Source organism: Miniopterus natalensis, chromosome 3, assembly GCF_054644295.1.
Source record: "Miniopterus natalensis isolate mMinNat1 chromosome 3, mMinNat1.hap1, whole genome shotgun sequence".
Taxonomy (NCBI): Eukaryota; Metazoa; Chordata; class Mammalia; order Chiroptera; family Miniopteridae; genus Miniopterus; species Miniopterus natalensis.
The window spans coordinates 72,599,071-72,671,159 of NC_142083.1; the positions used below are offsets into that span (position 1 = coordinate 72,599,071).

Sequence of the window (72,089 nt, forward strand, 5' to 3'; positions counted from 1 at the left end):
TGTACATTTACTAGGCATGAAACACTTCAATAATGGTGTTAGAACACAGAACCAAAACCTCTACAATATATAACATAAATTAACATGTACATGTCTATGGGAACATTATATATAGACCCTGGTATTTCCAATTTAGTGAAAGTACTCTTATTAGAGACTTCTTTTGCACATCCCAAATACTCTCATACAAGGAAGGTGGGCATGCCAGTGAGCTAGTGATACAACTGATATGGAGGGGAAATTGACAATATCCAGAAAAAAAAAATCACAGATATGTTTACTTTTTAACTCAGCAATCTCATTTCTAGGAAGCTATTCTAAAGTTACACTGGCAAAGGTATATACCAAGTGCACAAACTCATTAGTTGTAATACTATTTATAATGGCAAAAGATTGAAGACAAGCCCATCAGTAGACATGAGTTAAGTTATATCACACAATGAAATATATGCAACCTTTAAAAAATGAGGAGGATCTCTGCATAATGATAGATTGTGATCACCAGGATATATTAGATCAGTGTACACAGCAAAATACATTTCATCATTAATAGTAATGATTAGGGACCAATAGTGAAATTAGTTGTCTAATGCACAACAAATAGATATTATGTTCATCTTGATGTAATACAATATAAAGTACGTAGCATCACCTAAGAAGTATTCTTGCCAAAAATGTTTAACCTGGCTCTCATCAAGTCTTCAGGTCTAATTACCTGTTTACATGAAATACAGAGGGAAAACAAACATGCTCATGGTGTTAAAGAACAAAATTCAACCAAGTAAATTTAAAGATCTAATTGGCTTTATTAAGCAACTCATAAATGGGGCAGCATCCCAGCTAGCAACTAGAAGCGTACTCAGGTGGGTTGTACAAAATGGGAAGGATTTATAGACAGAAAGAATGTGGAACTAAAAAGTTAGAGGAGTGGAATATTTCAGGCAAGGACAGCTCCCATTAGGGGAAGGCAGGAAGCCTTGTCAGGCAGATTACTACTGTTGGTCAGAAAATTCCACATCGGTTGGTTTAAAAGTCCACTCCTGGGAGAGGCTGTAACCGCAATTTGGTTAGTTACTAAATTTTGATTTGGTGATAAATCTTAGCAAAAGTGACTCTATTTTGGTCTGCTGTTTCTTTTTTAACAAAGAAGAACATAGGGAAGCAGTCAGACCAATGCAGAAGGTGGGACACTCTACAAGACCACTGTCCTGTTATCTTTAACAAGGAAATGTCTTGGGAAAAGATAAAGAGGTTGTAGTAAGGACTAGTCTATATTAAAAGATAACTTGGACTTTAGAGGTTGAATTGATTCTGGTTTTAGACCAGCGAACTCCACATTTTGGGAAGACTAAGTATTAGGTGGTATTAAAGAATTGTTAATTTTACCGGATGTGATCATGATATGGTGATTAGGTAGGAAAATGTCCTTTTTTCAGAGATGTACCCAAAGGTATTTACAGTAGAAATGTCATGTTGTCTGTAATTAAAATACTTCAGAAAAAATTGTTGAAATAAATTGGGCAGAATGTTAATCATGAAATCTAGGTGATGAGTGGAGGGTGTCATTTTTGTTATTTATAACTTTATGTATGTTTGAAACTTTTCATTTAATAAAAAGCTAAACAACAAAACTGAAACAAAAAAACAATTGACTTGACTTCTCTGGTGCCCGATCCTCCTCTTCATGACTTGTGCTGGGAAAGAGCTGAAGCAGCTGCCTGGATTTCATGAGTGGAAGCCACGGGTTGACCTTGGCAGAGTCACATCAGCCCTTCACCTACCAGCACTGGACTGTCTGCCCAAGGGAGAAATAATTATCAAATTAAAGCCATTGGGGAAATTTTTAAATGTTGTAAATTTGCATGATGTGCCAAGAAATGAGATACACACTCTGAACCTCAGAAGCCCACTCTCCCCTCTCAAACCTTTGAGACTAAATCTTAGACTTCATGGGAATGCACAAATAGGGGCCCATGGAACAATTCACTGCCATATTCAGAATATTGTTAATACCTAATATTAGTTACCATTTTCTTTGATTTATCTCACTGATGATCAGATGACCTGTTTCCATGTAGGTGGCTTATAAAATAGAAATTAAGCTGCACTGAGCACTCAGAGTCAATGATAAAACTTTACATAAATATCTTTTCCAGATAGTATATTTCACCAACACTGAGGAAGGGGAAGTTTCAAAAACAGAAGTATCTGGAGATTTAAAAAAAAAAAAAAAAGCTGTTTTTAAAACCATGAATAAAATATATGTGTAAAATGTCTCCTGATTGGTGTAAATTTCTGGACATAGTTTGTAGTCTGTGGCAAAAATGATAGTTAAATCTTTAATTTGTTTGAGAATTGTTCCCAAGACTATTATTATAGGATCACTTATTTGGTGCTATAAAATTTTTATGTTTCAAGAAGTGTTTGATGTGTCTAAGACATGTAGCAATATTAACACCTCCCAACCCTCTAACAGCAGCCCTCGTCTTTAATGTTGAGTTTGCTTCATGAGTCCTTGCGAGGGATAATATTCTGGGCAATGATTGCTCATTAATGCAAACATCGTAGGAGGAGCAAGCTTCCCATCAAAAACCAAGCTATGATCAGAGACTAAAACAGTGATTAAAACCTGAACATGACTCTGTTCTTGGACAGAACTGTAAAGCAGATGAGTCGTACATTCAGCATCTGACCCTCATTTTTAGAGCTATTCATTCCCTCACATATCCTCTCCCCCCCATCCCCTTCCCCCAATGCCAGCTGCAATCTGGGTACTCAGAGCTTCTTGGCCCATTACACACACCCGTCGTCATGTTTTGGTACCAACATAGCATCATTTGGGTCCTTTCTGAATATCTTCCTTCTCACCCAAACCTCCCATAATCCAAAATGTGACTGCCGTAGAATTTCATCAGAATTCTTCCAGACACAAGTAATGTGTTTGCACAGTCAGAATTCTCAACTTACAGTGGTAAAATCCTCTGGGCATAAGATGAGTCAGTGTCCCTCCTATGATGCTATTTGTTTAGTCTTATTTTGATCTTCTCACTAGCCAGTTGTTCATCAACAGAACCGAGGGTGCAGAGGAGACTGGGCATGCATTCAAGAGAAAACTCAGGTCAGAAATGGGGGAAGGGTAGGTGAGAGCATATTTAGATAAAAAATAAAAGAAAAATTTTCTTTTTGCATTGATATGCATTGTCACAATATTTATTTTCAAGTAACATTAAAGAAAAACATAAAATTTCTATATTTTCTAAAGGGGAACCTAAGAACTACTGCATTGTCCCTGATAAAAAGTAATGTTAACAAATGTCTAGGCTATTTGCAATGTCTTTCTTTCTCTTTATTTTAAATGATAAATTTACTCACTCGCTTACTAACTTATTGTCTTTCCCCCATTTTGCAATAATTGAAAATTAAAATTAATAATTGTATCTATTTACTCAGCTGTCTTTGGCACTATTTGAAAATGAATACAAAATTCCTGGGAAATCTAGGAACAGCCCATGTGGGCTGATACAGAAATGCACACAGTGCACTCGTTCCCAAGATTTTCAGGTTCTTTCTTTCATGGTAAGATCTCAGACACAAAACTGATCTTGGTGAATATAAATTTTGACAACATATGCTTATAGTTCTCCCAGTAAGTCAAATTATCTCACATTTCTGTTGCCAAATATATTCTCAACTCACACCAGAAGTTGCTGAAAATTTAGTTTCCTGCCTTGGGGGTGGGGGGGTGGGGGGGGGGTAGCAGGTCTATGATAAGAAAAGTAAGTGCAACACAATGAGTTTTTCACGAAGTTAATTTTATTTATTTTGAAATATGGTCCTTTATTATAATGGTATTCCCTTCCTTCCTTTTAATGTTGAAGTAAATTCTCCCTTTATGAAACAGTGGTGACAGCAGATGGGATCTGTTTTAATGTATGCTTAATGTTTCTAATTTAACAAAATAACAAGATGGAAATCTCTACTCATTTTCTTCCACTAGAGGACAGATTGACTTGAATTGTGATACTGAAGTCTGAGGCCAGCTGCTCCACATTCTGTGCTCTGCATCAAATGTCTTCTGGAAGGTGACTGAGTCAGAGTGCTGGCAGCAAGAACGCCACGGGGTGTAGTCCTGAGGCCTTTAAGGGTGAGGATTTTAGGGGCGGTCCCAGGGGAGGACGTCTGTAGAAGATTCATCACCTTTCCAGGTGTGCCCTTTCAGGATCCTGGTCTCCACCGATTGGTCGGCGCCAGGACAAGGGCTCACTAGTCAATGCAGCTGGTCCTGAGGCCAGCCCTGGCATCACTTACCTCGTTTTGCTTTTTAACTTAAAAAGTGTTTCTGAATTGAAAAGACCAGAGCTTCTGAGTAAATTTAGAAAGTGTTTTCTGCATCCACACAAAAGGGTGTGAAGAGCCTGCGTGTGGGGTCTTCATTGTGATTACAGGCAGTCATTTTCACACATCTATCTTTGGAGTTATCAGTTTTTTCCTTATTAGAAAATCTAAGGTTAGCTAGACCCCAGTTGCAAAACATAAGTCAGAAGAAGCAGCAGCTTGATAATATGAGGCAATGCTTAATCATTTCAATATGCACATTAATAGTTTTTACACACTTCTTAAAACCAGAGAGCCGAGACAAGAGTCTGCAAGGAAAAACATGTAATTAAACATTTTTTGTCTTCCGTAAAACTTCGTCACTGTGTAACATTTTATTGTTACTCTTTGCAATCACCTGTTCCCTCTCCCCCTCCTCCCCCTATTTAGAATCCTTAGTTTGAAGTCTGACAATTTTTTAATGACCTAATTGTAAAGTGTTTTCTTATATTTAAGGACAGAGAATAGTCAGTATTTTATACTTTTTTAAAAAATATATGGATGTAGATACGGACTTAAGCTCCCACATCAATCAGCATTTTTGGAAATTTGTGAAAAGCACTGTCTAGGCACTCTAAGCATTGAATTCCAACATACATGTCAATGCCAACCTATTAACATAAGTTTTCAAAAATACTTTTTGAACAAGGAACTCAAGAATTCAAATATTCCTTGAATGACCAATTCCTCCCTCCCTCTCTCTCTCCGGTTTTGTTTTCTGGAGAGAGAACTAAGTACTGGAGTGCCCCCCACTCCAGTATCTAGTTTAGTGCCCTAAATTCTTTATTGACTTAATTAGATGAACAAGTTGGACCCAATTCCAGCAGCCCGGTTCTCCTCGGCCCTTTGCCATCCTCTGGCATGCCCGGCTTTCCCTGCACGGGACTGTCCTGTTCCCCGCCAGCCCCGGTGGCAGGAGCGCCGAGGGCGGAGCCGGCGGGAGGGAACCCGAGCTCCTCCAGCGACCGAGCGTCGGGGCCAGGCTTGGCCCGGGGCCAGGAGGCGGAGGTAGGCGGACGGCACCGCGCGGCAGTTCACGGGAGAGATAAGCCAGCCCCAAGGTCACTGGGAGGGGAGCTGCGGCCGCGAGGGGAGGCCCGCGGTTCACCTGGGAGCAGGTCGCGCAGAGCCCGCGTGTCCGCGGGGAGCTCGGGGCGCTGCGGGGCCGGTATCAGCGGGCCTGGGGAGCACGCACCGGTGGGTGGCGTGGCCCCGAAACCCTCCGCCGATTCTGGCGGGTGAAGACCGAAACCTCTGACTTCTCAGCCGTCGCCACCCCAGTTTCTCCAGGTTCCAATTCAGCCTCTAAGTCGCAGCTGCTGGAAAAACTACTCGGAGGAGAGCATCTGCCCCTCGACTGGCTTCCTTGAGGTGATGGGGCTTGCTTAGGGCCGCAGAGGCGCCGGGGACTGCCCCAGCCCGCCCGGGGAGAGTGCTGGCAAGTGCGGGAGACCCCGCCGTCGGCGCTGCCAGGGCGAGGGCGCGGGGCTGGGCTGCTAGTTAAGAGGCCCCTGCGGCTGCCTGCGTTGATTTCGCCAGAATCCCGCGCTCTCTTCCCAGCCACTGGGTTTTTCAAGACTTATTCCCAGCATCCCCTCCTCTTTGCAAGTTTCTCTTTGCAAACTTCTAATTCTGTTTCACAAGGCGCCCCCCCAAGGCTGGTGAGAACTGCAGGTGCAGGTCCTGAGCGCTGCGTTCCGGCCTGGAAGAGCACACTGGCAGGGCTGGGGTCAGAGCGGCCTTGTGGCCCTGTGGCCCCCATGCTCCTGTCGTGGATATCAGGACTAGGGGCTGGAATAGTCTTACTGCACTTCGTGCAGAAACTCCTGTTCCCTTACTTCTGGAACGACTTCTGGTTTCTGCTGAAGGTGGTGCTCTGTGGAGTTCGGTTAGAGCTGTACAGTCGGAAAGGGGAGCTGGTCACCGTCCTGGATAAATTTCTGAGCCATGCCAAGAAGCAGCCCCAGAAACCTTTCATCATCTATGAGGGAGACATCTACACCTATGAGGATGTGGACAAACGGAGCAGCAGAGTGGCCCATGTCTTTCTGAACCATTCCATGCTGAAAAGGGGGGACACCGTGGCTCTGCTGATGAGCAATGAACCCGACTTTGTCCACGTGTGGTTCGGGCTCACCAAGCTGGGCTGCGTGGTGGCCTTCCTCAACTCCAACGTTCGCTCCAGCTCCCTCCTGCACTGCATCCGCAGCTGTGAGCCTCGGGCCCTCGTGGTGGGCGCAGGTAGAGTATGGGGTGCCCTGTGCTGCAGGATGTCAGCCCTGCCTGTGCTCCACACCCCGTCCCCTTTTTTGTTAGAACAGTGCACAGCTAATACTTTGGGTGTGTGATGAAGTTTGCATGTTACAAAATAATTTTACAATTCTACCACTGGCGGTTTAATAACCCCTCTCCCACTTTGATCACTTACTCTGTTTTAGGTTAGTAAATATCAAGACAGTTTCAGAAAACTTATGAAATCTCTGCTTCTAACTGTTTTGCGAAGAGGGCAGTTTTACTGCTGTTTATTATCGCTTCAGTGAGTACAAGAACAGAGACTCAGAAGTCGGTCAGTTCTAGATTTTATCAGATCTTACCAAAGTATTTGATGAGTAGGAAAGTTATCTTGATTTCATTGTGGAACACCTACCTGCCTCTTATAGTGACACTATCGCAGAACAAATATTTTTAATCTGAAGTGCATGAATTCCTATCTTCATGTCTACTCTTATTTTGCACGCCTGCAAGCTAGGATTTGCCTAGCCAGGTTGGGCACCCGCCTCCCAGTCAGTGGGCGGGTTCTTGGCAGACTCCAGGCCTCTTTCTCTTCCCCTTTGCCCTCATTTGTACATTTCCTTTTCTTTTTCTTTTTTTTGAAAACTGGCAAGCACAAGTTTATTTTTATTTGTATTTTTTTAATTGAATTTATTGGGGCAACATTGGTTAATAAAATTACATAGGTTGCAGGTGTACAATTCTATCACACACCATCTCTATGCTGTATTGTGTGCTCACCACCCCAAGTCAAGCCTCCTTCCATCACCATTTATCCCCCTTTACCCTCTTCTGCCTCCCCCAACCTCCTTTTCCCTCTGGTCATCACCATACTGTTGTCTGTGAGTTTTGTTTGTCTAATTCCTTAACCTTTTTCATCCAGCCTCTGACAGCTGTCAGTCTGTTTTCTATGAGTCTGTTTCTATTTTGTTTGTTAATTTATTTTTTTTATTAGATTCCACATATGAGTGAAATCATATGGTATTTGTCTTCTCCTGACTGGCTTATTTCACTTAGCATAATGCTCTCCAGGTCCATCCATGCTGTCACAAAGGATAAGATTTTCTTCTTTTTTAAAACCGAATAGTATTTCATTGTGTAAAAGTACCACAGCTTGCTGTCTTTTAGTAAATTCTAACCTCCTTTCCCCTCCTCTTGGACTCAGGCTTTGCATATATATGTTGACACTGAACTAAGAAGAAAAGTCTTCGGTCGAGTGCCTAATTACCAAGGAACCTAGGAAGATGGGTTGCATGACTAAGTAACATCGAAGTATGAAAAATGATACTAATTCTCTGAACTGTAGCAATAAGTAGGATAAATGAGTCACACAATTTTGATAACAGGGTAAAACAAAATTTACCACTTGTGCAGGTGCAAACGATAATGGGATTGTGCAGCAGGAAAGCAAATATCACAGTTCATCTCTGGATATGCTCTGATGTATTTCACTTCCCATGTTATTGGTCATTCTAATCTAGATTGCAATTTCTGTAGCGAATCTAAACCTCAAATTATGCTAAAACTTGATAAAGCCATAAATTCACTTTAGAAAAGCAGCCACAGTATCCCTGAAACAATTTTTGTAGCCATGATGTTAAGGCCAACCTGAGAAACATCCCTAGCCAGTCTCCCAAAGGCCTCTTAACATGGCATAGGCCTGGTTACCTCTCAAAATAGAATATTCAAACTTTGCTCTTGATAGTTGTTACCTTATTTGGACTAATTAGTTTTACTTGTGCCTGCTTTTCTTTTGCTTGCCAATAACTAATTTCATTATTTCCTTGTTTTTGTTTTGAACACTAACAGTCATTTTTTTCTATATAAAAGCTACTTTGGGATGCTGGAGTTTTAAGCCAGAATCATTAAGTCGGTAGCTGGAGAAATCAAACCTTAAATCTTACTAATGGTTCTTTTTAGAATACCTCCAAAATATATAAATTACATATGCTTTTCAAAGTGGGACGATTCTATTTTAATTACTTGATACTTTTTGTAAGACATAGCTTAGATTACAGTCACTTTTCTGTATTTGAAGCTCTTACCCTGAAATACTGTATTCTTGGCATCTTAAGTCTAATCAGTGAACAATATATATATATAGTTTTTGGAATAAATGTCAGAGGTCTTAGATTCTCATTGGATATTTCTGATGGAGATGTACAGTTTAGTCATTATATCCCCAGGGAGAGTAAGTGTATGGAGGTGGAAAGGCCAATCAAATGGTTTAGACAGAAGTAAGCCAGACAGACTTGGACTTCATTTATGGCCTGCCACTTCGATGCGTGGTTGAAGATAAAATCAGCTGCTCTGGGTTCATTTGCTTAGTTTTAAGATGGTGATAATACCATCTACTTCACAGTGTCATTCTGAAAATTAAGTGACATAGCTTTTGTAAGTGACTAGCTGAGCGCCTGGTATGCACTAACTAGATCCTGGGTGAATCGAAATAATTGCTCTTATTATTACAGAGTCATCTGAGACTTTTGATAAGGGATCTCATTTGGATTTTGCTGCTACAACCTAATTTGGTGTTAGCTATAAGAAAGACTATTAAGGAATTTGTTTGGAATAGGACCTTGAACACTTTATTTTGGCATGTTTTAGCAAACTTTTGTTTTGCAGACAGGCCAGGTAGGGCCCATGGTGATAGGTGAAGTTTCAGACATGGCAAGTATCTAATAATTCTGTCTCCACAAACAAGTCAAAGGAAAAGGCAAGTATTATTTTTGCTATTATTGTCATTAACAGAAAATATTAGCAGTTGCGTTTACTCAAGGCTGACCCTGTAAAAGGCACTCCTAGTGATTCTGAGAGGCAGATGCAGAGGTGTATTTTGGAGATTGAGAGAGAAAGAAATTCACCTAGGTGACTAATATGACACAATTTAGTAAGTTCCAGATCAAAACCTGGTCCCTGATGTAAGACTCCTTTGTACTGTACAGTCCAATTGTTTCTGGGGCTGTCAATCCCCTTATGATATAACTATGAAAAATATGTGCATTTCAGTTATGCAAAAATACTAAAGTAAAAGTTGCAACTATTAAAACATCAGGTTTTTTTAACAGAGATAAGAAAAAAATTGAAATGTTTATAAAATTAGTATCCCTTACTTTCATAGAAGACTCAAAAATACTTGCAAAGAAGTTTTATATCTGTGTGACTTGGTTTAGAAGATGTGTCAAGCAGCATTTCAAATTTCCCTGGAAAATGTCAGTGTTTATTGAAAATTAAATAGTCTTAGATTAAACCTACTTCTTTCCCCCAACATTTCAACTCTGATTATTATTGCTAATAATGCCTGCTGCCAACGTTGTCATCTATCTATATATTCTTTTCTCTCTCCTTAGAACAAACAGGAAATGTCATGATGCTTGTATAGCATTTGAAAAAGTATATGTAATTACAACCTTTGATATATTTAGCAATAATAATACCCTCTTTCATTTTTAAAGTACTTTACAAATTTCATTGTTTTTCCATGAGTTATCTTATGTGATCCTCGCCACAGCCATAGCCTCGTTTTAAAGGTGCGGAAGGCATAGAGTGGGCCCGTGATCCGCTCTAGCTCCTGCATCCAGGAGGGGCAGCGTGCGGACGCAGCCCAGAGGTTCGGGTGCTACCTTACGAAAGCTTGTCGGGTGCATGTCTGTCTTTGTCCCGCTTCCTACTCCTTTTTATTCCCTCATCTCCAGCTTTCTCCCTTTTCTCCCCTTTCCTTACCGCCCCCTCACAATGTTCCTTTCCTTCCCCCTCACCTTCCGTCTGTCCATCTACCTGCGTTCAGCACCTTTTACACCTCAGGCGGGTGCGCTGTGACTCAGCAGCTCAACGGAATGGCAAATGTGTATTAGCCGATTCACAAATAGATACTTGCGTGGCTTGGAGGAGTAAGCCAAGAACTCGGATGTAAGCTCCTTGAGCTGGGGACGTTTGTTTTGTTCACTGATACGCTCTCAGAATTCAGCACAAAGGCGATGCCCAATAACTATTCATTGCCTGGATGAATGAACGACCTAACGAAAAGCTTTCAGGTATATACGGGCATCCAGGAACTTTTTTTACTCACAAACTTTTGCTAATAAATTGTCCCTCTGCTGTCCATTTGGTAACTGATTTTGGGAGTAGCTGTATCGATGGAATTTCTTTGTTGTGTTATTTCAAATCAGTGTTGCTATGTGCTAAAATCATGACACCCCAAAAGTACAGTGTTTTAGACACACTAAGCATCCACAAGACCTCAGATTTACTTGCAGGTATATACTTTGCTCTCCTCTGTCATTATATCACATATTAAATCATTATAATTATAAATATATTGACTAAAATTATGTTCATATTGCCCTGAAGTCTTTTACTTTAGATTCAAGTGTATTTTGTGTCTCAGTATGTTTAGAAGGGTTTTGGATTCCTGTTCACAAGAAGTAAAAATCCTGTGTCAGCTCAATAAACTTAACATAATGCATGCAGCCCTGCCCTGTTAGTTTTCATGAACTGTTGCATTCAGAATGTGCAGGGCAAATGTTCCAGTTAACAATCGAGCCATTGTAATTCTACAAATGACTTGCAACCATAAAGGCATCTGCTTTTTAAAGACCAAGAGGAAGAGTTAGAGGAAAAATAAAGACCCTTTAAGTTTTATAGAAAGCAGTATGTATTCAGATAGATTAAGTGGCTTACGTGAACTTCGATTATTTTATCCATGTACTGTGATATACTGAAATAAATCTATTTTACTTTTCAGGGAATTTTTATATTTATACTTATACTTGGTAAATGAATAGTTGTTTTGCCTTTTTTTACATTTTAGACTCAGCTAGGTCAAGAATTACCTCCATTCCAAAAGAACACAGCTCATTTGATAGAAAGTTTAAGCGACTTCATGGTTCACAAGCTGGCAAAGGCAGTGTTCTAAGCACTGGTGATGTACCGTTTATTCTTTTTTTTTAAAATTTATCTTTATTGTTGAAAGTATTACAGATATCCCCCCTTTTTTCCCCACTGATCCCCTCCACCCTGTATCCACCCCCCCCCCCCAGCCCTTCCCCACACTATATTGTCTGTGTCCATGGGTTATGCATATAAGCATATAAGTTCTTTGATTAATCTCTCCCCACCCATCCCCCACCCCCCACCTTCCCACTGAGATTCATCAGTCTGTTCCGTGCTTCTATGTCTCTGGATCTAATTTGCTCTTCAGTCTGTTTTGTTTATTAGATTCCACATATGAGTGAGATCATGTAAAACTGAATCAGGAAGAATCAGAAAACTTGAATAGGCTGATAACAACTGATGAAATCAAAGCAGTAATAAAAAAACTCCCAGCAAACAAAAGCCCTGGTACGGACAGCTTCATAGGGGAGCTTTCTAATTCTTTAAGTTGTACAGTTAAATACTTTACTAAAAATTTTTCTTGCTTTTTGAGGTAGGCTTGTAGTGCTATGAACTTCCCTCTTAGGACTGCTTTCTCTGTGTCCCATAGATTTTGGGTTGTTGTGTGGTCCTTTTCATTTGTTTCCAGGAAGTTTTTTATTTATTTCTTGATCTTTTTGGTAACCCATTCATTGTTTAATAACATGTTCTTTAGCCTCCATGTGTTTGAATGTTTTTGAGTGTTTTTACTATAGTTGGTTTCTAATTTCATGCCCTTGTGATCTGAGGTGCTTGATATGATTTCAGTCTCCTTGAACTTGTAGGGACTTGTTTTGTGACCTAACATGTGATCTGTCTTTGAGAATGACCCATGTGCACTTAAGACGAATATATATTCTGCAGCTTTGGGGTGAAATGTTCTGTAAATATCAATTAAAGCCATCTGATCTAGTGTGCCCTTTAGTCACTGTTTCTGTGTTGACTTTTGTCTGGAAGATCACTTCCAGTGAAGTCAGTGGGCTGTTAAAGTCCACAGCTATGACTGTATTGCTGTTGATCTCTCCTTTAATGTCCTTAAGGTTATTATTGATAGGCCCTTATTTATTGCCATTTTAATTCTTTATGCCTATGTTTCTCTCTGTTTCTTCTTATTATTACAGCAGTCCCTTTAGCATTTCTTGCAGTGCTTCTATTTCTACTTCTTTTTTTAAAAAAAATATATCTTTATTGATTTCAGAGAGAGGAAGAGAGATGGAGAGAGAGAGATAGAAACATCAATGATGAGAGAGTCATATTGATCGGCTTCCTCCTGGATGCCCCCGAATAGGGATCGAGCCCACAACCTAGGCATATGCTCTGACCGGGAATCGAACCGCAATCTCCTGTATCCTAGGTCGATGCTCAACCACTGAGCCATGCCTGGCAGGGCTATTTCTATTTCTAATTACAGCAGTTCCTTTAACATTTCCTGCAATGCTGGTTTGGTGGTGATAAACTCCTTTAGCCTTTTTGTGTCTGGGAAGCTCTTTATTTGACCATCTCTTTTGAATGATAGCCTTGCTGGATAGAGTAGTCTTGGTTTCAGATCCTTGTTTGGTATTACCTTGAATACTTCATGCCATTCCCTTCTGGCCTGTGGAGTCTCTGATGAGAAATCAGCTGACTGCCTTATGGGAGCTCCTTTGTAGGTAACAGATTGCTTTTCTCTGGCTTCCTTTAAGATTATCTCTTTGTCTTGAATTCTTGGCATTTTAATTATGATGTGTCTGGGCATGGGTCTCTTTGGAATCTCCTTGCTTGAGACCCTCTGTGCCTCTTGAACTTGTGTGACTTTTTCCTTCACTAGGTTAGGGAAATTTTCTGCCTTATTTCATCAAACAGGTTCTCTGACCCTTGCTTACTTTCTACCTCTGCTGGCACTCATATGATGCAAATATTGTTACATTTCATGTTGTCCCACAGCTCCCTTAGACTGTCCTCCTGTTTTTTAATTGTTTTTTCTTCTTGAATCTCTGATTGAGCAATTTTTTTCTACCCCATCTTCTAATTCACTGATCTGATCCTCAGCTTCCTCTAATCTGCTATTTATTCCTTCCAAAGTATTCTTTATTTCTGCTCTGTCATTCTTAATTTCCTTCATAGTTTCCATAACTTCTTTCATGCTGTTGAGCATCTTTATTCTAAACTCTATATCTGATAGATTGCTTATCTCCATTTGGAGATATAGATTGCTTATGGAGATAAGCATTTGGAGATAAGCAATCTATCATTTAGCTCTTTTTCTAGAGACTTCTCTTGTTGTTTCCTTTGGGGCTTTTTTTTTTTTTTTTGTCTCCTCACTTTGACTGCCTATTTGGGTTTGTTTCTATGTATTAGGTAGGCCTGCCAGGACTCTCAGTCTTTTTGGACAGTCTCTGGTGCAGGCCAATGTCAGATGCTATTTGTGACTGGCCTTGAGTACCCTGTTTGGAGCTATCAACAACCCTTGGTTGGAGGTCCCCTCTGTTAGAGCTTCGTGCATTTGGACAGGACCAAGATGCACACCAAAGTCTGCTTTTCCAAGGCCCAGGTCCAGAAGCAGATCAGGCAAAGATTCAAAGCACTCTGAGGTCTGCCTCTGCTTGCAGGCTGATTAATCTGATTCTCTTAATGAGCCTCAGACTATAGAAACTCCTCTGGGTAGGGTTAGAGGTATTCCAACAGGGTGGGGTAATTGCTTCCCCCTCAGGCAAAAGCTGCTTGGAAGGTAAATATCTGCCTCTGAAAGACGTCCTCTGTAGTATGGGGAAATGACTCGGCACAGGAATCCAGATGAGTGCACTCTGAGCTCTATTTCCAGAGCCCACAACCCTAGGTTCTCCTCACACAGCTCCAATCCACTGTGCCCTCCCTCTGCTGGAGCCCAGGGTGAGTGACTGCACACGAGACTTTGTGCATTGGCCCTTTAAGAGGGTGCCTGCATTTCCAGCCGTCTCTCCTTGGTAGACAGAAACCCAGATACTTTTCTTCTTTTTATTTTCTTTTTTTTAAACATATCTTTATTGATTTCAGAGAAAGGAAAGGAGAGGGAGAGAGAGATAGAAACATCAATGGTGAGAGAGTCATTGATCAAGCCCGAAACCCAGGCATGTGCCCTGACCGGGAATCGAACCCTGATCGCCTGGATCCCAGGTGGACACTCAACTACTGAGCCACACCCGGCCGGGCAGAAACCCAGATACTTTTCACAGCCAGATGTTATGTGGGCACCTTTCTCAGTTCTGGTGCCCTTGGCTGGGAAGCCCAGCCTGGGGTTTAGGTCCCAGAGTCATCAGTGGGAACCCCCACAGCTGAGATATCCCCCCAGCCCTTCAGCTGCTGCCTGCGGGAGCCCAGCCAGCCCTCTCGCACCTCCACATTTCCTACCAGTCTGTATGAGGTCTCCACTTTTCCTCCTGTGAGGGTGCTTTCCAGCTCATCTTCAGTTGCAGTTGATTATTCAGGATGATTTTTCTATATTTTAGTTGTAATTCCAGTTTGGTCCCAGGAGAGTGTCAGTGTAGCTTCCACTCAGTCCACCACCATCTTTAATCTCCTTTTTTTTATTAATTTTAGAGAGAGATAGAATAACATCAATTTGTTGTTCAACTTATTTATGCATTCGTTGATTGATTTTTAAAAATGTTTTTATTGATTTTTTTAGAGAGAGAGGAAGAGAGAGGGAAAGAGAGAGAGAAACTGAGAGAGAGAAAATTGATCAGCTGCCTCTGGCATGTCCCCTAGTAGGGATCAAGCCCTCAACCCCAGCATGTGCCCTGACCAGGAATTGAACTGGCAAGCTTCTGGTGCATGAGATGATGCTCAACCAACTGAGCCACACCGGCCAGGGCACACCATTTATTCTTTACTGACCATGGGGGCACTGGCCCTGGGGTTCTTATTTACAATATCTGTTGATGATGTGTGTATTATAAAGGAATGATGCTTGAATACTGGCAAGAGCAAAAACAATTTAAAGGGAGGTTGTGCCTCAGACAAATGGTGAGACTGAATGGGAGAAATGCACATCTTGGACTCAGATAAACATGGGCTTGAATCCTAACCCTACCATTGACTGACTGCTAACACATTGCTGATGACCAATGAATATGATTGGGTCTTGTGTGACTTAAACATTAAGGACACAGCAGAGTGCCTGGGACCATGTATATATTCAATAAATGGTTGCCATAATTATTTTTAATTGCATGGTGGCAGAGACAAATATGCAAAGTCTTTGACCTGAGTCTCCTTGTTTGGGCTTTGCTGTGGACAGAGGGCTGTAGGAGGGAGATCCAGGTACATGTCATATGACCTGAGTGACCTGGTTTTAAGCAGCTGTCCTGTCCTTCCCATAGTGCAGTCATACCTGTTTCCCAACCTTCAGAGGCCAGGGCTAGAATGCTGTCAGACACAGGTTAGGAACTAGATGGTTATTACCTCTTCTCTGGCCAAGAAGAGGAGGATTCTTCCATTTATAACCAAAATGCATGTGGCAAATAGCCCTTTTGGGGTGTGAACCTTACAAAAATACTACCTTGGAATTGACTTTTTAAAAATATATAATTTACTTACTGATTAGCCTAATTATGACTAGAGAGCTTTTTTGTGCATTTACTTTTATAATTTTCACTACTTTGTCATTGAAAAATGGTAAACCAGACACATCATGCCATTGTGGTCCCACTGAGTAATAATTATTCATTAGCAATAGATGTGTTGGCAATAATATCAAATGAAGTGTTCTACTTTTTACTTTCTTGTACACTTTTCCCTGTCCCCCAAAAGAAGTGAGGACAGCTGAGAGGAAAGACACAAAATCCACTCACAAACTTGTATGCATATGTTCAGGGCAGTTAGTAAAACTGTTTCAAGGAAGAATACATAATCACAATTGAAAGAGAAGCTTCTGCGCACTTCCTAGGGTTATGATGATTGTTAATAAACTAATATTTATAAAAATAGCTGACATATTATTTATGATAAAATGAATTTCTGGCCTGATTTGAAGTATTAGTATCTACATAATGATATTAATTTCTTTAGGGCATTGCTTACCTATGCATCAGTTTTCTTAGAAACCATAGCTTGCCCATGCATTCCACAGAAAACCTAACTAGTAGGGTGATAGTTATAAGCATTCGGTGAAATCTGTAATTTCACTTTGGATTCTGTGTGAATATTGCTTTGCAATAATGGAAAACTCAAGTTGACCCTTTTTGTTGAATATCATATTAGTTTTATTAATGCATAAATGTTTAAAGTTGAAATATTTGCCAATGTATTAAGAGCAACAAGCAATATCTTTGAAAATATTAGCTTGTTTTATGCAGAATAAGATAATTTGAAGAGTTTTTAATACAGTATGAATAACTCACTCACTTTATAGTCTCAGAAATTTGAATAAGATATATAATAATGATGTGGAAACAAGAAATTAATTTGTACAAAATGTGCTAAGGGATTGTGAGGAGAGACCTGTGTGCTTGCAACCCCACCTCGCTCAGTGCCTTACAATGTGAGAAGCAATTTATATTTTTTGGAAGACCCTATTGCTTTGAAAAGAGAGATTGAGCCTTCTCCTGTAATGTAGACTTTGTTAAAGGTCTCAGCTATCTCATTTTCTTATGGTAGTTTACTTTAGAGACCTGCATGTACAGTGGGTCCCATGGGCAGAGCTCAGCTCTGTGTCCAGATATCTATCCATTCCCTGTGGTGTGTGTGCCAGGTGCAGTCAGCCAAAGGATGGAGTAGGACACACACCACTCTTTTGAGGTGATTGCAGTTCTGCAAATTCAGTGGTAATACACTTCACTGATGAGTACATCTTCATGAAACATCCAAGTTTCCTCGAAGTGTTCAAACAGATGCTATTTTTTGTCAGGACTTAATGTTCAGAATTTACTTTCCAAATAACACTAAAACTTTTCTTTCTGTTATGAAAGATTGACAGTGATAAGAAATGATTCTTTATCCCCTACGTAATATTTCACTTTTTCATGTCACTTTTCACTATTCTCACCTACATTTCCCACCACTTTGAAGAAATGATTTTGTTAGGTAAAATTCTACTTGAAAATTCTAAGACTCAGCTAAGTCAGTTTACTTATAATGTATGAAGGAAGTTAAATTGTATCTCCTCGGATTCTTAGGAATCTGCTCACTTCCTTTTTTCTGTACAAGTCATTACTCTTTGTAAATGCTTACTGTTTCTTTAATTTCTACAATTCCAACGAAGATTTGGAGCCACAATTAAATGAATCATATTGTAACTCGATTTGCGCTTATTTTGCCAATTTATATATGCATATCATTAAGAACATATAAAAGTGAATGCTCTAATTTACAATTCCAGATGAGGGCTTTGAAATTAAGGTGATGAAATGAGTCAGTTCAGAGACTTGTACTTACCATGCAAAGTGCCAGAGACAGTAACTAAAACAAAATTCAGTACTAAAAGTTAAAATAGAAAGTCTAGATTATTTGCTTGTCTCGCCCTTTCATTTATTTGTGACGTGTTCCTCTCCCAGCATTCCTTGTGATTTTTCATTTCTCTGTCTTAACAAAGCCATCTGTATACAGCAGCTTGCTGTGTATGCTGAGTAGAATTAAGTATTTTCTCTAGACTCTTACAGTTTCCTTTATGTGGATATGTTATAGATATAAAAATTAATTTTAAAAATTTCAAGTCCCCAACCTGCCTACCACCTACGACGTATCAACTCCTCATCACTTTTTGTGTTTCCTTCATTTTCTTGCAGGTTTTGTTTATGAACTGTCTCATCCCATTAGACATATTTCTCTTGCTGCCTCTTTGTGATCAATCTGGATTATAGATTTTGAGGAAGGATCTCATGAGTTTTTCTCAGATGTCTTGTATTACAGTGGAACTAAACAGTGCTGATAGATGGCCTTTTGAGATAACTGAATAGTGATTCATGTTTCCAGGGAAATGTTTAATGCAGCACCCTGGATTCAACTTCAAAGCAGAATATATCTTGCGATTATTTTTAAAGTTTTGTTTAAAAAAATTAGAATACATATAATTGCTTAAATGGAAAGGTCCATATGTACATGTACCTGAGCATTCCGACCAGGGTACGTTTTATATCTAATAACATTACTTTTTACATTGGCTTAATCTTATGAGATAATGTATAAATTTTAGAGTTAGACTTGGGTTAAGGTAACAACAATTTTACTGTCTGCCAGCTTGTGACCTTGGTGTTTTAGTTTCCTAGGGCTGCTGTGATAAAGTACCACAACTAGTTGGCTTAAAACCACAGACATTTATCCCCTCCCAGTTCTGGGGGTGAGGAGTCCCAAATGAAAGTGTCTGCAGGGTTAGGCTCCTCTCAAGGCTCTAAGAAAGAACCTCTTCCTAGCTAGCTTCTGGTGGTTGCTGGTAATCTTTGGCATTTCTTGTGTAACTCCAGAAGGCCAGTGACATCTCTAAGTCCCCTCAGTGAACTTTTGGCTCAGAAATGGTCTAACTCATAATGATCTTGTGATTCTAGAGCAGTCGGCATTCTCCCACCTGTGTTGCATTATGGCAGAACTAAACAGTGACAGACAGATGGCTTTTTGTAATAATGAGCTACTGAGTTGTATTTCAAGGACAACATTTAATGCAGTGTCCTGAGTTTAGATTTAAAGCAGAGTATAAAAATATTTAAATATTTATTTTTAAAAATTGGAAAAAAGCATAGTCTGGATAATGGAGTCCCCAAAATTCAGTTTGAATTGGCCTATTTACTTTGGTTAAATAATGAATAGATTTCCCTTTCAGTTGGTCCTGTTGAAACAGAATCATAAAATGGCTTTGATGTGACTTACCCAACATGAAAATGAAATGAGTATTTGTATTTTATCTCTGTTCCAACACGCCAAAGAAAACAATAGGTGAATGGTTTGAAATTTATGCTTTGTTTACCTATCCCTCGTCCTTCGGTTTTTAGATCTGCTTGAAGCTGTAGAAGAAATCCTTCCCAGCCTCCCAGAAGATATCAGTGTTTGGGGGGTAAGAGATTCTGTTCCACAAGGTGTAATTTCACTCAAAGAAAAACTGACTACAGCATCTGACAAGCCAGTGCCACACAGCCACCATGCTGTCTCAAACCTCAAGTCTCCTTCTCTTTATATTTTTACCTCTGGAACAACAGGTATGTTTCATTTTTTTCTTAAGACCTAAAAAGAAAGCAACAGTGTTGGGCAAATTTCTGCCATGAGTAGTGGCATTAACTTGAATTTGGTCTAACGTTAACTTGGCAAGTCACTACATGCACTTGCTTGGCTGTTGTCTTCAAGTTTAATGGCACCAAGAGCAAAGGACTATCCGAAGACTTGACCAGCTTTTTTGGCAAGATCTTTGTTAGCGTCTCTGTTCCTTAGATTCCTGACATATAAAAATGAAGTGATTAGTTTAAATAGTTTCTAATTATCCTGCTGGATTTAAGTATACTTTAAAACAGTTTTTTTTCTATTCTGTGTAAAATGTTAAATCCTAAACACACTCCAGCTATAGCTGCAATTTAAGCTCCTAGAGCTGGCTCTCCTTGGGGTGATAGGAATATGTGACAAACAGGAAGTGGTGAAGGTATTGCAGGTTTGGGAGAAAATGCAAAATAGAATCAAGTAACTAAACTTTCCCTTTTTTAGGTAAATCATAACAACACCCCCAAAAAATAATGAAACTGCTTAAGAAGTCAATAGAAATGCTAATCAATTTTTAGGAAAAACTGAATGGTATTTTATAGGCTAAAGAAACTTTTGTAGTTAGTTTGACGATGACTGGGGGTTTGAATGAGACATATTAAAAGTATTCTGTTACTAATTTCTTGTGCTCAGGCAGTATTGTAAGCAAAACTACTATTGCATAAATAAAGGGTTTTTTATTTTTTTTTCCCTTCCCTCCCTCCCTCCCTCCCTCCCTCCCTCCCTCCCTCCTGCCTTCTCTCCCTCCCTCCCTGTCTTTTCTTTGCCTTTCTTTTCTTTCTATTTGGAGCCTAACAATGATCTCTTTTAAACTAGAAAGCAGACTATATTTTTTACTATGTTTATAAAGCTTTGATAAATGTACTGGAAAATGCTAATATGTACCAAGTTGTCAGCATAAATTCAGTCTGACTTTAGACTTTGAAAGAGGCAATGAAATTCTAGAAATGATAAGCTTAGAAAAATTCCAGCAGAAGGTACTTAACCAGTTTATCTTTGTGACTGTTTCCTTGTGAAAAGTAGAAAGTGACTCAGGTCTTTAGAACAGTCTTCACCACTCCCCCTCCTCGGGAGCCTCCTCCCTGCCCAAAGAGAACAGGCTGGAGCAGACTATGGCCAGCGTTTGTTCTTCAAGATTAAAACCAGGACGCTTTATACATTTGCACAACAGGCTGAAAGCAAAAGCATTACTATTCTTTTCATTTGATATTTATTTGTATTGAAATTATAAGCACAGAGGTGAAAAATTCTAACAATTTTAGAAGCTTTAGAGAAAAGCATTCGGCCTACCCCCTTATATCCCCTTTCCCAAACCAATTACATTTAGTACTTTTGGATCTTTCTTTTTATAATCACCTCCATATGTCTAAATAGAACCAGTATCTTACTAGACGCTTAACAGGTGCATACTAAAAAGTATCTACTGATTTGCCACATAGGAAGTTGAGGATTTTGTCTTCTTTTATCACCACTCTCTTCCACTCATTTCTTTCTGTCATGTGTAGTCACTTTCTCTCCTCTAGCATCACACTAATATTGTTTCATCATAAATTTTGACTAGATTGGTATCAGTATCATAACTTAGTAAACACTATTTCTAGCTGAGCTCTACAGTATAACAAAAGTATATTTCCTTTCACATAAAACGCCCTCCGACCTGGAATTGATCACTGTTTTTGCTTGCTTGCTTAGTTTCCTATACACCTATAACTGGTTCATGGTCACCCCTTTGTCAAAAAGATAACTCACCTTTGAAACTGAAAAGATAATCTATATTTTATCAAGGCCGTGTTTTGGCCACCTCTTTCCCAGAGTCTTCCTGCCTCTATTTCAGTCTTGACCAGTTACTCTCTTATAGTCCTGGGTTCATTCTTCACTGTCTTCCTGGGAATTAATTCCCTTCAACTCTTTTTTCTGATCCTCTAATCCCTAAATCCTCAATTTGTTTCCTGCTTTACTTTTCATTTTATCATCGCCCTGCTTTCAGCAGCTGTCTGATAAAGAGCATTTGGGAGGTACGTTTAAGTCCTCACATGTCTGCAAATGCCTTTTTTTTCTACCCTTACTCTTAATTTGTATAGAATTCTAGGGTAAGAATTGATTTTTGTGCAGAAATTTGAAGGCGTGCTCCATTATCTCCTGACTTTCAGGATACACATTGAGAAGACTTCTTTCTGATTTCTTATCCTTTATATGCCAACTGCTATTCTTTTTCTTTCTCTGGGGGGATTTTTAGACTCTTTGGTGAGTTTTCATTAGTCTGTAACATCATGATGACTTATACTGGGACTGGTCTTAGTCATCCTTTTTGCTGGGAAATTTGCAGGCCTGTTTGGTCTAGAAACTCGGGTCTTGCAATTCTAGTTACTTGAAAAATTCTTTTAACCCCCCCATTCCCTTCTCCCTCCTCTTTCATTTCTGTTCCTTCTCCCCGTTCCCTCCTTCTAGCGCACTCGCTCATTGGTCTATTCTTTTATCTTCAGGACTGTAACTTTCTGAAGATGGGACCTCCTGGACTAAATTATTAATTTTCTCTTTTTTTCTATCCCATTTTCCTTTTCTTGTCTTCTGAGTTACTTTTTGAGAGATTTATTTTCTAAGAACCCTTGTGTTCTCTGAATATTCCTCTTTTTGTTGTTGTTTTTTTGGTAGTGATATTTTATAGTCTCATATCTCTGTTGGCCTTGGTTAGGTAGCCTCAAGGATGTCTAGGAAAGACTAGACTTGATTTCTCTTACATATATGTGGTTTTCTTTTCTCCCAGGTCTACCAAAAGCAGCTGTGATTACTCAGCTACAGTCTTTAAAGGGCTCTGCTGGACTGTGGGCTTTTGGTTGTACGAGTGATGACATCATTTATATAACCCTTCCTCTGTATCATAGTTCAGGATCTCTCCTGGGAATTGGTGGATGTATTGAGTTAGGTAAGTTTTTATTTTCTATATTTATCAAAATGCCTAATAATTAGAACTTGTGTTTTTAAAGTTTGCAACTCTACCAGTAGAATTCAGAGTGATTGTGTGCACATTATGTAATTATACCATTTAATAAATTATGCAATTTATGAAAAGTACACAATTTCATAACATAATTAGTGTATCCCTGAAGTGGAAGGAGTAGCGCCCTAGGAATTTGGCCATGCAGACAGAGCTGGCTGTTGAGTGGGCTTTCTCCACGACGTCACCCATTTTTTAATAGTATACCCCCCACCTTCTTAAATGGTGGTAGGAACCTTTCAAGAGAGTGAATGTGGAAGCTGCGTACTCTTAAGGCTTATCCTTGGAAGTCACATAGATCATTTCACCTGCATTTTGTTGATCAAAGCAAGTCACAAGTCATTCCACTTTCAGAATTTGAAGGGTTGGAAAATAGACCCCATCTCTTGAAGGGAAGAGTGGCAAATTCACATTGCAAAGGTAAGTGCATAATAAGGATTGCTGAGGCTATCTTCCTAAACAGGGTGCCCCAGATTCCCAATAAGTACGTTGGTAGTGCTTGTGACACAGTAGATTCCATTTATAAACATGCTGAGATTATGTGTCCATTACTAGCTAGTCCTGAAATAATATATAAACAGAGATCATTTACTCCTATTTATATGTCCAAAGATTATAGTCGTTTTATAGAGTAGCTTATTCAGAATACGATCAGTGTCCACTGTAAGTAAAGATGAAGGCCAAAGTCTTAGGTTTTTTCCCTTTGGACACAGTAATGTGACTTCCAGTGTTGCTGAAGTCCAGTTCTAAAGTTAGGAACTTTTTGTTGGCGCTGTCTTACTACCTTCCTCTCAGCCTCAGGCTATGGGCTGTAAGGTTAATGCTTTCAAATGAGCTTGATGTGAAAGTGATAAAGTGTTCTAGACAGAGCAGCAGCATGTGTGTTTTATGTTAATTCCGCCCTTGAATTTTTTACCCAGTGCCTCTTTTTGCCTTTTCTCATAGGAGCTACTTGTGTGTTAAAGAAGAAATTCTCAGCAAGCCAATTTTGGAATGACTGCAAAAAGTATAATGTGACTGTGTTTCAATATATTGGAGAAATTTGTCGCTACCTTTGCAAGCAACCTAAGGTAAGAGTAATCATTCTCATGGGAAAAAAGGTAATCCAGAAAGAAAAAGTATTGAGAGAAAAAGTAATTTTTGTTTGTTGTACTCCATCTTCTTCCAGAACATAGTTCAGCTGACTTACACAGATAGAATAACTTACCCCAAGATAAAATGAATATAAAACAAATCAGAGAAAATAAAAGAGAACTACCCAGGAATGTACTAATAATGTGCTTTATATTGTAGCAGAAAAAGACAGACCTGCAATCCAGCTTATTTCATGTTTACATTGCTTGAACTTTCTGTGTACATGCTACATCTGATTATGAAGTGAGATGCATGTTATGTTTACAGGAAGCAATTATTCTAAGGTCAAATTAAATAACCTTTTTTAAATGCTGTTTTAAAAAAACTAATGACAATGATTATACTTGTTTTTCTATTTTTTCCTTTGAATAAGTGATTATATTAGAATATCTTTTTATGTGGTTTTGCTTTTAATGTGTAAAGAAATTTTGCTTTGATTTACACTTGTCTTCCCACCTAAAGCAGTCATTTCCACGTAGTTGATCAGTTGCCCCTTTCTGAAAGGAAACAGGCAAAGAGAGTTGCAGCAACCTGAAATTTGTCTTTATTAGTTCGTTTGCTTTTTTGCCCTCAAAAGTTATTTTTCTTTTCCTGATCTCATTTGTGTTTCATGATGCTTATTTTTTAACTGTCTGGTTTTCTAAACATTCTTGAGGATACAAAGAAGTGACTCAGTAATCAAACGAACCCCACCCCTTGGAGAATGGTGATAGAGAATGCTTCCCTGTAGGGACGGCCTGGCCTGCCCTGGGCCTCTGAGAAATACCTTCCCTAAACCAGGGCATCTCTCACTCATCACCTTTGCCATCACACCAGCTTAAGTATGGAAGGTGGGCTGGAGTGTCTTCTCTGGTTGGCTAAAATAAGGAATCCTTCCTTTACCCAGAGCACAGCTGACACTAGACTGGAGGCATTTAAATAAAACTTTATTAAAGCTATGGAATTATGCAAGGGAAATAAATGCAGAAAAGTATGTGAAACTGGATCATCTTATTTACAAAATGCTTTTATTTATCTTAAGCTTAGAGCTTACCAGGGAGAGACCGCCTGTCTAACTATCCTGACCTACCTCCTGTGACAGAAGCCATCCTGATTCTTTTTGTTTGGTTAGGAGTGCCTCAAATAGCTATAAATTTCCTAGATCCGTAGCTAAGCCAGGGACTCCCAGAGAAATGTTTTGGGTTTGTTTCACCTTTATTCTCTCCTGGGAGACAACCAATATCAGGATTGTGGTTTTACCTGAAGAGTCCCAGTGGAAGTTATAATGCTACAACCTGGCATATTTTCTCTTCTGGCTTTCATGGTATTGTTTGGTAATAGGATATCTGGACTAAGTTAATTTAAGGAGTTATTGTCCTCCAGTAAGATAAAAGCCATGGTACATAGCAGGCACCATCTAATGAGCTCCGTGGCCTTTCGAGCTGTTCCCCCAGCCACTCCTATTTCCTCTCATCCTTTGATAGAAACATTAACTTTTGCAAGGTCCTTTGCTCACTAAGTAGTTCTTGAATGGTTGATTGCATGCATTTATTATTGTACTAAAGTTTCACTGTCTTAAATAATGCTGCAATTCGTATCTTCCTGCAATATGGCCAGTATAAGGGTCTTAGCAGTGAAGGTAGTCAGAGGACATGGGTATTTTGGTGATTTTTGTGGAATATTTTCAGATTGCTTTTCAAAGTGATTCAGAACCTCAGCAATGTGGAAATGTGCCTCCTGCACATCTAATGCCAGTATAAATAGTGCTCTTCCAGTTGTACTGGAGAACTAAACACTCCCTCAAAAGTCTCTGAAGGAAGGAGAGCAGGGAAAATAGGCCAGTCCTCATGGCCCACCCTTTCAAATAGGGTGGATGAAACCCAACTTGCCTGGGGTTCTATAATATTTTATTTTAACAAAGAATGCCTTGGGTTGGTTTTTTTTAAAAGAATGGAGAAAAGATTATTTAATTTTATTTATAAATTTATAGACTAGAAATGTCTTTATTAAGATTACTGGCAAGGTGGAATAGTGTTCTTCTAGCTGAATTTCCCCTTTAAAATGTCTCTTCTGAGTCTTTTAATCATTTATCTCTTTGGCTAGTAATGTTTTATCCATTTGAGCTCTCATTTCATATAATAAAGATATTAATAGTTTGTCATTGTCTACAAATCTTTTTTTAAGGCGTTTTTAAATTTTTTTATGAACTAAAATCTCTTTTTCACCTCTGAATTTGTAATGCACAAAGTTAATTAAATATTTTAATTCTAAGCTAAAGTTCTTTGAAGGAAAGACAGTGTTCTGGAAATAATTTCTAAGCACTTACTTGTAGGCACATTGCAGAGGAGCAAAAGGAAATAAATATAACTTAGCCTAAAGGAAAGCTTAATCATTTTTCTGAACAGAAGTGCATTATATTACCTAATCTCCTCTGTTGATCTCACACAAAACGGGTACAAGCAGTTCTTGGCATTAAAGGTTAGGAAAAGGAGAGTCATTCTGCTATGACATTGCAGCCCTTCACGATCTTCCTCTTTGCTGTCCAGTATTCATTCCTTTCCGTGAGCTTCTAGGAAGGGGTCGTGTCTGCTGTGCAGCCAGAACAGCAGTGGATTCAGGTAGGGCCAGAGAGTGAACAAGTGATGTGGTCCACACCCTCAAAGAGTTAAAATTGAATATCTCATAAGCCATGCTGTGAATTCCGATAGATATGTATTTAAAATAAATGCTTAAGTAAAAGAAAGTAAAACCACCCATTACCTAAATATATCCAGATTCATTGTCAATCTCAGGGTAAGTAATATATTCCAAAGGAGATTACCTGCAGGCAGGATCGTAGTCTGAGCTGAGTGTTAACATGCAGTTGCATAAAAATGCCCTAGGATTGGCTTTCCCTGGCAGAAAGTGTTTATCCACTCCCCACCCAATCCCGACTATTTCTCTTTTTCAAAGCTCCAGTTGCAAAAGTTCCTTTGGCATAAACATTGGATGTGCCTCAAACTGCTGGAAGCAGCACTGTCCTTTTAAAAAAAAGCCAAAGTAATGGCTCCTCTTAGGCATGGAGCAATGAGGTAATTTTTCTCTTCCCCCAAGCCTAGGAGAGCAGCTCTTCCCAACTTTTCAGTCTTCCAAGTTCTCTACATTATTGAAGCAACACCATACAATTTCTGATTGGATCTAGTTTTATATTTTTTTTAATATTAATACTGCATTTAATATGATAGGTGAGGAACATGGTAGAACTCTAGATATCAGTGATCTTCTGGGGGATCTGCTACATAGTACATCTTGTTTAAATAACTCTGCCTAAGGCAGTCGACGGTTAGTCATAACTAGGGGATATATCTAGAGATAGGATCATATGTGTTACTCATTCAGTCATTCAAGTAATATTGTTGATTTGGGTATACGAGGCACACAAAACAAATAAGACCCCTTTTCTCATGGAACTGACACTCTAGTATGGAGAGAGAGAAAATAAACCAGCAAAGACATGAAGAAAAGTAATTACAGACAATGACAAGTATTATGAAGCAATAAAACAAGTTGAGATGATAGAGAATATGAGTGGTGGAAGTGGGACATCGCTAATTAGAATGAGTGGTCAGGGAAGACTTCACTGAAATGGTCACTTATGAGATGAGGAACTGATGTGACAAGTGGGATCCAGCCATGGAAAAGCCGGGGGATTGCAGTTGTCACAGAACGAGCTGAAGGAGAAGCCCACCAAGGACACAGCCTGAATGTCTGAAGGGAAGGGGAGTGTGGCTGGGCCATCCACAGACCAGATCTTACAGGACTTTGTAGACCAGAGAGAAATCTGAAGTTTACTTCCATCAAAGCATTTGTGAAAGGATAAAAGCAAATTGTAAAAAGCTATACCAATTTGGGATCTATTGTGAGGGCATGTTAGTTCAGGGATAGGGAGTGAAGGAGCAGATAAAATCAGTAGATCCCAGGTATTTGGTTCAAACATCTAGGTAAATTGTGAACCATTTGAAGAGATAAGGAAGGCTCAGCTTTGAGGAATGGAATTCAGTTCCTTTTGGACCTGTTAAGTTTGGAATGTAATTAGGCACCCAAGTGAAGAAGTAAAATAGGCAGTTGGATGTACAAATCAGGAGCCCAAGGAGTACAGAGGACAGGGTCTAAATAACAAACTGATGCACATGTGTGATGCCTGCTTTTCAAGTTAATATCATACTTTATCATTTAGGCTATATATTTGTCTATAGCTTTTAATGGGGACCACCTACATTTTTCCATTCTCAAGGCATAACCTATACCTTTTAATACACATTTTTTCTGTAAATTATATCCCTTTTCTTCATTCTATTTTCTTAAAAGCTAAGAGATTCACTGAGAGCCAGAAAGTATCCTTATGATTCTGGATACTTTCATTAGGGTTTATTAAAACTTTGACAAAATGAATTTCACTTAACTCCCATTATGGAAAGAGAGACATTTTAAAGCACCTGGATATTCGATAAATATTTATTAAATACTGTTTGTTAAAAACTGTAAAAATTATACTAAATTTTTCACTTGTGATTTTTAGACACCCCTGCAGTGAACTCCTGAGTGTTTGCTGGGTTTGACAGCACTGTGAGATTTTTTTTTAAGACTTCATTTTGGAAAGACTTTATTTCATTTTCTCCAATAAAAGCCCACCATTTCTTTCAAGCTTTAAGAGTTTTCCTTGTTATATTTTTCCTTGTCATACTTAGATGAGATGTGGGCATGAGGAAGATGTTAACAGTGCCAGAGAATAAAATTCCAATGATGTTGACTTGACCTAGATCTCTTGAACTTGTTTGTTTTACCAATTATGTTTTATTTTTTTATTTTTTTCCTTTTTATTGCACCTATTGGCGTGAAAATGGTTAACAAAATTATACAGGTTTCAGGTGCACAGTTCCACAACACATCATCTGTACACTGTGTTGCATGTTCACCACCCCAAGTCAAATCTCCTTCCATCACAATTTATTCCCCCATACTCTTCTCTACCTCCCCCACCCCTGCTTCCCCCAGCAGTAGCCACACTGTTGTCCCTGTCCATGAGTTTTTTCTCTTTTTTTCTTTATTGCTCAATCCCTCCAGACCCTCAGTCTCCCCAGCCCCCACCCCCTGCCCCTGGACAGCTGTCGGCCTGCTCTCTATCTATGACTTACTCTATTTTGCTTGTAGGTTTCATTATTCCACATATGAGTGAAATCATAAGGTACTTGTCTTTCTCTGACTAGCTTATTTCATTTAGCAGAATGCTCTCCAGGTTCTTCCATGCTGTCACAAAGGGTAAGGTTTCCTTTTTTTTTTTTTAATGGCTGAGTAGTATTCCATTGTGTAAATGTGCCACAGCTTTTCTATACACTACTGATGGACGCTTGAGCAACTCCTAAATCTTGGCTATTGTAAATAACGTTGCAATGAACATGAGGGGCATATATTCTTTCAAATTAGTGTTTTGGATTTCTTCAGATAAATTCCCAGAAGTGGAATCGCTGGGTCATAAGGCAGCTCCATTTTTAATTTGTTGAGGTAACTCCATACTGCTTTCCATAGTGGCTGCACCAGTCTGCATTCCCACCAACAGTGCACAAGGGATCCCTTTTCTCCACACCCTCACCAGCACTTGTTGTCTGTTGATTTGTTGATGGCAGCCATTCTAGTAGCTATGAGGTGATACCTCATTGTAGTTTTAATTTGCATCTCTCTGATGATTAATGACATCTGTATGCCCTCTGTGGAGAACTGTTTATTCAGGTCGTTTGCCCTTTTTTTTTTATTGGATTCTTTGGGGGGGGGGGGTTGGTGTTGAGTTTTATGAAGTTTGGATATTAACCACTTATCAGATGTATCACTAGTGAATATGTTCTCATATTCACTATGAGAATCCAGTGGGTTGTCTTTTCATTTTGCTAATGGTTTCCTCTGCTGTGCAAAAGCTTTTTAGTTTGAAGTGGTCCCATTTATTTATTTTTCCTTTTGTTTCCTTGCACGAGAAGATATATCAGAAAAAAAATATTGCTATGAGAAATGCCTAAGATTTTAGTGCCTATGTTTTCTTCAAAGATTGTTTTGTTTTGTTTTGATTTTTAAATCCTCACCTGAGGATATTTTTTCCATTGCTCTTTAGAGAGAGTGGAAGGGAGAGAGAGAGAGAGAGAGACATCAATTGACTGCCTCCTGCATGAGCCTCGACCTGGGTTGAGCCTGCAACCAAGGTACATGCCCTTGGCCAGAATTGAACCCAGGACCCTTCAGTCCACAGGCCAATGCTCTAACCACTGAGCAAGACCAGTAGGGTTAGGATTTTTATGTTTTTCTAAAATTTGTGTCTTTATTCCATTTTGAGTTTATTCTTGTGTATGGTGTTAGAAGGTGCTCTAGTTTCATTTTTTTTGCACATGTCTGTTCAATTTTCCCAACATCATTTACTGAATAGACTGTCTTTACCCCATTGTATGTGTTTGCCTCCTTTGTCAAATATTTGATTATAAGGATGTGGGTTTATTTCTGGGTTCTCTGTTCTGTTCCATTGATCTATATGTCTGTTTTTATGCCAGTACCATGCTGTTTTCATTACTATGGCCTACTACGGCTTTGCAGTATAGTTTGATACCTCAGCTAGCATGATTCCTCCAATATTGTTCTTTTAATTTATTGATTTGAGAGAAGCATCACTTTGTTGTTCCACTTATGTATGCATTCATTGGTTGCTTCTTGTATGTGCCTTGACCAGAGATGGAACCTTTTCCATGTGATTTTTAATCCTTACCCAAGGATATGTTTTTCTTGATTTTTAGAGAGGAGGGAAAAGAGAATGAGCAAGAGAGAAACATCAATGTGAGAGAGAAACACAGATCAGTTGCCTCCTGTATGCACCCCCAACTGGGAATTGAACCCGCAAAGTTTTGGTGTATGGGACGATGCTCTGACCAACTGAGCCACCCAGCCAGGACAAGAATAATATTTTTTAATTAGTACAAACTTTAATTGTTATTAAGATTTGCTGATTTAGAGAGGTTAAAGATGGCGGCAGACTGAGTGAAAGCTACACTGACACTCTCCTGGGACCAAACTGGAATTACAACTAAAATATAGAAAAATCATCCTGAATAATCAAATGCAATTGAAGACTAGCTGGAGAAAACCCTCATAACCAAGGAGGAAAAGTGGAGACTGCATACAAGCTGGTAGCAAGTGCAGAGGTGCAAGAGGGATGGCTGGGCTCCCACAGGCAGCAACTGAAGGTCCAGAGGGGTATCTCAGCTGTGGGGGGTTCCCACTGAGGACTCTGGGGCCTAAACCCCAGGCTGGGCTTCCCGGCCAAGAGCACCAGAACTGAGAAAGGTGCCCACATAACATCTGGCTGTGAAAAGCATCCGGGTTTCTGTCTGCCAAGGAGAGATGGCTGGAAATGCAGGCACCCTCTTAAAGAGCCAATACACCAAGTTTAGTGTGCAGCTACTCACCTAGGGCACCAGCATAGAGAGGATAGAGTGGACTGGAGCTGTGTGAGGAGAACCTAGGGTTGTAGGCTCTGGAGATTGAGATCAGAAGGCACCTATCTGGATTCCTCTGCCAAGTCATTCCCCTGTACTGCAGAGAACATCTTTCTCAGATGGACAATTTGCTGTTTTTGCCTTGGGGGGGGAAGCAATTACCCCACCCTGCTGGAAAACCTCTAGCCCTACCCAGAGGAGTTTCTATATCCTGAGGCTCATTAATAGACTGATAACAACCTGCTGCCCCACCCTGTGGAGTTTCTACAGCCTGAGGCTCATTAAGAGAATCAGATTAATCAGCCTGCAAGCAGAGGCAGACCTCAGGAGTACTTTGAGTCTTTGCCTGATCTGCTTCTGGACCTGGGCCTTGGAAAAGTAGACTTTGGTGTGCATCTTAGTCCTGTCCAAATGCACCCAGCCCCAACAGAGGGGACCTCAAGCTGAGGGTTGTTGATAGCTCCAAACAGGGTACTCAAGGCCAGTCACAAACTGCGTTTGACATTGGCCTGCACCAGAGACCCTCCAAAAAGAGTCCTAGCAGATCTTCCTAATACATAGAAACAAGCACAAACAGGCAGCCAAAATGGGGAGACAAAATAATAAGCCCTAAATGAAAGAACAAGAAAAGTCTCCAGAAAAAGAACTAAATGAAATGGAGATAAGCAATCTATCAGATATAGAGTTCAGAATACTGATTGTAAGGATGCTCAACAGCATGAAAAAAGATATGGAAACTGTGAAGGAAATTAAGAATGACAGAGCAGAAATAAAGAATACATTGCCAGGCCGGGTGTGGTTTAGCAGTTGAGCATTGACCTAGGATCCAGGTGATCAGGGTTCGATTCCCAGTCAGTGCACATGCCCGAGTTGTGGGCTAGGCAACTGATCAATGACTCTCTCATCATTTATGTTTCTATCTCTCTCTCTCCCTCTCCTTTCCTCTCTCCGAAATCAATAAAGATATATTAAAAAAAAAAAAAAGAATACATTGGAAGGAATAAACATCAGATTAGAGGAATCTGAGGACTGCATCAGTGAAATAGAAGACAGGGTAGAAAAAAATCACTCAATCAGAGATCCAAGAAGAAAAAGCAATTAAAAAACAGGGGGACAGTTGAAGGGAGCTGTGGGACAACATGAAATGTAACAACATTCACATCATAGGAGTGCCAGAGGAGGTAGAAAGTAAGGAAGGGTTAGAGAATTTGTTTGAAGAAATAATGGCAGAAAACTCCCCTAACCTGGTGAAGGAAAAAGTCACACAAGTTCAGGAGGCACAGAGTCCCAAGCAAGAAGAATCCAAAGAGGCCCATGCCCAGACACATCATAATTAAAATGCCAAGAATTCAAGACAAAGAATCTTAAAGGAAGCTAGAGAAAAGCAATCTGTTACCTACAAAGGAGCTCCCATAAGGCTATCAGCGGGCTTCTCATCAGAGACTCCACAGGCCAGAAGGGAATGGCATGAAGTATTCAAGGTAATGCAAAACAAGGATCTGAAACCAAGACTACTCTATCCAGCAAGTCTATCATTCAAAATAGATGATGAAATAAAGAGCTTCCCAGATAAAAAAAATGCTAAAGGAGTTTATCACCACCAAACCAACATTGCAGGAAATGTTAAAGGAACTGCTGTAATTTGAAGTAGAAATAGAAAGAAAGAGGAACATAGGCATAAAGAATTAAATGGCAATAGATAAGTATCTATCAGTAATAACCTTAAGTGTAAATGGAGCAAATGCTCCAATAAAAAGACATAGGGTGGTTGAATGGATAAGAAACATGATCCAAATATATGCTGTCCAGAAGAGACCCACCTCAAAACAAAAAACTCACACAGGATGAGAGTCAAGGAATGGAAAAAAGTTCTCCATGCAAATGGAAATGAAAAAAAAAGCTGGGGTAGCAATACTCAAATCAGACAAAATAGGCTTCAAAATGAAGACCATAATGAGAGACAAGAAAGATCACTAGGTAATACTAAAGGGATCAATCCAACAACAGTATATAACCCTGATAAACATATATGCACCCAATAATATAGGAGCACCTAAATTTATAAAAAACCTTCTAGAGGACTTTAAGGGAAAGATCGACATCAAGACAGTCACACTAGGGGACTTTAACACCCCACTGATTTCACTGGATAGGTCTTCCAGACAAAAAACCAACAAGGAAACAGTGACCCTAAATGACACCCTAGATTACATGGATTTAATTGCCATTAACAGAACATTCCACCCCAAAGCTGCAGAATATATATTCTTCTCAAGGGCACATCAGTAGATGAGTGGATAAAAAAGCTGTGGTACATTTACACCATGGAATACTATGCAGCTGTAAGAAAGAAGGATCCCTTATCCTTTGGGACAGCATGGAGGGAACTGGAGAGTATTATGCTAAGTGAAATAAGCCAGTCAGAGAAAGACAAGTACCACATGATCTCACTCACATGTGGAATGTAATAAACAAACTGATGAACAAAATAGCTCCAGAGACGTAGAAGCACAGAACAGACAGGGATCTCAGAGGGAAGGTGGGGGTGGGGGATGGGTGTGGAGAGATTAATCAAAGAACTTACATGTCTATGAGCATAACCCATGGACACAGACACTGGTCTGGGGAAGGCCTGGGGTTGGGGTGGATGCGGGGTTGAGGGGATCAACGGGGGAAAAAAAGGGGACATCTGTAATACTTTCAACAAAAAAGATAAATTTTTTCAAAAAAAGAAAATGTATTATTTTTTTTAAAAAAAGAAAAGGAAAAAAGAATAAGAAATTATAAAAAAAATTTTTTAAAAAAATTTGCTGATTTAGTTTTATTGCCATTTTCTTCTCTGCAGCACTTAAAACAATTGATTCATCTCCAAGACCTAGTTGTTTTAAGATATTTATACATTTTTTTATTTATTTTCCCCCCAAATATTTGAAGCATATTAACATATGGTTGAGAAGAATCACCTCTATTTTTTATTATTATTATTTTTTTTATCCTCACCTGAGGATATTTTTTTCATTGCTTTTTCAGAGAGAGAGAGAGAGAGAGAGAAACATCATGTGAGACACATTGGTTGGTTGTCTCCTGCAGGCTGGACTCAAACCCGGGACCCTTCAGTCGGAGGGCTGACGCTCTTACCACTGAGACAAACCTGCTAGGGCTCACCTCCCTTTTAAAACCCAGTTTCCCTTAAATAAATCAAAGATGTGTTTAATATTCTCGTACTAGATATGAAAGCGTTTAGAAAAGTTGGCAAGGTTCCAGATCCTTTTTTTCTCCGCTCAGAAAATGCAAATATAGAAATATGAGGGACTAAGATAAGAAATAGCTATTAGCAATGTAAATGCTAATAGAATCAGAAGGAAATTAATAAATATTTTGGGAGACTTTAGAACAGTATATATATTAAAGGCTTTTAATAAGTGCTAATTTAAATACATAATGATTCATAGTTCATGGGTAAGGTACATATAAAATATACATGTCTTTTTCTGTCTACCTGCTTACAATTAATGCTGTCATTTCCACTAAGAATACAAGCGTCTCTTATTTATTAAATGTCCCAACAAAAGTAGCTTTATGTAACTTTTATGTAGAAAGTCATCAGATCATACATTGACTGTGGAATCAAAAGACACAGCTTCAATTTCAAACTCTTGTTGTATGACTTTCTGTTTGTCACTTTTCCCTTTGAGCCATAGTTCCTGTCTTTACATAAAACTGGTAACAGTACCTTCTAATTTGGCCCTTGATTCTCCCAATCCAGTTAAGAGATACATGTGGGGGAAAAAAGTAAACTGTGAAGCCCAAGGAAATGGAAGGGTTTTAGAGTTAAACAGAATGTAGTAATATTTTCCATGAATGTCACTATAAAATTGGAGTAATTTTTGTGGGTGTTGAAAAATAATTGGTCTTTGACTAATAAAAAATCATACAACATTGATTATAAAAGTCAATTTAAATAGACCAGGATAATTTAAAAATACAACTTTAATGATACTGAATTATTAACAATTTAATGATATTATACTTGTCATAAATAAAAACACTGGGTATAAGAATATAAAATCAGAAACCCTGAAAATATTGCGCCTGTTTCTTCTTGGTTTATATACTGTTGGGACTATAAATGGGGTATGTTAGGTTTCCCTACATTCCATATTGATTCAACATTTTAAAATTTACATCCAAGATTATTTATTTGCTATGTTTCACATGACCTATTCCTTTAATAGTCTGTTCCTGACGTCCTTGCTATGGATATACAAAATCACTGTCAGAAATGGTCACTATTTGTCCTAAAGTGAGGACTTACCAGCAAATACAAGAATCTTCAGCAAATGATTAATTACTAGAATTTTCCAATAGATCATTTTGTTCCTAACAGGAAAAAAATAGCTATTAATTTAGATTTTAAAAGATCAAGGATCTAAGTCCAACCTTTGCATTAATCCACCATGTGACATCAGGCAAGTCATTTATCTCTTTGTCCCTTGGAGTTGGGGAGCTTGAAATTCAAGCCTAGCCCAGCCGAGTGTGGCTTAGCAGTTGAGCATCAACCTAGGGTCCAGGCGATCAGGGTTCGATTCCCGGTCAGGGCACATGCCCGGGTTGCAGGCTGCAGCTGATCACTGACTCTCTCGTCATTGATGTTTCTGTCCCTCTCTCTCCCTCTCCTTTCCTCTCTCTGAAGTCAATAAAGATATATTAAAAAAAAAAAAAGAAAGGAATTCAAGCCTAAATTCCATGTCTTCCAAGCTTTGTGATCTTGAGCAAATTATCTTGCTTTTCTGAGCAACCCTGGCCCCAGTTTTTTCATCTATAAAATGAATATAATAACAGTTACATCCAGAATTGATATAAGGATTAATGAGTTAAGTATAGAAATTCACATGGAAACAGACTGACCACAATGGTAGGGCCTTCTCCCAAGAGGCCTCACAAGGTGGGTTTCATCTTAGTGCATATGCCGAAGCTGAAGACAGTGTTCCACCTGACAGGTTCACAACTCCATCCAGTCAGTACATGTGTTTAGATTAGACTCAGTAAAGCAGGCTTAAAAATGCCTGTTTATAGCTTTAAATTGTCTCCATTGCTGGATCTTCTGCAGTATTTCTGATCTCTAAATGCTGGAGTGCCTGGGACTCACAATCAAACCTTTTCTCTTTTCTCTCATCTCTCCTTCCCTGAACATGTTCCTGATTGCAGATACCTTCTACAACTTAACTCTCAAATTTGTATCTCCAGTCCTGTCTTCTCCCTTGATTTCAAGTTTTATATGTCTAGATTCCTACATGATACCTCCTTAGAAATCTAATTGGCATCTTATGTCAGAAATGGCCAAAGCCTAACTTTTTACCACCTCCTTCAACAAAATGTGCTCCTTGCCATTTTGACCATCTCAGTTCATGACAACCCCATTCTTCCAGGTATTCAGTCACAAAAACTCTGGAATCTCCCTTGAAATTTCTTTTTCTCACATCCCCCTGTCTAATCCATGAGCACATTTTACAGATTCTACTTTCAAATATATCCACAGTCAAACCCCAGCTACCTACTGCTCTCATCTAAGTGAGCACTACTTCCTGCCTAAAATTTTAGCAATATAGCCTCTTCCTAACTCCACTTTTGTCCTCTTAAATTCTACCCTGAGTAGCAACTGATATAATTCTATTATCATGAAAGTCAGATTATGTTACTTCACCACTCAGATCCCTAGATGGTTTACTTGCAAGAAAATCCTAATTCGCTTAGCATGAACCACTCAGCTCCCCTGCTGGGACCTCCCCGACCCCTCAGCCCCTACCCCACACAGTACTCCTTGTTCACGCCACTGCGGCCTCACCCACTGCCTTGCTTTCCCTTCAGTGCACCAGGACTCTCCGTTTCCCCCACTGAATGTTCCCCCAGATATTTGCATGGCTCACCCCCCAACCCACTCACAGGATCTTCTGACATCCTGTTTGTATTTAGTGTTATTTTGTACCTGTTCTGTAATACCTACTTGGCTTGCTATCAATATATATTTTAATGTATATTAGTGGCTGTGAAGGAAGCAAACTGTTGAAATGTATAGTTACTGTTCTGGGGTATGTTGGTGTGACAGGTGTGTGTGTATAATTATCAATGAGTTTTAAGAAGAAGAGGTCTTATATTAAGTAGAATCAAGATGGAAAAATTACAATCCCTAACATGTGTTGTTATATATTTTAGATGATCCTTTTGGAATTAGACCATATTTTTGTTTTGGGCATTAAGCAGCTAGCTTTCCAGGGTTGAAGGCAGAAATGACTTGCCTGTTTGTTTTCACTATGAATTTATGTTTCTTTTCTGTCTCTCCATCTGTTAACAAACAGTATAGTCTTTGTTTACTGAGAAATCAAAGTTGATACAAATTACCTGTATTTAAACAGGAATTCCAGAGTTTCAACTTTTCATAAGAATGTAAAGAGGCCATTCAGCGTGGGTGTGTTCCAGATTCTCTGAGTAGGATTAAGCACATGTTCTGGAAGAAAGAGACTTTGTTTCTAGGAGGGCATTGTTAGAGCCCTGCTATCTCTGGCCACTGAATAAATCTGTGACCAGGTAGGAGGTAACTATGGTTCAGTCACTACCTTACATATAGCAGGTCAACAGACACTGCTGGAAAAACAAGTCCCGAAGAAGGTTTTGAAGAAACAAGAGCCTTGGTTCAAAGGTGTGGCTCTTTTACTGGTACAGTCACATCAGTTTGATGCATGGCACTGAAAGCCAGAAGGAAATTGTTCAGCCGAAATGCAAGATTTGGAGCAATATTAAGAGCTGTGAACCGTTCAGCAAATTCTCTTAAATTCCAAATGGGTTTTTAAATGGCTGAAGATGAATTGAGTACTTTCTGTATCTTGTAAAATGGCTTACTTTATATGTGTGAGGGAGTGTGTCAACATTTAAATACTAACTACTGAATTAGAAACTCGTGTTTTGATTGCTTCCTGTTACTGAAATCATGAGGAAAATAGAGCATGAGCTTTTAAGGGTTTTTTAAAGCTGGTTTTTCTTCCTACTCGCCTTCTTTTCTTTCCTTCCTTCCTTCCTTCCTTTCTTCCTTCTCCCACTCCCTCCCTCCCTTTCTTTTTTTTTTAAATTTAATTTATTGTTGCGAGTACTATAGATGTCCCCCATTTTCCTCCCTTTGCACCCCTGCACCCATTCTCCCACCGCACCCCAGGCCTTCACCTGTCTATTGCCTGTGTCCATGGGCAGTGCATATGTGCATGTAAGTTCTTTGGTTAATCTCTTCCCTCCCTCCTTCCTGCCTTCCCTCTGAGACCTGTCAGTCTATTTCCTGTTTCCATGTCTGTGGTCCTATCTTGTTCGTCAATTTATCTCCCTCCCTTTCTTTCTTCCTTTCACAAGTGGATTGTGAATGTCTGTTGTGCACCAGGCTTTGTCCGAGGCAGTTGGTACAGCAGAGGATAGAACAAGCAACAGTCCCTGCCCACACAGTGCTTACATTTTAATGAGTTCAGATTCTGTCTATTTGGCATGTGACCTTGGACCTGAACTTCATTCTCTCAATGTGCAAAATGGGGATAATGCTTCTTATTTTATGGGGTATCGTGGTGATTGAAAAGAGATAAAACCTGGACATGGAGCTCAAACATATTCACTCCCTTTGCTTCTCCTGATCTGGCTGCAAACATTTTTCTTATTCCTGTCCCACACTCTGGATTTCTGTATTGCTCTCTTTCTTGATCTCTCTCTCTACCTCAATTTCTGTTTCTGTGTCTTTCGGTTTGCATGGGTCTCTTTCTGTGTGTCACAATATGTGTGCCTCTGTGTGCAACTGTGTCTACATGTTTGGATGTCTCTATGTGTTCGGCTCTCTCTTTCTCATAGTTATATGGAAATCATATAATCATGTTTTTAAAGGATAAGAGGTAACAGCTTAGAGCAGTGCTCAGAATGTAATATGTAAATAAAGTAGAATAGTATATGGTTCTATATATAGTGTGGTTATAACTTTTTATGTGTATACATATGGACATATAAAATAATTAATGTTGGTGTGGTAGGATTACAGCTTTTTTATGTACTTTCCAAATTTTCTATCATGTGCATACATTTCAACATAGAGGAGATATAAATTCTCCTTTTCCCCACAACACTAAATAATGAGTCAGTTAATCTTTTCTCATACCCTTTAAAACATGATCTTCTGGATTTTCTTTTAAAGGAGAGGAAAATAGAATAAAAATAACTTGAGAGTTAAATAGATGAAGTTTCTATTTCTTGACAAAGGCCTTATCTTAGTTTTAATAATTTGATTTTCTATACCAATTAAATCATTTTGGATGAATGTTTATTCTTACTTAGTAAGCTTATGTAGCCATAGCCCACACAGGTTAAAGTCTATGGAACTTGGTTTATAAACCACCTTCTTACTGGTTTCCAGAGCATGCCAACACATTTTATAAATAATAATACTTGCTAAAACTCATCTCTGACCTGAAAAGCATCCAACAGTTTTGCCATATTAAAGAGTGTTCTCTGTTCAAGTAGAATGAGTCCTAAAATTTGCAACACTGGTGTTTTATATAGGAAAATGGCAGTGGAAAGTCCAAGAGCTAGTTCCTGCCAGGTAGGCAATACCTGACATGCCCATAGGTGGGAACCAGGGCAGGCTGCCCAGAGTTGTATTTAGTGGTAGAAAAAAATCCTCTGTCTTGAAAGGAGCTGCTGTTACCTGAGTGAGTTTTTTTCTCTATCTACAAAATATTTAACTTAAAGCTCATTGATGTGGGCCCAAGCCTACAACAGCAAGTCAGACTGTTATTTCCAATGTATTCACAGTCTTAGCTGTCTCTTATTTTATTTTTCAATTTAATTTTTATTTTATCAAATTAGTTTTTACAGTTTAAAAAAATCCAGTAGCACTCTCAAGATAAACAGTACTTTCCTGCTTTCAATTCTGTAGTGGCTATAATTCACTGTGGAAATCCCACCAGCAGTACACAAGGGTTCCCTTTTCCCCACATCCTCTCTAACACTTGGTATTTCTTGTATTTTTGATAATAGTTGTCCTAATAGTGTTAGGTCATGATTTTTGATTGGCATATAATTCATATAAATTAACATAGTGCTTATTGAATTTAGAATAAAATATAGTTCTAGTTTTTCTTTTAATTCCAAAATTTGATCTAGAAGTAAAAATATGAGAACATTGCACATTCAAAAATATAATAGTTACAAGCAGTAATCATAACATATGCAAGCCAAATATTACAGTGGTTAGATGACCTCAGTTTATTGTTTACTCTATGCTAGGCGCTGGGCTTAACTGTATACTGCAGTGTGTAAGTGAGGTAGGTATTATTATCAGTTTTTGCAGATGGATAAACTGAGAATCAGAATAGTACCCAACCTCTTGTTCAAAGTTTTATAGACAACAAGTGATAGAGTTGAGAGTGCAAACTCAAGTATATTTATAATTTTTTTAAAAGTAATGCTTTTTTTTCTGAAATATGCTTTCTTCCTTACCTTATCTCTACCAAAATAAGGCTTCAATGAGCTGGAGTTTAGAAAGAGTTTTTCCCACATGTGGGGAAATAAAGCTGCATTACTCTGGGCCAGGTTAATTTCGTTAGCTGTTGGACACTGTTCTGCAACAGACTTACATGATATTTTTTTACTTTCCTTCCATTATTGCATATATGCAACCCGTAGATATTTACCATTAAAGTAATAGAAATGAAAGAAAGAATTGGGAACTAGGATTAATAAGTTACGAGTAAAATCTTTTCTTCTAACAGAAAGAAGGAGAAAAGGATCATCGGGTGCGTTTGGCAGTTGGAAATGGTGTACGGAGTGATGTATGGAGAGAATTTTTAGACAGATTTGGAAATATTAAGATGTGTGAGCTTTATGGAGCTACCGAAGGAAACATTTGTTTCATGAATCACACTGGGAAAATTGGAGCAGTCGGGAGAACAAATTTCTTTTACAAAGTAAGTACCATGTTTTCTTTACAAAAGAAATATTTTGAGACCTGCTGACCTCTCTTCTAGCTTTGTGCTTGTGTGTTATGGTAAATATTATCACGTGTGTTGCCCTGGCTGGCATGGCTTAGTGGTTAGAGTGTCAGCCTGCACACCAGAGGGTCTCAGGTTAGGGTTATGGGTTCTGTTGCCAGCCAGGGCCCATACCTGGGTTCCAGGTCCGATCCCCACCTGTGGTCAGGGTGCATGAGGGTCGATGTGTCTCTGTCGAGTCGATATTTCTCTTTCTCTCCCTCTCTCTCCCTCTCCTCCTAACTTCCACTCTCTCTAAACTCAATGGGAAAAATATCCTCATTCCTCAGGTGAGGATAAATATATAATCACATGTGGTTTTTAAGTTGAGAACTTCTATAAATAAAGTAGTGGCCTCTAGATGAACTCTAGGGCTGTAGGTTATTAAAACCTCAGCCTCCTATGTCTTCCCTCCATCATATAAGGATAATGATACCTAATTCTTTTGTTCAGTTTTCAAATTTAATGATGTAAGTATAAACAGCAAGCATAGATCCTGACATATGTTCATTTGACTCCATTTTCTTTGAGTATTTTCAGTGCACTATTTCTATTTACCTTTCGTTTTTATATCATTTAAAACTTAGGTATAGGCTTCTAATATATACTTTCTTTAAAAACTATATCAAGGTACCACTAAAATCTTCAAAGCAGACAAAAAAATCACCTTCTTAAGAGTAAAAGACTTATAGCTGATTTCTCAATAGCAACCATGGAAGACGAAAGATAGTAGACATACATCTTCAACTGACTTGGAGAAAATAATTTGTATAATATTTTTAAAGAATAAAATTTAAAATAAAGAAATAGTCTCAAAAATTTTATAACCTCAAGAGAAAATAAATTCAGAATCATAGTTGGATATTTTATTTATAGTTCTTTCAATACTTGATAGAACAAACAAAAAAACTTCAATGATGTAGAATATTTGAATAATACAATAAACAAACTACTTAAACTAATGGACATATATAGGACACCACATCTAAAAACTGCAGAATATCCATTGTTTTCAAGCGCTTATAAAAATTCACAAAGATTACCGTGCCACTTAGGGAATTCCAGCAAAATTCAAAAGATTGAATTTATATGGATTATGTTCTCTGACAACAGTTTAATTAAGGTAAAATTACATTTTTTAAATGACAGCTAGATCGTCTCCTATATATTTGGAAATAAAACATCTCTAAATTTTTATGAGTTAACAAAAAAGCAGGAATTAGAAAATAATTTTAGCTGAATCATAATGAAAATTTGGCATTGTATAATTTGTACACTCAGGGAAGAACAGGTGAAAATTAGAGGGCTAAATATCCATTTCTATAAAGTTAATTAAAAAAAAAAAAAACAAATTCAAAGAAATAAAAGGAAGGATATAATAAAAAGCATAAATTTAAAAAATAGTAAAGAAACATTTAGTATCAAAGAGGTAAAAATATGATGTAAACTGAAACTAATGCAAAATAATATTGAATGTATACTGTAATTGAAAAATAAAAAGGAGATATAAAATATAATTTTTAAAATGTAAAAATATAGCCCTGGTTGGTGTGGCTCAGTGGTTGAGGAGGCAATCAGTCAGTGTGCCTCACATCGACGTTTCTCTCTCTTTCCCTCTCTCCCTCCTTCCCTCCCTCCCTCTTCTCCCTTCCTCCCTCCTCCCTTTCCACTTTCTCTGAAAAGCAATGGAAAAAATATCCTCTGGTGAGGATTAACAAAACAAAACAAAAAAAATTGATTCAAAGCTTATATAAATTGCCCTAATGTTTGGAACCTAAAGAAGGTGCAAACTATTTTATAATGCATTCTTTGGGATTTTAAGGGTCTTATCATGTCAGAAATGTGTTTGCATTCTAAACAAAAGTAATTTGGGGAAAGTAAGTGCTGATATTGCTGTTTTACATTCCTTACAGTTAATTTTCTCAATTCATTGAACTGATTCCATTAAAAATTGGTATTTATATTAAAAGCTCCTTTAGTGAAGCTGAGTCATTCCAAAGTAATCATCCCGTAGGAGTACAATGAAGAATATTTGTATTTTTATTACTGGCTTGACTTCATTTTAATTTTCTAATACCTTAAATTCCCTGTCAGACTATAATAATGTCAGTAATGCAGGAAGTCATGATTGTCTACAATTTATTTAGAAAACATCTGATTTTCAATTCATTTTAGGTTTTACTCAGTTTGGAAATGAAAGAAAAAAAAAAGTACCAAATATCATATGAATTCTCTCTTTTATCATTCATTTACATATTGTTCTGTTACGTAGCAGGCAATCAGAAAAAAACTGGACCAATAACTGTTTCATAATTATATAGGGGGATTTGATCAGTGTGTCTCAAAAGTTTAGGAGGCTTACACTTACTGTCTGGGAGGGGAATCAGCCTCTAAACAGAGACAGGATTTTATTAGTGAAGGAAAAAGATAAGGCAGCAACATCGTATTCCTATGATGCAAATGTCCTCCTTGCGCTACACTCACTGTTTAAACACATGAGCCTGAAGGGATATGTGTCCCATGTGTGCTCCCAAAGCAAACAATATAGAGAATTTGGTGATAGTTCATTTGAGAAACAAACCCAAATAAAAGTTATGGACTGCCTTCTTTTCTACACCTGGGGATAATATTTGGGAAGGAACAAACATGAAACCCCTAGAGGAAATAAAACTTGAAAGGGAGGGGGAAGATGAATCTAAATAAAAAGCAGCCAAAAAAATATGGATGCACATCAAAATAATAAGTCCTCCAAGATGGCCAGGAAATATTTAGAAAAACGATTTCCCATAGGTTCAAAAATTGCAGTAATATTCTCTTTAAAAATAAGAACTCAAAGGAGAGGAAAGTACAAGGAAAACAGATTAACAGAAGGAGTTGGAAAGTAGACATGCTCAGCTCAAAAAATAAATTAATACAGGAAAAAATGAAAATATTACAGAGATTCACACCACATTAAAGGACTTAAACATTGTTAGGGAGCAAGATGGATGGGACTAAGGGGTTACATAAACAATAGAAAGAATATGCATGTAATAATATAAAATAAATTACAAAGATAGATTTCAAAAACAATGACCTGACATATCCTTAATTGGTGTTCCTGGGGAAAAAAATCAAAGAGATAAAAATTATTTGAAACCTAATAGAAGAGAATGTCCTTAAAATAAAGATTTGACTCATTAGCAAAAGAGCACATTGTATTCCAGGGGGATAATATATGGTACAGAATGAACATCTGGAAAATATATCCTCATGGAATTATCGAACATAAATTAAAGAACCATAAGAAAACACAAAGGATGTACACAGTGTAGGGTGAAGATGTACATGTGCATATATATTTAGGAGATAAACTGTGGCACCTGTTATTTTATTTGTGTTATAATAGCCATTTTTTGGTAACCTGTGGGGCCTCTTGAAGGCAGGAAGAAAATATGGAAATCCCTCTGGCTGAGACTTAATGCTCTGATCCTGGTGACTTCTAGAAGATGCTGTGATATATTTAAACTTCATTTGTTTCATGAAATTACCCAATTTCGGACCATCAAGTCCTCTGTACCTGGTAACAGGCAAACAGTGATTTGGTGTGGAGTGAATGTCACCCACACAGGTGGTTGCCAACTTCATTTAAAAGAAATAATACTAAAGCTGATAACACCAGTTGCTGGGCAAAATTTTTGAAATATAAAGCATGTTAAAACAGGGGAGAAAAGATTGCATGATGAACAGGGCTCTGTTATTGTTTGGCCAAACTGATAAATGCGGTTCCAGAACTCCTGGAATCTTTCTTTTTACCAGTCATTAGGCAAGTGGCCAATATCCTGTTACCCAGTTACAGACAATGACCAACAAGATGCAAGCTTGCATTTTAAAAAAGAATCTTTAGGTGTAGAATAACAATATATTTTGCTTTGCAACCTCTCTCACTTAACCTTATCTTAAAATAGGATAACACTAATTTCTACCTCTAAGGGTGTTGTGACGATTAAATTAAACACTGCTCTTAAACTACTAGCACAGTGGCTAGCATACAGTAAGTGCTCAGTCAATGTTACCTGCTCTCATTTATATTTTAATTCAAATAATGAATTGTGATTCTAGTTACATGCTAATTTTACTAAGATTAAAAACCAGAGAGATCTGAGTTTAGTCTTAGATAAAAAATACTAGTATTACATTTATCTCATTAATCTTGCCCGTCTTTTCCCACTTATTTGTTCTATATTTGTTCACTTCTCTCCTCCTCTCTTTCTATTGGTCCTTCCTTACTATTTTTCCTCACTTCATTTTATTACCTTCATTTTAATTTACTATGTTCTAGTTCAGCTTAATATGATTGCCTATTTAATTAATCAGGAAAACCTGCATTTTCTTCTCTATAAAATGAGGGAGCTGGGTTGAGCCAATCTGTAGTTCTCTCCCAGGGTCAGATTTCAGTGGATCTGTGGATCTCCGTGACATGGTACTAATGGACATTCCAGGAGCGGGACAGCTGGAAATATGTGGGGACAAGGAGAGATGTCCAATAAGCTTGGTGCCCCATGTGATCAGGATGTTCTCAGAGACTGGCCATCTCACACCACAGTGGTGCAGAGAGGTTTGATGGGGACGTCAGGGGAAAGGCCTGGGGAAAAGGTCAAGGTGTCAGGTAACAAGTGCTTTTTAGGCACCTGGTCCCTTTTCAAGGGATTGTAAATTAAAAATAGACAGTAAATTCCTTACATTCACGTAGTTTACATTTTGGTTCTATTAAAACTTTCCACTTCAAAGGATGCTTTGAATGGCTGCAGAAAGGGGAGGGCAAGGAAGTGGCCCTCCTCCCAAGGCCGTGGAGCCGGAGCAGTGAGTCGGAGTGGGAGCCAGGCAGGCAGCCGCTGAGCGCGCGCATTGTTCGCTTCGCCTCGTTCAGGAGTAGAATTAGTCATGTTTCGCTAAGGTGATGTGCAACAAAAAAGAAGTGAAAGTAAACGCCAGTACACGAGTGTTGTTTAAAAATACCTTCAATTTTGGTGTCCAGGCATTCAATTTTGTATCAATAAAGGTTCCTTGTTTTAATAAATCCACATTCTTATTCTTTATTTCAGCTGACTATAAAGCCTACCAGTAGATGTCACTGTGCAAATAAGTAAGTCTTGTTTCCGTTCTGTTTTGTTTTTGCAGTTTTTTTTCACTTTTGACTTGATAAAGTACGATCTTCAGAAAGATGAACCCATTAGAAATGAACAGGGCTGGTGTAGCCATGTGCAAAAAGGTAAGATTCTTGTGTTTGAAGATGTTGCCTCAGGCAAGGTTTCCGAATTTCCTTTTAAATTACTACTCAATTTAGAAAAGAAGTAATGGTTATTTCTAATATGCAATGTGACTTACCTGGAATTTCAGTGTAAGTAGAATGGTTTAATTATTAGATGTTAGAAGCCTCAAATGAGTCGCTCAGATTATTGAAATTTAAAAGTGATTACTGTTGAGCTCATATTTTTCTTAATCCACACTTCTGCTTTGTGACAGTGGCATATGTCCAATGTGCTATATCACCAAAATACAACATTAAAATGAATGACTTAATTCAGTGTTCTAGGTGTAATGGAAAGTCAGGCAGACTTGAATTTAAATCTGGGCTTTCACACTTAAAAACTGTACTGCTTTGGGAAGGTTACCCAACCTCTCTGAGTCTCATTTTCTTCATATGTAGAGTAGAGGTAACAATACTTATTTATTGAGGTTATTGTTGACAATGAGTTGAGATGATATATGCAAAGCCCTGCCGAGGGCCTGGTGTGTGGCTTATCACCCTCCCCTTCTCCCTCTCACTCCTCCTCCTCGACCAAGGTAGACTTTCTTATAATTTTTAGTTAGAAATATTAATGAAAGCAAGTGCCCCAACTAACTTGCCACTGCATATCATCAATCTAGAAAATTAAACATAAAAATGCACACTTAGAATTATTTGGAGGTCCAGTCTGAAGGAGTCAGGCCAAAATTACTTTTTCTGCCTCAAAATATGTTTAAACTACATTTCAAAGATGTTTTTCTTTAAATCTTTACTTCAGATGTGGATATAAAAGTTGCCAACCTGGGTTTGGTTTTTTTGTTTTGTTTTGTTTTTCCTGGCAGCTGAAAGACTAGAAAAAATATAAACCTTACCTATTAAAAAGCAGCTTTCCCAATCCTCTGAATTTCAAGCCTAAGGGCAGTTATCAAATATCTTTCCCTAATTGAACTCTATAGATAGTGTTCAAAAGAAAAGCCGTTTCTAAGGAACTTCATTTAAACACACTTCGCTAGTCGGTGGTTCCTTTTTTTTTTTTTTTTTACAATTACAGTAATATCTGATATTGGAACTTGAATCCCAGCACTGCTTATTACTGTTTTGCAGTTCTCATTATGGGTCACTAAATATTTTATTTTCCCATTAAAGCATTGTGTCTTGCATAAATTGCCTGTAAATGATGGATAAGAATAAACTCTGACCTTTCAAGCATTTGCAATAATTGATTTCTCAGGGAAGAAACTGTCACTTGTGTCCTAAAAATGAAAAACAACAAAATTTAAGGGAAATCTGAGGCTTGAAAATTCTGAATGATAGGGAATGTAGATGATGGAATATGCAACGAGGAGAGGCTTTGGAGTCAGGGGGACCTGGTGAAAGAAAAATTGCAACCCCAACAATTGGCTGCTCTGTGACTCTGGGCAAATGACTTCTTTTTCTCCCTCTGTTTTTTAACTGTAAAATGAAGATTGTATGAGGGCCCTTCTTACAGGTTTGTGACAAGGATCAGATGGGATGCATATGTAAAGTGCCCGGAATAGTCACTAGTACCGAGAAAGTGCTCATTAAGTAATAATGAAGATGATGACGATGGTAACGATGATGATGATGGTGGTGGTGTTAGTAAGACAATGACCATGAGGGGCCTCTGCTGCAGCAAAGCAGGCTTGTTTTGGCCACTGGTTTGTGTGCCCTTGGAAGCCAGAATGTCCAGAAGGAGTGGGAGTAATTGGCAGTTGAATAGAAAGTGTGGTTGTTGTTTTAAAGAAATTAAAAGCTGGAATGTAACCCATTTAACTTATCACAAGGATGTCGACTCTCTTCACAAGGGACAAAGCAAGTCAACAACAGTCTTGAAATCTTCTGGGTTAGTGATTGCTGCTGTCCTTTGTCTTCCACCCTTCTCTTAGTAGTGTTTCACCTTGCAGATTGCCAGACAAAATCTTGACTCGTTTGAATAAATGTGATTGAAAAATTATTTTCAATAATGTGTCTGTAAGTAAAACTAATAAATTTCATGTTTCATCTCTTGCCCATCGAGGATTTCCAGGCTAACATCCCAGAGGAATAAAATGTTTTCCTAGACTTCTGGTAACCTATTACTTAGCTCAGAGATAGTGTAATGCAAAATCATCTCGACTTGAATTTGAGTATTAGGTTCATTCCTTTCTGTCTGTTGGACTTTGGTAAATGACGTTACCCTTTTGGGCCTAGTTTCCTCACTGTGAAATAGGGGCTATAATTATCAATTTCAGAGCATTACCATGAAGAATAAACAAGATGGTGTCGCAAAGGGCTATGGGGCTTGTAGTGCAGCTAGCATCGCCTTATTAAAATCCTCATTATGGTTGTTATTTATATAACTGCCATTATCAGTGGTAAAATCTACATAATCCAAAAGAAAAGCAGCCATTGCTCTATCCGCCCAGGACGTAAAATTAGCTTCATAGACCTTTCTTCACATTCAGTTCCCTTCTTGTTCGTTTTTCCGAGTGATGCGCGTTCGCGGCAGCCTGTGAAAGGATGTGCTGGCTGTGCCCTGAGCACCCAGAGCGGCCCGCGTCAGACGCGGTAACGGTCAGTTGAGAGGAAGGGAAGGCGGGCCGCGCCGCTGTGCTGCTCACCCGTAAACTGGGTGCGCGCATGGCGTGCGCAGTGGCGGCTTTGATCAGGCCACTGAAGGATGCCTTTCTCCCCCAGGGGAACCTGGCCTTCTCATTTCTCGAGTGAACGAGAAGAATCCCTTCTTTGGTTACGCTGGGCATAAGAAGCACACCGAGAAGAAACTGCTGCGTGACGTTTTCAGGAGGGGAGATGTCTACTTTAACACGGGCGACCTGATGGTCCAAGATCGGGAGAATTTCCTTTATTTTTGGGACCGTATTGGAGACACTTTCAGGTATGAGGCACCATCGGTCATGCTGCCTGTTCTGTGACAGTGAACCGTGCTCCGAGCAGGGCCCTGGGGAAACCTTATAGGCCACGTGCTCTTTACCTTGAGGGCAGACACCGCCTTTTTATTTCAATTATGCCTCCCCATTTAAAAACCTGCCGGCCATCTGTTTCTGGATTGAAACATAAGTCAAATTTTGATGTCAAGTTTTATGATCATTTTAATGAATCCATTTGGTCCAAATTAGTAGGCTCCTTTTATTTTTAGAATATCAAACAGGTAGAGAGACATGCAATCTAAATGATAGGTTTAAGACAGAAAACCAGTTTGGTCAAATATGGTCTAATTCTTGACCTAGTGATAAAAATAATGAAACAGCAAAAGTTCCCTTTTTGTGATTTTCTTTTATAATTACTTAAGGTTATTTTAGGCTTGTGAAGTTATTTTACTTTACTAATCAATGACTATAGAACAGTGAAGGACAGGCAATAGACATTCAAAAAATGCTTGCTTGAATGAATAAATGAATTCTACGTACTTCCTCGCCTTCTTATACCATGTTAGGAGCTCACATTATGTAAAACCATTTTAATTAAAATAAAATATCCATTCCTATGCACTAAAAGGGCCAAAGGAATTAATTCCTAAAAATACAGAGGATTATCATTGTTTTATTTTTATGACATATTATAAAAAACCATTTTGCAGTAAGCAGTTTATACCAATGAGACATAGATAAAGTGATTTTAACTAAAAAACAGATACTGATTTTGTTGAGCTATCAACAAAGTGCTTCCTTAGAAAATGCCTCTTGTTTTGAAAACTGCCATTATTTTCGGTTACTAGGTGTTTGCACAGAGCCAACCAAGTGCAAGGCACTGAAACTAAACCTGGGAATCTAATTCTTCAACTGTAAGTGTGCTAACTGGAATTTGTTTTTTATTTAGATGGAAAGGGGAAAACATTGCAACCACAGAGGTTGCTGATGTTATTGGAATGTTGGATTTCATACAAGAATCAAACGTCTATGGTGTGGCTGTGCCAGGTATGAATATATTTTGGGTTTTGGAAGGATTCTCAAAGAGAATGTGCCAACTTTCTTAAGTTTTGCGATGATCTAATTCAACATTTTGCTTTTTATATATTTGATAGTTATCTCAGTCTTGTCATGGCAAATAAACCAACTTCAGGGTCACATCAGGGGAAAGTTACCCATTGAATTTTTTTTGATGATGTTTGCTTTTTATTTTAGTATGGGTTGCTTTTTCCCCCATTGAATTTTAATATATGTGTTTATTTTTAAGCCAAGCTTAAATACTCTGGTCAGTGACGCACTGTTTGACAGTAGTTACAGCTTTTCAGTGGTCTATTATTTTTCCCTTTGCGACTGGAGTTTATACATGCCACTAAACAGAAACACGATCTAGTTTAAATGTTTAATAACAATGACTTGTAGTTAAGTTGAACCTTTTAAAAATTATTTTTAAATTTTTTACTTCATTTATCTTTATAAATATGCATGTGAGGATTGTATCATGATGGTGGAAATGGCGAATAAAAGTGACCAACTTGAAATCACAGGATTCCTCTTCACTGTCTCTTTTTACTAATGACAATTAGTAAAAAAAATGTTTGTCAGTGCATGGGGACATGGGAGTGGGGTGAGAATGTGGATAGGGGAGCAGAGGAGGGGGGTGTTTAATAGCCAGCCACTGGGTGCTGGAGAAATGCTGCAGGAGACTCCAGTCCCCTGGAGAGACCCATAGGTGTCATGATAAGCAGTAAGCGATTTGTGGAGTTAGTTAGGACAAAACCAGCCTTGAGTTTCTTACCTTAAAAATATGCCCTTTATTTCTTACATTGATGCTTATTATGGACATTTCTCTGGAATATATTTGTCTTTAAATAAATATTTCCTCTTAATATTTTATATTAATGGTGATAAGATGCAAATTATGGGTCACTTATGGTGTTTTCTATCCCATGTATTTCATTTTTGTAGTGTAGACAGTTAGGGATAGACTCTACCCTTCCCTGTTCCTAAATTATTTCTAGGGAGTAAATCATATGCTCAGGGAAGGACCCACTCATTTATGCTGCTGTTGCATTGTCACTGCCACAAGTGATTTACTGTCTCCCTTTACAACAGTTAGTATGCAATAGATAGGACTATTTTAAAAATTCCCCTACTTCTTGTAAATGGACTCTATTTCAAACTTCTTTTTCAGATTGTGAAGGAAAAACAGGAATGGCCTCTATTATTTTAAAGCCAAATAAGTCTTTAGACTTGGAAAAAGTTTATGAACAAGTTGTAACATTTCTACCAGCTTATGCCTGCCCACGATTTTTAAGAATTCAGGTAATATTGCTGTCTGAATTTTAAGAATTAAGGTGATTTCACTTACCCTTCAAATTTAAAACCAGGAATCCAGGAGATGGTTTAACTACAAAATAAGATTTTTATCCTTTAGCTAACATGTGCATTTTATCTATATTAGAGAATTTCAAGACCAGTGAAAAGCGTTGGGATGCTAATTTATGCCATGATGAAATGCTAGGATGTCTTTGTCTTTGTCCTGATTATAGAATTGCTCTCTTCCTGATCAATCAAGACCTCAGCAAAAGTGATGGTCCCAGAGACAGTGGCAAGCCAACAACCATATCTCACACATGCCTGGTGAAGACATTTAGTGCTATGTGCCTAAAACTGGGTTCCACCAAGCTGACATCAAGGTGTCTGAAGAATGTGTACAGAACCCAAAGGCATTTGGCTTTAAGCACCTTTACTTTTTATTTTTGTCTTCTTTCTGTTCAACCACCCCCTCTGGGATTTTATATTTTGGAGAAATTGTGAATTTATTTGTTTTGAGAGGTGAACTCGCTCTCTCGTTAGCTTACTAGACTAAAACACAGTAAAAATAAAAACAAATTTAGTCAGCTACTGAGTAACTTTGCTTGCTCATTTCTTCAGCCATTCATTTATTTAATATTGTACTTCAAATGTAATTTCCCAGAGCTAGCACTAGTCATCTCTTAACACCCAATCACATAGAATTTTTCAGATACATTTGTCACATTGCTATTAGATCTCTAGTAGAGCAATAGATGGTTTCATATTTATTTTTAAAGCATTTGCTGAGCAATACTCTCGGCCAACTCATTGCTTGGCCAGTGGGACAGATCATCTGAACGGTCATAAATATTTCATTTACATAATATTTTTATTTTAAGAGCTTTTACACACATCGTCTCAGATTATTTTCATAACAATCATCTGAAATACTAAAGGTAAGTAAATATGAAGCAGAAATAACACATTTTTAATTGAAAAAAATTTTTAGGTAATTGTAGATTCACATGCAATTGTAAGAAATAATACAAAGAGATCCTGTGTGCCCTTTATGTGGTTTCCTCCAGTGGTAACATTTTTCACAACTGGTATTGACATTGATACAATTTGCCCATCTTTTTAAACTTTTCTGTTTTACTTTTACTGGAGTGCATGTGTGTGTGTGTGTCTCTGTGTGTGTGTATTGTAGGGGGAGGAAGAAATTTTCCTCTATCCTAAATTCTTCCAGCTGGTCTAATAGTGAAATTGACATGAGACAGATTACCAAGAAAAAAAAATTTAATTACATACATACATACAGGAACCCCACATACCTGAGAGAGTCGGAGACCCCTTGTACATGAGAGCTTTAGAGAGAGAAAGTTACAATGAGGTATGTATGGTGTTCGAGCTCAAGATGCGGTAAGGCACGTTGGGGCTTCACAGAGGAGGAAGGTTGTTTCAGGACAATAAGAAGAGCAGATGTTCAGTAATTATACGTTTGCCTTGCCATACAGATAATTCATAAAATGGCACTTCTGATGATAACTTGTTATGGGCAAGGCCCCTTATTTAAATTCTTTAAGGGAAAAGTAAAAGTTTCTCATGAGGCCTCAGGGACTCACTTGCCTTCAGAATAATTCACATGCCAAAGTGGCATATCTTGGAGAGGCCTGTTCTTAACCCCTTCAGTCTTAAGTTCTGTGTATTTTTATTAGCTGTGTAGCTTTATGCATCAGTGACCACAGTCAGGATATGAACAATTTGAACACCACAAGGATCCTTCACAGTGTCCTTTCTAACCACACCCAGCTCTCTCTTGCCCCCTCCCTGCCCTACCTTAGAAGCAATGTATTTTAATGGAGTAGGAAGTTGAGGAATCAAATAATATTTTAAACATTTTCCCTTAGGACTACTTAAAATTTACTGCTATTAAGTAGAAGCATTTTGGCATTGGACAACTCTAGAAGACTAAATCAGTCTTATACAAATTTAGAAAATATTTTAGCATCATTAAACACCTAAAAGCACTTGGGCTATAACTGTTATATTACAGTATTTGCTATAGTTAGAATAATGCATGATACTTAGTTGGCAGTCATAATATTTATCTAATAAATGAGTTATTATCTGATATAAGCAAAAGAATAAATTATTCTGACACAATGAATAAAACAATTATCTTATTAAAAATCTGTTTAGCACAAATTTTAAAAGGATTCTCTTGCCAATAAATTTACCAAAAAATTTTTTTAATGTTTATTACTCAGTATGCCTGGGAAGAAATTAAATTGGTCCTTTCGTTCTAAAACACAAACTGTTATAACCTCTCTAGGAAACAGTTTGGTAAATATGTGATCAGACACTTAGCATTTGCACATATTTTGACTTAGTAATTTTATTCCCAGAAATTTATCCTTAGGAAGTAAGGAAGTAATCAAAGATGTGCAAATGTTATATAGAAAGATGTTCTTCAAGGTATTATTTATAGTAGTAATTTTTTATGTTTTCTCTAAGTTCAAGAATAAGAGCGTGGTTAATTAAAATATTATAATTAGGTGAGATGTATGACACCATTAAAAAGTGATGTTCTGATGAAAATGACCTAACTTGGGGAAATATACCTGGCATAGTATTTTTTTAAAGGCAGAACATCAAATTGTATAAGCAAAGTGAGCTTCTAATTTACTAAAAGAGAGAAAAAAGAATGTGTTTCACTTAGCATAATACCCTCTAGGTCCAGCCATGCTATCGCAAATGGTAAGGTTTCATTTTTTTATGGCTGAGCTATATTTCATTGTATGTATGTACCACAGCTTTTTTGTTGTTGATCCTTACCGAGGGTATTTTTTCCATTGATTTTTAGGGAGCGTGGAAGGGAGGGAGGGAGTGGGAGAGAGAAAAAGAAAGACAGAGAGAGAGACAGAGAGACAGAGAGAGAGAGACATTGATATGAGACACGTTGATTGGCTGCCTCCCTCACACACCCCAACCAGGGCGGGGATCAAACCCGCAACCCAGGTGCATGCCCTTGACCAGGCATCAAATCTGAGACACCCCACCGCCCGGCCCCAGTTTGCAAGTGGTGACTGACAGATGTCACTGGGTTTATTTTGAAAATTTTATATGTTTCGTGGGGACCCTGGAAATTCTCTGAGGTACCACAATGGACCTCAGTGTATAGCTCAGAAACTCAAGTTTTAGACCACTTTACTCCCTCTGGTTCTTACAGTGTTCTGCCTTATGGAATAGATCGCTCTCTTTTACATCTTTTATCTTCTTGATGTCTAATAGCATTCTCTGTACATAATGTGTTGACATTGAATTGAAGAGATAAACCTATGTGTTTTAGACATTTATAATCGGTTTTAATCAGTTATTGATGATGTTCATAATTTTTATATGTTGAATAAAGTTCACAGGTAAATCAGGCTAAAGATTTAAATGTTCTAGAGGACAACTTTTTTTTTATTTCTAAGGTTAAATTATTAGTAGTATATAGAGATGGCCATTGGATATGAAAATGTTGTAACTCAATATTACAGTCTGCATTGTTAAATACATATTTATGTATTATAATATATAATGTATTATGTATAATACCTATGTATTATATATAATATTAAGTGATTTCACTAACCCTGGTAATTGCTTTACAGGAAAAGATGGAAATGACAGGGACATTCAAACCAAAGAAGTTTCAGTTGGTGCAAGAAGGATTTAGTCCATTGAAAATTTCTGATCCACTGTACTTCATGGATAACTTGAAAAAAGCTTATGTTCCATTGACGAAAGAACTTTATGATCAAATAATGTTAGGTGAGATCAAACTTTAAGATTTTTTTTTATAAATGGCATTTTCAAACGCTTTAATAAAGGTAAGAGGAGAGTGTGTGGTTCTTCATAAACAGTGGAGGCAAGGAGCTAACATTAAGCGTGTGTTGTATTTTCTTATTATGCAACAGCTTTTTTTTTAATCAAGAACTTTAAGACAAACTTTAGTTTATCTCTTTTACCTATATGGGGATTCAGTGCATAACTAAATATTTGCCTTAATCCCAACATTTTGAAATAATAAATAAGTGGGTAATGTCTAGATACTTACTAAAAATGTACTTTTTAACATTTAAAGTTTCTAGTTTTGAATAGATGGTTAAATTTTACTCAAATATTTAATTTTTATGTGTCCTGTCCTGTAACTCAATAAAATCATCTTCATTAATACGATTTGAGTTTCTGTTCTGATGTTTTTTATTGTAAACTTCCAGTCAAAGGAACTTGACTGACTACATGCATGCACTCCTACCTCCCTCATCTTAAACTCACATTGAAATGTTAGAAGACATATAAAAATACAGAATTGATAAAGCCCGAAGGATTTAGGAATTTTTGGAGCTATATAAATGGATCAAGTTTACAACAGCACTGTAGAAACCACTAATAGTAATGGAAATAATAGACTAGAATAACAGGTATTAACACCCGGCCAGAGGCAGAAAGGGCTTTGAGTATGACAGGCTTGAGGGTCGTTAACCGGCAGATGTATTACAGGGATAGTGTGGTGAGCACGGTTGTACTTACCTGAATCTGGAAGCACCAGGCTCCAGTGTTTGCTTCAAGCCGGAACCATGTGAGTGACTTAATAAAGTGAGCTATCTTCCATAGGAGGGGGTTATTTATTATTTATTCATTAACAAATATATATCACACATCTGAGAAGAATATGTAGAGGCCCTAGCATGGGAAAGAATTTGGCATGTTGGATGAACAGAAAGGAGGCCATTACTCCAAGTGGCTGGAGCACAGTAAATGCAGAGGAGAAAACGACTGGAAGATGAACCTGTAGGCAAAGTGTTTGGATTTTATTTCAAGTGCAGTGAGAAGCAGTAGAAAAAGCTTAATCATGGAAGAGATACTATTAGAAAGATTACGTCAGCTATTGTGTGGGAATCAGAGTGGGAAATGAGGCAAACATGGAAATAAACTAATTAGAACTGCTTGTTTTGGTGAGTTTTATGTGTCCGCTTGGGTAGGCTATGGTGTGCCTAGTTGTTTGGGTAAACACTGGTCTAGATGTTGCCGTGATTAAATTTACAATCAGTTGATATTAAGAGATTACAGTCCATAACGTGGGTGGGCCCCATCCAATCAAGTGAAGGCCTTAAGAGCAAAAACAAGTTTCCTAGAGAAAGAATTCTGCCTCAAGGCTCTAATGCAGAAATCCTGCCTACGTTTCCAGCCTGCCAGCTTACCCTAGAGACTTCTGACTTGCCAGCCCTTACAATTGTATGAGCCAATTCCTCTAAAGATAGATAGATATCTTATTGATTCTGTTTCTTTGGAGAACCCTGACTGATACACTTTTATTGTGGTGCAGGCAAGAGATAAAATTGGAGTGGTAGTAAAAGAGAATTATACAGATTCAAGATATATTTTCTAAGTATAATTGAGTAGATTTAATATTAGATTAGATAAGGAGTTAAGGGAAAGGGACTGAATTGGGTTTCTATTTAAACAACTAGATGGAGAATGATTTTATTTACTGAAATGAAGGTAACTGGGGAACAATAAGTATTTGGGTGGTGAGGATAGTGGGAATTAGCTCTGTTTTGTGCAGGTTAACACTGAGATATCCACAGATAGCCAAGTATATATGTGAAGTTGTGAATATGTGATTCTAGAGTTCAATGAGTGGTCTGAGTTAGAGATAAAATTTTGGGATTGCCACATAAATATATTTAGAGTTAAAGAGTTTGAAGAGACCTTCTAGTAGCAGAATGAAAGATGACCCATGACGAGCCCAGAGAGCCTAGGACCAACGGGAGGGAAACGACAGTGGGAGCTCAGGGAGAAGCGGAAACACAGGAGCGATCAGAGAAGTAGGAGGTAAATGAGCACTGCAGTGTCACAGACCCATCAAGGGACTAGTCAGCAGTGTGTAATGATAAGGCTAGGAGGAAAGTGTTCAATGGCTTGATCAGAGTGGATGTTATAATGATCTCAGCAAGAGTAGTTTTTTTTTAAATATTTTTTAATATGTTTTTATTGATTTCAGAGAGAGGGAGGGAGCTGGAGAGAAACATCAATGTGAGAGAGTCATTGATCGGCTGCCTCCTGCACGCCCCCGAGTGGGAATCAAGCCGGCAACCCGGGCATGTGCTCTGTCCAGGAATTGAACCAGGATCTCCTGGATCCTAGCTCAGTGCTCAACCACCGAGCCCTGCCGGCCGGGCAAGAGTAGTTTTTGATTGGTGAGGAGGCAGCAAGAGAGATTCAAATAGGTTGAAGAGTGAATGATAGGTGAGCAAATAGAGATAATTTTATGAAATTTTACATTAAACAGGGGCAGAGAAATAAAGACCTTGAGGCGTATGTGGAGTCATTTAAATTCTCTCTTGTTTTATTTATATTTTGTTTTATGGAAACCATCTTGATTTAAATAAAGCAATATATAAATAAGACAAGATGAAAAGATACATTGATAAGTCTTGGTCGCATCCTGTCTCCCACTCTTGATAAATACTTTTTATTTTATTCATTTCTTGGGAAAACTTTCAGTGTTTCTTTGTGATGATATAGTAAATATGAATACATATTCTTATTTCTGTGCCCATTTTAAGCATATAAAATACTATTCTGTACCTGAAGTTTTCCATTTAATAATGTATATGGGAGACCTTTCCAAATTAGTATACGGAGAGCTTCCTCATTTTTATAGTAGATTTTGCTGCATATATCACACTTTGAGCAACCCCCTACTGATTCCCTCTTGGATTGTTTCCAATATTGTGCTACTGCAAATAGTGCCCAAATCCATGACCTTGTAAATATTTCTTCCCTTAAATGTCCAGATGCATCTGTTGCATAAATTCCCAGAAATGATGTGGCTGGGCCATGATTTTGTAATGCAGATAGATATTGCTAAACTGATATTTGTGGGCTTATATAATTTTGCATTCCTATCAGCAATATATGAGGGCCCGTTTCCCTGTTCCCTTGCCAGCTATTGTGAAACTTTTGAATTTTGCCAATCTGATAAGTGAAAAATAGAAGCTAAGTGTACTTTCGGTATGTGTTTCTCTTGTTACTAATTAAGTCAGACATTTTTATAAACTTGAATTATTTTCTCTAAATTGTTTATGCTTATTACTGTTGTCTTTTTTTTATTGTATTACTTACATTTTCTAGGAGATCTTTATTTAAGAGATTATCCCTTAACTGTGATGTGAGTTGCAGACATTCCCTCCCCCAATTTTTCATTTGTTATTTGATTTTATAGTGCTTTTTGCCAAGCACAAATTTTCTTCTCTCTTCTCTTTCCCTGTCTCGCTGCCTTCTTCCCATCTGCTTTCTCTGTCTCCCCTTTCTCTTTTTCCTTCCTTCCTTCCTTTTTTCTTTTCTTTCCTTCCCTTTCCTTCCTCCCCCGCTTTTATGCAGTGAAATATTTTTATCTTTCCTCTTTGGTTTGTGAATTTTGAGTTAAGCTGGAAAGGCTTTAGCCTCTTCAATATTATAAAGAAGTCAGTTTATATTTTCTTACAGTGTTTTTATGGAGTTTTTTTTTTTTTTTACATTAAAATATTTCATGTATCTAGAGGTTGTCATATGTCATGTGTGGTATTAATTTAACTTTATCTTTTCCAGGTAGTAATTTTGTTATCTCAAGACCATTTATTTAAAATTTCATCTTTGTCCTCTGATGTCACTTTTATGGTACACTAAGTTCTTGCCTTTGTTTTAACCTTTAGATCATTTTCCATTGGTCAGTCCATTTATTTGTGAACCAGGAACACGGGTTTAATTACTGAGGGTTTATAGTATGTTTAGCCTCGTGGCTCTTCCTTTTTCAAAATCATTCACTCTCTTTTCACCGTAGCTCTTTTTTGTGCTATTTCTTGAATGTACTATTATCTGAAGTGGACATCTGAATCCAAAAATGCCATTTTCTGTTTTATGAATTGTCAGTGATATCGTGGAAAATTAAAGCAAACTCTCCATATACGAAGAGTGCCGTATGAGACCATATCTTATATTCTCATGCAAACAAGCTAAAACATTGAAGATGGTACCTGAAAGTTTATGCCAAAAGAGCAATAACATAATGAAGAAGTTTCTGTCAGACTGAGTTTACAAACAAACAGCAATTCTTTTTTGATGTTGCCAAGAAAACCAATAAGGTAGAAATAGGAACTAACGGGTTTATGTCAAAGATAATGATCACCACCACTCCTGTTAATAGATGACATGTTACAGAGCTGTACACCTGAAACCTGTATAATTCTATTAACCAGTGTCACCCCAATAAATTCAATGAAAGTTTTGAAAAGTATAAATAAGTAAATACTTTCATTAAAAAAACACTACTACTGTTAATCCTGAATTCATCAAATATTTTGGTGATTGATAAGCAAACCAAGCTATTAAACGTTTTTTAAGGCCTGTGAATGGTCCATTGTTTATGATCTGCATTAAAATAATTTCCTACCCCCTTTAAATCCAAAGAAAGGACACACTGGAAGCTGTTATGACCTAACTGTGTGCCATATGAGAACATGAAGACATTTAAATCAAATGGGGTTTTACAGTAAAATGAATCATTTTCTAGCTAAAACACTTCAGTAACAATATAAAAATATCAAGTTAAGAAAAAGAGAGAAAGAAAATTCCCTCTCATACTCTTCGGCAGCAGCTGAGGTTTACAGCTAGAAGTTTCAATAAGAAGGGGAGACGATGTCAAGGACACATTCTCTGGGTTTTTTGGGGTGTGTTGTTTTTTTACTTTTTTCTGAGGTAAAATTTTGCAGGCACCATGTGACTGGAAGAGAACAGGCTGTAAAAATGTGAGTGCATTCCTTTCTTCCCCAGCACATTTCATTCATCATACCATTTAAAAATCTAAAATTTAACATATCAAGAAAAATTACAATAAAATTATACATACATTTAGACACTGGTTAATTAACTGGCACTTTTTGTCTCTCCCCTGAGGTTCTGTTTAGCCTGAATTTAACTCTTTAATGCTATTCCTCTCAAGTAGAGCTGTTTTCACCCCACAACTCATCTAATTTCAAGAATCCCACGTAACTTAGGAGCTTCCCCTCCAAATATTCATCTCATATTTGTCCTTGACCTTGTCCTTATGAGCTTGAGACTAAGACTGCACTGTGTCCACCGCCTGCTTACCCTGGTGGCCACCTTTCCCCCCCCTTCCTTCCTCACTGCCCTCTCCACCAGCTAGGGCAAGAGGCATCCATTACCTCAAAGCTGGCCTGTTCATTATGGCAGAACACAGCACAAAGAAGACAGCACTCAGCTTCTGAGCTTCAGAAGAGTACGCTGCAAAGTCTGTCAAAGCCACTGTTTATTCTTTCTGAAGATAATATCCAACTTTTCCAGACTGGAAGGTGGGTGGGAGGCAGATACAAAAGGGTTAGTATTGGTATGACTGCCAGAGAATGGGCTCTGTGCCCTGGCTGATGTCTGAGACCAAATACCAGGAAAGAGAACAGTAGAAACCCTTATAGAAACCTGGTGGGGGGTCTGAACCCCGGTTCAAGCAAAGCCCTGGGAGGAAGCAAGACTTCAAGGACCCCATTATCCAACATGGCGTGATGTGGGTAGGAATTGCCTGATGCATGTCTAGGCAAAGAGAGCCTGAGATAGCCTGAGAGAATTCTTCTTGTGCCAGCAGGGCTTGGGAGCACAGCCAAGTGTTTTTCCAAGCCTTTTCGAGGGGCATCGTAGTAATAAGAGAACAGGAACAAAAAGCTTGGATGTTGATCCCACTTCTGGGACTATATCCTAAGAATCCCGAAACACCCATCAGAAAGAACCTGTGCACCCCGATTATCATAGCAGCATTATTTACAATAGCTAAGATCTGGAAATAGCCCAAGTACCCAAGCACTGGAAGACCTAACATCATTAAAATGTCCATACTACCCAAAGCAATCTATAGATTCAACACGATCCCTATTAAAATATCAATGACATATTTCACAGATCTAGAAAAAATATTCCAAAAATTTATATGGAACCAAAAAAAGACCTCGAACAGCTGCAGCAATCTTGAGAAGAAAGAACAAAGTTGGGAGGGATCACAATTCAAGATATCAAATTATACTACAAAGCCACTGTAATCAAAACAGCCTGGTACTGGCACAAGAACAGGCATATAGACCAATGGAACAGAACAGAGAACCCAGAAATCAACCAAAGCCATTACGCTCAATTAATATTTGACAAAGGAGGCAAGAGCATACCATGGAATAAGGACAGTCTCTTCAATAAATGGTGCTGGGAAAATTGGACAGGTAGATGCAAAAAAATCAAACTAGAACACCAACTTACACCACACACAAGAATAAACTCAAAATGGATAAAAGACTTAAATGTTAGTTGTGAAATCATAAAAATCCTATAAGAAAACGTAGGCGGCAAAATCTCAGACATCTCACATAGCAGAATTTTCACCAATACATCTACTAGGGCAAGAGAAATAAAGGAAAAAAACAAATGGGACTACATCAACTAAAAAACTTCTGCACATCAAAAGAAACCATCAAAATGAAAGGGAGCCCATTGTATGGGAGAACATATTTGCCAGTGATACATCTGATAGGGGTTAATCTCCAAAATATATAAAGAACTCATACAACTCAACAAAAGGAAAACATTCCAATTACAAAATGGGCAAAGGACCTAAATAGACCCTTCTCCAAAGAGGACATACAGATGGCCAAGAGAGACATGAGAAAATGCTCAATGTCACTAATCATCAGAGAGATGCAAATTAAAACCACAATGAGGTATCACTTCACACCTGTCAGAATGGCTGCCATCAACAAATCAACAAATGACATGTGCTGGCGAGGGTGTGGAGAAAGGGGAACCCTGGTACACTGCTGGTGGGAATGCAGACTGGTGCAGCCACTATGGAAAACAGTGTGGAATTTCCTCAAAAAATTAAAAATGGAGCTGCCTTTTGACCCAGTGATCCCACTTCTAGGAATGTATCCTAAGAATCCTGAAACACTAATCAGAAAGAATATATGCGCCTGATGTTCACAGTAGCACAGTTTACAATAGCTAAGATCTGGAAACAGCCCAAGTGCCCATCAGTAGATGAGCGGGTAAAAAAGCTGTTGTGTATTTACATAATGGAATACTATGCAGCTGTGAAAAAGAAAGAAACCTTACCCTTTAAGATAGCATGGAGGGACCTGGAGATTATTATGCTGAACGAAATAAGCCAGGTAGACACAGAAAAATATCACATGATCTCACTTATCTGTGGAATCCAATGAACAAAATAAACTGAAAAACAAAATAGATCCAGAAACATGGAAGCATGGAACAGACTGATCAGTCTCAGAGGGAAGGGGGAAGGGGGAGCGGAAAGAGATTAACCAAAGAACTTATATGCACATATGCATTGCCCGTGAACAGACAGTAGGGTGGTGAAGGCCTAGGGTGGGACAGGAGCCAGGTGGAAGGGGACAATGAGGGAGAAAAATAAAGTGTGTGTGTGGGGGGGGGGGGCATCTGTAATACTCTCAACAATAAAGATACATTTTTGTTTTGTTTAAAATATTACAGATGTCCCTTTTTCTCCCCAATTACCCGTTCCACCCCGTCCCATCTCCACATCATTGTCCGTATCAACTTAAAGGTACTGAGATGGGAGGTTATCCTGGAATATCCGGATGGACCCAATGGAATACAGGAACCCTTCCTTTCAAAGGGAAAGAGGAAAGCAGGAGACTCGGAGCGAATGCCAGAGTTGTGCAGAGGAAAGCAGCTGCGAAGAAGCTAGGCTGCTGGCTTTGAGGACGGACACCGGTGCTGCAGGCCGAAGAAAGCACGTGGCCTGTGGGTGCTGGAAAAGGCAAGAAAACGAGTTCTCTCCTGAGCCTGCAGAAGGAATGCAGCTCTGCTGACACCAATGTTAGGATTTCTGGCCTCCGGAGTTGTGAGATAGTGTGTGTTGTGTAAAGTCACGAAGTTTGTGGTACTTTGTCACAACAGCTAAAACGAATGTAGGTGCCAAGGGCAAGGACAGACAAAGATTGAGGTTGAGAGGAAACTATGTGAGGTCAGTAGGAGTCTACCCCGTCCTGACTCTGAAATCCTCCCGGAAGTAGCCCTTCATCCAACAGAATTGTGAAGCTGCTCTCCACCTGGAAGGGGTCCACCTGAGCCCTTAGAGCAAGAGGCTCTCAGTTGGGAGAATATAAATCTCTTGGGGGATCTCTAAACTGCTCCCTCACAAATCATAGGCATTCACCTGGGAAAAGTGTCCACAGTTGAACTCAGTTTCTCAAAGTAAGTCCAGGACCTGAAAACTTTAAGAACTACTAAAATAGAACACTGGTTTATTGTTTGTGCAATTTTATTAAGTCATTGTAAAACTGTGGATTGCGGCTAAAATTGCCGTTGAAGGAGGATATGAAAGAGATGACTCTGCAGGGATTGCGACTGAGTTCTCTCGGGCCTGTTGGGGGCCCGCGCCGAGCACACGCTCAGACGGGTGTGCTCGCGGCCGCCTACTTATCCGGCTCCTGGAGGCACAGTGTAGGTTACCGGGGGCTTTCGGGTTTTCAGTCAGGCACCTCGGTAGCCGTGTAGCTTAGTATGTTCTCACTTCATTCTCGCCAGAAGCCCCTGGGGGTCAGAAAGCGTCTCTTGAAGCACGTGATTCCTCAGGAGTGATCTGGGATTTCAATGCAGGCTTGACTTTTCTTTGATTTGCGGGAGCAGTGCGGTGGGGAAAGAATGAATCGGGGCTTCTCGGGCACCGCACTAGCAAGAGGGTGTTTGGAGCCGCTGCCGGTAGCAGGGCGGTGGCTCTCTGGGAACTTGCTGCAAATGCGGTTCCCCAGCTGCACCCCAGACCCCTGCAGCCAGCCCTGGGGCAGGGCCCAGCGATCTGTGTTTAGCGAGCCCTCCAGGCGTTTCTAATGCCGGAGTTTCGGAATCTTTGGGCTAAAGTATAAAAATCCAATGTGCCTATAGAGCGCTTGCATGGATTTTACATTCAAGAAACGATATTCAAAATATAAGCTAGTTTTCCAGGGTGAGGAGGGAGAGAGGGAGGGCAAAGAAGGAAAGCAAAACAAGTAATAGGAAAAAGAGAAATCAGTCGGGCTTTTCCCCCCTTGTTTTTCCCTTTTCTCTCCTTTAAAAAAATGCTGATAGAACCCGTTCTGATCACTTGTGGCTGCAAATAGCTTCTTTCTAGGGCACTGGCTCTTCTCCTAGGAAGCACTGGCAGGCTGGGAGAGTGTTTACAGGGGTTTATGAGCCTCTTAGGCGTTTTTCCTGTGATTAGATTTTTATCATCAGGTCAAGAGTTCAGCCTCGGCTAATTTCTTGTAGTCTGCACAGCTAAGCTTATCACATCCAGCATATCAAGGTCAAATTAGATGAAAGCAAAATGCATTAGCTGCAGTGGCTTAGGGCAAACGCCAGCGGACATGCAATCTGATTTTTTAAAATTTTTAGCTCTCCTAACTCAACATGTTCATTCACATCCAGCATGACCTTTCTGGGTTTTAATGTTCAACCGGGTGTGCCTAAATTGAGGATCAGGGTATGGCAAATATTAAACAGGAAATATTGCTGTGACAGCAGGTATAAACCATGAAAATAAGGGTAGGTGATCTCTATTTAATCCCAAAGGCTAACATAAATAGACGAGACTACCAGGTCCAGCGAGTTGTAGTGAATGCTCAAAAGCCCTTTCTCAGCTCTTACTTCACATCATATTTTTGGGCATGTCTTCCTCTTTGACTTCTGCCATCTCAGATATTCACCTTATCCTGGCCACTGGCATTTCCTTTGTTTGATGGAGTGGATGTCCTTAAAGTCTAAGGGTAGACTTATTGGTGAGAATGTAGCCTTTGTGGAACATCAGCAACTCCCTTCCAGCCCATAATCATCATTCAAACTCAGTCTTGCATACAAGATTCTTTTAAAATCTTATTGTTGGATTTTTTTGCAATACAGTTTCTTATTTAAGTCTTTCTTTTGTGGATGACTATTACAGATTGTCTTATTCTTAATTATAACATTTGTATTAAAATCAACTTCAACTGAGTTTTGGGAGTGCAACTAATCAATGTATCGTGCGTGGTTCAGAGACTGATCATAAATCATCTGCACAGCTAAACTTCTACAGACTCATTCACATCTGTATCTTAATTAAGTGACTTTGCCTACCCTCAGATGTTAAAAATGTCTTTCTGTTTTATGACCAACCACCTCCCATGACTTTCCATCAAGACTTTTCTTTCTCACTTGGTATTTTCTCCGTCAATTACATCCCTTTTCTCCTGTGTTTATCCTACCAGACCTCTGGGTCTTTCTTGGTCTCTAAGTTTATTCCTTCAGGGGAAAATAAAAAATAAAACAACAAAACAAACCCTTTCCTCAACCTTGCATCCCTTTATAGCTACCACCCCACCTCACAATAGCCAAGATTCTTGCAAGTCTACTAGCCCTTGTTATTTCTGCTTCCTTTGCATCTTAACTCACTTAAATCTTACTTTTGATGCCATCATAATGTCTCTAAAAGTCCTTAATGATCAACATGTTGTTAAATCTAATGGCTTCTCTATATTCTCTGTTTAGATTCACAGGCTTTATTTGACATCTTTGAGAACTTATTTCTTCTTGAAACTCTCAAATCTCTTGATTTGTAGGATATTATTTTCTCTGGGTTCTCTTCTTTTGTCTGAAAGTCCTCTGCCCCTCTTTTTCAACTCATTTCTTAAATATTGATGTATCTCAGGATTTCAACCTACTGCATTTCTTCTGATTATAGTAAACTGCACCGTTATTCATTCATTCCAACTCAAGTCAGAAACTTTTGTGTGATTAGAGGCAGAAATTGCTCCTTAGCTTCTCACATGATAAGATCTTAAAATATCTCTCTTAAATATGTCCCTGCATTGATGACCCTTCCCCAAAGCCCTTCTCTACCTTTGCTAATTCATATTCATTATTCAGCTGTCATCAGAAACTTGGTTTTTACCAGGAAACTTTTTCCTACTCCATAAGCAGTTTCTGAACAGAACTGCATTAAGCAAAGCTTGAAGGATTAAAATAAAGTAACTGAGCCCATCTCTTGCGAACTGGCTACACATTCCCCACTCACGCTAAGAGCAACAGAAAGCCTTTGGGTTCTTTAAGACTAACTCCCAGTTCTGGTAGCTGTCTCTTAGAGCCTGTTAACTGGCCATACCATCTGGGCTTGTTTTTATTATTCAGAATAACTGAGCATAAAGCTATGAAACGTGAGCCCCCAATTCAACATAATTTGCATACTAAGAGCTATTCTAGAACAGCTTCAGAGAGCCATAGTAGATCCTAGGAAAACTGAAGGTGAAATTTGTCTTCTGTACATATCTACCTGTATTTCTGCCTTCCTTTCAGCTTCATAGTCCTATTTCCCTATGTCTTCCAAGTTATAGATATGTGGAATCCATTTGCTCTATAACCCTAGATTATATCTATAATTACTATGTTCTTCCTTAGAATCAGCTAAGCTAAAGGAAGTTAATGTTAAACATGCTTGTATAAAACTTATGCCCATTTGACTATTGATGGAATTGGGCATTGGAGCAATGTATACAATAAATGCACTAAACCCTTGACTTAAAAATAATAAAATATTAATGATTGAATTCAGAGATTCTCTGATGTTTAATGTGATTTGTATGCTGTTTTAAAATCTTTATGTTTAATAACTTTAGGAGACAAATAAACCATTTTAATTAGATTAGAAGGCGAAATGATAGCCCTTATGCATGTAAAAAATAATAAATAGTAAGAGGGGAATTACCTTTACTGGTGGTAGCAAACTACTTATTAAGACCCCTCTTCCTACTGAGAACACCTAGAAAACCTGCATAAACTATGTTATAAAAAATTTATTTGATCAAGATCCTGTAAGGTAGTAAAGAATTATTGAATGAGAAGACAGAAATGCAGAAAATTGAGTGTTGACAGAAATGCAGAGAAATGAGTATTCCTTTGAGGCTGGTTTGGCCAAGAAATCTTTGGTCAACCCAGAAGTGATAGCATGGGAAGCTGAGCAATACTACTGATTGAATTTTGGGGATATGGGAACAAAAGTTGCACTCCAGAGCCCACCGATGGTGGGAACTCTTAGACACCCACAATGCTTTAGGGCTCAGAAAATTGCATTCCAGGAGTTAAGGTAAACTGGGAATGATTAGCTCTTGCAGAAACAGCAGAATAGCTTGAAGGCATCTGACAGGTTCTGAAAAATCCCAGTCCTAGCACTTAGCACATTTACATTTAATGTAACTAGTAACAATAGTATTTGAGTTAAAACCTATAATCTTGCTGCTTGCTTTCTATATAGTCTGCCTATCTGTTGTTCCTTTTCTACTTTTGTGACTTCTTTAACCATTTTCCCATTTATTTGCTTCTAACTTAAATTTTACTTTTTTTTTTTAATCTTTATTGTTGAAAATATTACAGTTGCAATTTGAGTTTATTGAATCTATGGTTCAACATCTTTCATCAGTTTTGGGAAATTCTTAGCTGTTTTTAAATATTTCTTCTATCCATTTTCCCCTTCTGGGACTGTCATTAAACGTATGTTAGACATTTTAGAAAAATACAACTTACTTAAACTGATACAGAAGGAAATGGTCAATCTGAATATTCTATTAAATAAATTCAATTTTGTAATTAAAGGTTTATTATACAGGTAAAATAATTAAGATACTTAATAGTGTCACAAAGATTAAAAAAAATAATAAAACAAGGAAGAGATTAGGGAAGCCAGAAATATACCTGTATAGGTATATTTTACTTATGAAAAACGTAACACTGGAGAGCAGTGGGGAAGTTACACTGATTTCAAAATATTATGTTGTGGACATTGATATCCATGTGGGAAAATAATGAACCTTGTTTCAACATCATGCTACAAACAAAAATCAATTACAAATTGATTATTATTATAAATGTACAAGTAAAAACGAAGTTTTTAGAAGATGAGAGAATATGAACTCAGGATATTGAAAATTTTTAAAAGAACTAAAACATTAGCTATGAAAAAAATTAATATTTCTAATTCAATTAAAATTAATAACCATGTTTTTCTAACTTCATCATTAAGAAGATGAAAATTCAAACCACAGAGTATGAGAAAACATTTGTGTGTATGTATATACACACGCACAGAGCACTCACTTTTTATTGAAAAGAATACATAACATCAAATAAATGCCCAAAATAGCAAAAATAAAGGAGTTAGGGTAAACTCCTCTGGGTAGAGCGAGAGGTTTACTAATACAGGAGTTGGTATTTTACTATATTAGTAAAATAAACTTATTTTTGCATTTTACTCTCTATGTTCATGAAATTTTTATATTGTAATCATGGTATACATACAATTTTGAATTAACAAATTTTATTTTAAATACATTTTGATTTTCTACATTCTCTATTTTTAAAGTCTTCCTAGGTATAAGTAAGAGATTTATGCATAATAAAAGTTGGAGCTGATATATATTAATATTTTAAAGAAAAGGAACTTTTCTGGTACAAAAAGAAGAATGGATAGCATATTAGTTTTTACCACTTTCTGTGTTTTGTGGTTTCCATTATAAAAATTAAATAGATTAAAACATGTCAAGTATAAGAAAAGCCTTCAGATTGAAAAGTTTATGATGAGCTTAATGAAAATAAAATTTCTCTGAGTTTGAGGATTAAAGATGGCAACTGACTGAGTGGAAGCTACACTGACACTCTCCTGGGACCAAACTGGAATTACAACTGAAATATAGAAAAACCATCCTGAATAATCAACTGCAACTGAAGACAAGCTGGAGAGCACCCTCATAACCAAGGAGGAAAAGTGGAGACGCAGAGACTGGTAGGAAGTGCGGAGGTGCGACAGGGGTGTCTGGGCTCCCACCGGCAGCAGCTGAAGGTCCAGAGGGAGATCTCAGCTGTGGGGGGTTCCCATGAGGACTCTGGGGCCTAAACCTCAGGCTGGGCTTCCCAGCCCAGAGCACCAGAACTGAGAAAGGTGCCCACATAACATCTGGCTGTGAAAAGCAGCTGGGTTTCTGCCCTCCAGGGGGAGATGGCTGGAAATGCAGGCACCCTCTTAAAGAGCCAGTGCACAGTTTTGTGTGCAGCCACCCACCTTGGGCTCCAGCAGAGGGAGGGCAGAGTGGAATGGAGCTGTGTAAGGAGAATCTAGGGTTGTGGGCTCTGGAGATAGAGCTCAGAGGGCACCCCTATGGATTCCTGTGCCAAGTCATTCCCCCATACTGCAGAGGACATCTTTCACAGGCAGACATTTACCTTCCAAGCAGCTTTTGCCTGAGGGGGAGTCAATTGCCCCACCCTGCTGGAAAACCTCTCCCCCCTGCCCTGTGGAGTTTCTACAGCCAGAGGCTCATTAAGAGAATCAGATTAATCAGCCTGCAAGCAGAGGAGACCTCAGAGTGCTTTGAATCTTTGCCTGATCTGCTTCTGGACCTGGGCCTTGGAAAAGCAGACTTTGGTGTGCATCTTGGTCCTGTCCAAATGCACTCAGGCCCAACAGAGGAGACCTCAAGCCATGGGTTGTTGATAGCTCCAAACAGGGTACTCAAGGCCAGGCACAAACAGCATCTGACACTGGCCTGCACTAGGGACCTTCCAAAAAGACTGAGTCCTAACAGGCCTACCTAATACATAGAAAATTTCTCTGAGTTAAAGACAAAGTTTAAATTAAATTTACCCCGTCTTCCATAGAAAGTAGAAGAGTAAGTTCATAATCATAAAATAACATAAATATTAAAAATATATGATTAAAAATTATGCAAAATATTTTTAACTACAAGATGAAAATTTCATAAACATTCTGGAATATGAATATAAAGCCCATATCATTCAAGCTGTAGCTTTTATTCTTGTTTGAAATTCATCATGGCATACTACTGTAATTAACCTTAAGAAAAATATTTAAGCCTCAAAGGTATTAGATATAACATAAGATTATGGTCAGGGGAACTAGATTTCTATTCCATATTCTGCAACTTAGAAGTTTTGTGACCTTGGATATACAACTTCTCTCTGTCAAAATATCCTTTATTATATAAAGACACTTACATGAAAAAGGTTATACTTTTTATTTATATTACATTTTAAATATTATTATACATGATTTATGTGTGTATACGTATACAGGAATGTGTAAATACATAAATGGTAAGACATTCCTCAAAGTCGTTTTTTCAAATTTTAAATCTGTCGTTTTGCCATCCACATAAACTTTACCTCAGCAATAATGTTCTGTACAGCAGAAGAAATGTCTCCAGTGCAAAAGGGGTAGTTTGATTTTAATAATCAATGTCGCTGATAACCAACTCATTGTCAGACACTGTTAGGTGTTGCATTCTTAATGCAAGAACATATGAACAGTTATATCTTTCTATCTTTCAATAACTTGTAATAATTACAATCTAGGTGAGTGCCAACATAACACACACATGAATCATCAGATGATGTGGTTAAAGTGCAGGCTCGGACTCGGTAAAGTTCGGGACCCAAGATTCTGCATTTCTATCAGATTCTCTGATGCTGCCCAGCTGCCAGTGCACAGATCCTGCTTTGATGGCACAGGTGAGCCTCCAGGGCTGACTTCCGTTTAAAGGTTCCCCAGGCTTTGTTCTTTTCAATTGCTTATTCCCTTTGGTGGCTGGCATCCTGTCCTCCCTCCCAGGTTATTTCACTATTTTCTGGTGTTACTCTTTTTAAAGTATAATCTACATATTAAAAGATACCCCTACACTCTTTCATTTATAATTTATTTTTCAGCCAATTGTGCCATCAGTCATGGATAAGAGTTGTGATAGGAAAGTCTTTCATTCTTATAAAAAATAATTCCCCTTTCCTTTTAAAGCTCTACCTTCTGTAAGGGGAAGACTCACTTGGGACCAAACAAACAATGCCAGAAGCACAGATACTAGACTTCAGTCCAAATGAGCTCAGGGACTGCAGACCGCACAGGCAGGAAGAAAATGAGGTGGAAACAGAAGAGAAATGCATTTGCTAAAGGAGCCCTGCAGTTTAAATTTAGCCAGCTCACAGGGGAATTCTATTTTGCAGATCTAGAGACTGGCAGAAATGCCTGGGATAAAAGTAAACGCTGTT

The 72,089-nt window shown here is 38.3% G+C and overlaps 1 protein-coding gene across 2 annotated transcripts; it reads left to right on the top strand.

Moving 5' to 3' along the window:
- Positions 1 to 5,769: 5,769 nt before the first annotated feature.
- SLC27A6 (solute carrier family 27 member 6) lies at positions 5,770 to 56,129 on the top strand. Of its 2 annotated transcripts, XM_016217861.2 has the most exons (10): positions 5,770 to 6,615; positions 19,494 to 19,697; positions 22,514 to 22,672; positions 23,690 to 23,814; positions 41,157 to 41,351; positions 46,575 to 46,665; positions 49,381 to 49,579; positions 50,521 to 50,618; positions 51,802 to 51,932; positions 55,562 to 56,129. In XM_016217861.2, exons 1-10 carry the CDS (start codon positions 6,135 to 6,137, stop codon positions 55,736 to 55,738), a joined length of 1,860 nt encoding a protein of 619 aa, XP_016073347.2. In that variant the 5' UTR covers positions 5,770 to 6,134; the 3' UTR covers positions 55,739 to 56,129. The 2 variants fall into 2 exon arrangements, with proteins under 2 accessions (XP_016073347.2, XP_016073348.2); XM_016217862.2 differs by lacking the exon at positions 41,157 to 41,351 and having other exon boundaries at positions 6,056 to 6,615.
- The last annotated feature ends 15,960 nt before the right edge of the window (positions 56,130 to 72,089 follow it).

Excerpts from the sequence above, each read along its gene's own strand:
- SLC27A6 (XM_016217861.2), top strand. The coding sequence starts at position 6,135 with ATGCTCCTGTCGTGGATATCAGGACTAGGGGCTGGAATAGTCTTACTG. Across the intron at positions 46,666-49,380 it reads GTGTAGCCATGTGCAAAAAG|GGGAACCTGGCCTTCTCATT; the intron begins GTAAGATTCTTG and ends TTTCTCCCCCAG. Across the intron at positions 50,619-51,801 it reads CTATGGTGTGGCTGTGCCAG|ATTGTGAAGGAAAAACAGGA; the intron begins GTATGAATATAT and ends CTTCTTTTTCAG.